Below are 72,089 nucleotides of genomic sequence, written 5' to 3'. Positions count from 1 at the left end.
TATATGAATAGATGCTGATCAGTTCAATGTTTAAATACGATACTGAGTAGAATTCGTGATCAGTTTATTCCAGTGCGACATTCAAATCCTACTGGGGTTTTGTTCTGCTTCAAAATTTGATACTGGTTTACTGAATTTGAGGACAATTGTGGATGAAATCAACAACAACCAACCGAATTATACCTTTCAAAACCTACTATTCATGGACTGTTTAAACAGTGTCTTTCCTTCATTGGCAATGCTATATCAATTACTTTATATGACAGAGGTATTTTGAAAAAAAAAACATAAACATGAAATTTGGATTACATAAACGCACAACAGTAAATCAGAGCAATGGTACATTAGAGCTCATGAATATTAATCAAAGCAGGAAGATACGATTTAACGGCTAGATGAATGTGAAAAATGTAAATATCTTCGATAACATCAAGCAAAAAAAGTTTATAGTACGATGAAACGTAAACAATCAACATAAATTATTTTAATGCTTAGAAAATCCGCCAAATGGAACTCAAGAGGAAACACATAACAAAAAGAATAAACATGTTTGCTCCACCCATATTAACGCAATCATTTGTCCGAAGTCGAAACGTTTTTTTTTAACCTGTTTGAGCTGGGAAATAAACGAATAAATGAATGAATGAATGAATGAATGAACGAACGAATAAATAAATAAAGAAAGAAAGGAAGAAAGAAAGAAAGAAAGAAAGTTCAGCAACAATAATAATCCGAGAAGATTTTACTCTATCTCTTTCGGTGCATCCTCACGTGAAGATTTGGGAAAAGCTCTGCTGATACGAAAGATATGAACTCAGATTGCGTGGTGATATGTTGAGCGTCTGTTCTCCGTATTAATAGAACTGAAACCAAAACCTGGCTGTAGATAGAGCGAGAAAAAAAAAAAGCTCTCCACTTTAGAAATGGAGAGATACCGACGGATACTGATACGCCGGCTGCATCGGGATCGTTCGTGTGCATGGATATGTTGGAAGCTTGCTTGAGCAGAATTCTTGTTTTAAAGAAGAAAAAAAAAAGAATAATGGGAGTACTCCACTTACAACTGAGACCGCCCAAGCAGTAAGGAGAAGCAATGTGTGCAGTAGGGGCCATTAGATTTAAGCACATGCAAAATTCTGGTACATTTTCAATAAAGGAATATGAAACGCATGCAAAGAAAAAAAAAACTTCATTGACCGATTATGGCACAATATGTCTTCATAAAAGTAAATGCACAACAAACATCTAATCAACGTTGACTGATATTCAAAATAACGTATACCCTATGGACATGCAACACCAAACAGAATATGAAGTTGCACATTAGCTAGAAAGAAAACAACCCCAAGACCCAAACAATTCCTCTGAATCGAATCTATTAATCAATATCAGCAATTTTCTTAAAAATCCTGAAATAGTGACATTTTTTAACAGAAACTAAAACAGTTCTCTTACCACAAGGAGAAAAAAAAACAACAACAAATGAGCCGTGAAAATTTCGTTCTATTATTTGCATATAAACTATGTATTAAATTGTAATTTCTCGCAACTAATGGAGGCTTATTTTAACAACCACAATATATTTACAGAAAAGCATAACGATTCTTACAATGGTACAGAGTGATATAAAGAGTAACTGATAACAGATCTTTATTTCTAAAGCCAAAGAAAAGTGCAAATCTTTCCTGATGTTATATCGACTGCCAGCAAGCGTTTGACGCTATCCGTACTAATCGTCAATAGTTCTTAACATATCTGAAAACTACACCCAATAGTTTTGAAGTTCCTTCAACGCCTGATGAAACATTGGCGCACTGCAATCATCCTTTCTATCAGAAATCAAAAAAAAAGTGCAATCAGTGTTATAAAAAGACAACCGACTTAATGATCAGGCCGAATCTCTAAGTTATGGTTTTGTCGAGCTTTAAAGTTGCGCTCTACTTCATAGATCGGACTACTCTGGGGAATCAAATCAGATGCAACCACACAAATTATACTTTATACGCCTTTTATACGCCCCGATTATGAGCAAATCCTCAAGCATGTGTTTATAACGACAGAGCTATTTTCAAAAAGATATGAACGTGAACTTTCGCTTAGATGAATATATAACTTTATCTATTAAAGGTGGCAATAGAACTAGTAGAACATCAGACAGAACAGCTTGGACAATAAAATAGTTTTATGAAAATTCAAACTGTAAGCATTAGGGATATCATTCAGCAAAGACATTAAATCAGATGGCGGCAAAGTGAAAATGTCTGATAGAATTCAATAGGCGTGACCCGTACAGAAAGGACGGCTTACACTTGAATCCTGGGGGGTGTGGGGGGGGGGGGCAATATACTGGCGGGGAGATTAGCGAGGGCTACTGAGGTGACTTTAAACTAGAATGGTTCGGGGTGGGAATCAAATTAAAGAGGCTAGGCGAGAGGGGGTTAGTTCACAACAGGGGGATGGGAACCAGTGCAGAGAGACAGAGGGGTGTAAAATGAGGGTAGAAGCAAAAAGTAGTACGGTGAAGAGTAAAAGTGGCAGGCCGGCAAATCCAGGGCAAGCATCAAAAAGGGCCACTTTTCAACATAATTGTATAAGGGCTAAGAGAGTTGTAAAAGCGCGCCTGAAGGCTTTGTGTGTCAATGCAAGGAGCATTCGTAACAAGGTGTATGAATTGAAAGTGCAGATTGTTATTAATGATTATGATATAGTTGGGATCACAGAGACATGGCTCCAGGGTAACCAAGGATGGGAGCTCAACATTCAGGGATATTCAATATTCAGGAGGTATAGACATGAAAGAAAAGGAGGTGGGGTGGCGTTGCTGGTTAGAGAGGACATTAACGCAATAGAAAGGAAGGACATAAGGCGGGAAGATGTGGAATCAATATGGGTAGAGCTGCATAACATTAAGGGGCAGAAAACGCTGGTGGGAGTTGTGTACAGGCTACTTAACAGTAGTAGTGAGGTTGGGGATGGTATTAAACAGGACATTAGAAATGTATGCAATAAAGGAACAGCAGTTATAATAGGTGACTTCAATCTACATGTAGATTGGGTGAACCAAATTGGTAAGGGTGCTGACGAAGAGGATTTCCTGGAATGTATGCGGGATGGTTTTTTGAACCAATATTTCGAGGAACTAACTAGAGAGCAGGCTATTTTAGACTGGGTATTGAGCAATGAGGAAGGGCTAATTAGCAATCTTGCCGTGAGAGGCCCCTTGGGTAAGAATGACCATAATATGGTGGAATTCTTCATTAAGATGGAGAGTGACATAGTTAAATCAGAAATAAAGAGTCTGCACTTAAAAAAGGGTAACTTTGAAGGTATGAGACGTGAATTAGCTAAGATAGACTGGCAAATGACAAGTAAAGGGTTGACGGTGGATATGCAATGGCAAGCATTTAAAGATCGCATGGATGATCTACAACAATTGTTCATCCCAGTTTGGCAAAAGAATGAATCAAGGAAGGTAGTGCACCCGTGACTGACAAGGGAAATTAGGGATAGTATCAATTTCAAAGAAGAAGCATACAAATTAGCCAGAAAAATTGGCTCACCTGAGGACTGGGAGAAATTCAGAGTTCAGCAGAGGAGGACAAAGGGCTTAATTAGAAAGGGGAACAAAGTTTATGAGAGCAAAATGGCAGGGAGCATAAAAACTGACTGTAAAAGCTTTTATGGATATGTGAAAAGAAAAAGATTGGTTAAGACAAATGTAGGTCCCCTACAGACAGAAACAGGTGAATTGATTATGGGGAGCAAGGACATGGCAGACCAGTTGAATAATTACTTTGGTTCTGTCTTCACTAAGGAGGACATAAATAATCTTCCGGAAATAGTAGGGGACAGAAGGTCCAGTGAGATGGAGGAACTGAGGGAAATACATGTTAGTAGGGAAGTGCTGTTAGGTAAATTGAAGGGATTCAAGACAGATAAATCCCCAGGGCCAGATGGTCTGCATCCCAGAGTGCTTAAGGAAGTAGCCCAAGAAATAGTGGATGCATTAGTGATAATTTTTCAAAACTCTTTAGATTCTGGACTAGTTCCTGAGGATTGGAGGGTGGCTAACGTAACCTCACTTTTTAAAAAAAGGAGGGAGAGAGAAACCAGGGAGTTATAGACCAGTTAGCCTAAGATCGGTGGTGGGGAAACTGCTAAAGTCAGTTATTAAAGATGTGATAACGGCACATTTGGAAAGCGGTGAAATCATCGGACAAAGTCAGCATGGATTTGTGAAAGGAAAATCATGTCTGACGAATCTCATAGAATTTTTTGAGAATGCAACTGGTAGAGTGGATAGGGGAGAACCAGTGGATGTGGAATGTTTGGATTTTCAAAAGGCTTTTGACAAGGTCCCACACAGGAGATTAGTGTGCAAACTTCAAGCACACGGTATTAGGGGTAAGTTATTGATGTGGATGGAGAATTGGTTGGCAGACAAGAAGCAAAGAGTGGAAATAAACGGGACCTTTTCAAAATGGCAGGCAGTGACTAGTGGGGTACCGCAAGGCTCAGTGCTGGGACCCCAGTTGTTTACAATATATATTAATGACTTGGATGAGGGAATTATATGCAGCATCTCCAAGTTTGCGGATGACACGAAGCTGGGCGGCACTGTTAGCTGTGAGGAGGATGTTAAGAGGATGTTGGGTAACTTGGATAGGTTAGATGAGTGGGCAAATTCATGGCAGATGCAATTTAATGTCGATAAATGTGAAGTTATCCACTTTGGTAGCAAAAACAGGAAAACAGTTTATTAACTGAATGGTGGCCGATTAGGAAAAGGGGAGGTGCAACGAGACCTGGGTGTCATTATATACCAGTCATTGAAAGTGGGCATGCAGATACAGCAGGCGGTGAAAAAGGCGAACGGTATGCTGGCATTTATAGCAAGAGGATTCGAGTACAGGAGCAGGGAGGTACTATTGCAGTTGTACAACGCCTTGGTGAGACCACACCTGGAGTATTGTGTGCAGTTCTGTTCCCCTAATCTGAGGAAAGACATCCTTGCCATAGAGTACAAAGAAGGTTCACCAGATTGATTCCTGGGATGGCAGGACTTTCATATGATAAAAGACTGGTTGAACTAGGCTTATATTCGTTGGAATTCAGAAGATTGATGGGGGATCTGATTGAAAAGTATAAAATCCTAAAGGGATTGGGCAGGCCAGATGCAGGAAGATTGTTCCCGATGTTGTGGAAGTCCAGAACGATGGGTCACAGTTTGAGGATAAAGGGGAAGCCTTTTAGGACCGAGATGTGGAAAATCTTCTTCACACACAGAGTGGTGAATCTGTGGAATTTTCTGCCAGAGGAAACAGTAGAGGCCAGTTCATTTGCTATATTTAAGAGGGAGTTAGATATGGCCCTTGTGGCTAAAGGGATCGGGGGTATGGAAGGAAGGCTAGTGCAGGGTTCTGAGCTGGATGATCAACCATGATCATACTGAATGGCGGTGCACGCTCGAAGGGCCGAAGGGCCTACTCCAGCACCTATTTTCTATGTTTCTATGTTTCTAATTCAAGTTTCACAAAATGAACCAGACAGTGTCACATCGGTTGCTGGTAACTGACCCAAATGCAAGACACATACACTGAAGTACAAGGAACAGGACCTGACTAGAGTAAGGACGTGACAGGATTCAGACCAGGTGCAGGGACAAGCACGTAGACTTGGGCTCGAGAAAGCGGGACCAGGACTAGAAGCCATGGACTAGGAGACAAGGATTGGACTCCGAGGCCGAGACTGGATATGGATTCAGAACCTGGGTTTTGCCTCGAGCTCGGACCCTAGAAACCGGCAAGGACATGACATGGCTTCAGGACAGCACATGGCTGGGGTCTAGAGGCCTGAGCTTGGCGACAGGCTGGGGTCTTGGTCTTGAGCTTGGCTGCAGGTGGGGTCTTGGATCTTGAGCTTGGCTGCAGGTTGGGGCCAAGTGTCTTGAGCTTGGCTGCAGGTTGGGGCCTAGGGCCTTGAGCTTGGCTGCAGGTTGGGGCCTAGGGACTTGGGCTTGGCTGCAGGCTGGGGCCTAGGGTCTTCAGCTTGGAGGCTGAGGACTGCAGGCTTGTATTGCTGGCTGTTGGCTTGGGGTCCTCGAGGCTTGGGTCCTTGGGCTTGGCTTCTGGATGCTCGAGGCCTGGCTTCGGGATCCTCGAGGCTTGGGTTCCTGGAGCCTGACTTCCGGATCTTCGAGACTTGGTTTCTTTGTATTGGCTTCGGGATCTTCGAGGCTTGGGTTCTTGTAGCTTGGCTTCGGGATCTTCATCTTGAAATGCAAAGGCTGATAACTCGGGGGCTGGAGCTGAGACACCGACTGGGAAATATACGTCAACATGCAGCCGGAACTTGTCCTTCGAAAAGCCGGGACTCGTCGTTAACGCGACACCAACATGAGACAGGACAGTACATAGATATAGAGCCGGGACTTATACTTAGACAGGCGGGGATTCAACCTCTCCACACAAAGGTGAGACGGGTCCACCTGTTGGGTAACGGCAGAACGGTCGAACTTGCCCAACAGAGGCAAAGACATGTCCTCCGGCAGGGCAACGGCAAAACGGCCTGACGGACCCCGCAGAAGGCGAGGCCAAGAATGGAGAAACACCAAAGAATGACAGACAGTCCATCTCTGCTTCGGGGTTGCTCCGAGTCGCAGTTACAGTAAGCAACCTCCGGTGGCTACGGAAACAGCCCGATCACTACCTAGCTCAGAGTGTCTGACAACCATTCAGCTGGCCCGGTAAACAGCCAAATCTATACCACAAAAACTACTCCAACGAGTGGCAACAAGGCTTCATGAAGCGGTGGTCCTCCAACCAGGCCTAGAGATCATGAATGGTTTCAGTAGCCTTCCATCAGCTGGTTGCTCCGAAGGGGACTGACAGGACAAACCAGCAGCCCACATTCAACCCAAAGGCTACTTCTATTCCAAGCCCAAAGATGGGAATTAGGTGCTTATGATTAACTCAAACAAACGAGTGACAGAAGGAAGACCCAGAGTCCTGAGTCCACGGACCGGACCATGACAGACAGAGCTCGATTTTAGTATATAACAAAGGCATTAAATAATATCGTTATCAACATATTTTCGTACTTTTTGGTATAATATATTGGTCTGAAAAAAATACAAAGTAAAGCAAGAACTGGAATGCTAAGTTTTAGAAACACGATGCACGCTCAAACGCGCTTTGATCAGCACTACATAGGACAGAAGGAGAAGGAGACATAAAAATACACAGCACTCAAATAAACCTTCTCGGCATATGTTTTTATTCTAGAAAACATTCAGCACTCAACGCGATCATATGCAATTCTGATATGAAGTAAACATCATTTAAGTGAATCGAAAGCACAACATTAAAATTGTTGTCACTATTAAAGTTAACAGTAAACCATCTCACTCCATGGAAGTCATCCTGACTATCTGGGTGGAATGGATGACACGGACGTATTGAACGAGTTGTTCGGTGTTGGAACCGTGTTCCCAGAAACAGAGCGTTTATATGAGGCATTGCAAGACCATGTGTCCGACAGTGTTATGTCAGAAATACATAACAAAACAGGTAGAATTTCAAGCCGATCTTGCAGAAAGTGGCAAGAGAAACTAGAAACAGTCAAAAACATTGCACGATCCTGTAGCAGTTTCACTCAATCAGATGACCTGCGCAGGCAGAATCAAGTGGCATACAATATTAAGTAAAACGATGTTTTAAAACATGGGTCTCAGTGTGCACAGCTAAGATCTGCAGCAAAGGGGAGAGAAACAACAAACTTAAATGGCGAGACGGTGATAAAGTTTAATTCATAATATTACCACATAAATAAATAAATAAATAAAATAACTGGGTGGCGCGGCAGTCTGGTACCGTGAGAAGAAACGGTCAAAAATTTCCAAGTAGTTGACGAATGACGGCGTTTGGCTGCACCAGTACCTCAAGTGTTCAGAGCTGAAATTGAAAACAAAATTCGAATACAACAATAATCAAAAGAATAAATATGCGATAAATACCGGGAACAAGGCATGACGCATTCATGAATGTGAATACATCAATTGCAGGAATATTTCATTCATGGGGCAAATTAACTTATTCCATTTGGTTGAATGCCTGATATTTGTGAGGTAATACTATTTATTGAGCATGTTACTGTGAGATTCGAGAGCCTTGACTCCCTAATGCAGCAAAAGACGACAGTATCACATAGGTGGTAGTATTCCGTGAGTATAGAACATAAAAATATTCAGCACTTTACAGACACATTAGCCCCAATATTATGCCGACCGTGTAACTTACTCGAGAAACTGCCTAGAATTTCCCCAGTGCATAGCCCTTTATTATTCTAGGCTCGATTTACCTATCCAAGTGGCTCTTAAAAGACTATTGTATTCACTTCCACGACCGCCTGCCCTGTATGAAAAACTTACCCCTGACATCCCCTAGGTACCTATCTCCAAGCACCTTATAACTATGCCACTTCATATTAGCAATTTCAGCTGCGGGACAAATCCTCTGGTTATCCACAAGATCAATGCCTCTCATTTACTTATACACCTCTAGAATGTCACGTCTCATCGCTAATTGCTCCAAGCAGAAAAGGCCAAGTTCACTCTTCCTATTCTCATACGGTACGCCCTCCAGTCCAGGCAGTATTCTTGTAAATATCCTATTCACTCTCTTTATAGAATCTACATCCTTCCTTTAGTGAGGTGACCAGAAATGAACACAGTAGTCTAAGCGGGGTCTGACTTAGGTCTTTTATAGCTGTAATATTACCTCATGGCTCTTGAATTCAATCCCACGTTTGGCGAAGGCCAACACATCATATGTCTTCTTAACAACTCTGTGAACCTGCGCAGCTTCTTTAAGTGTTCTATTGATACGGACTCCAAGATCTCTCAGATCCTCCACACTCCTAAGAGTCTTATCATTCATAATATCTTCTGCTTACAAATGTGACCTACCAACATGAACCACTTCACATTATCTGGCTTGAAGTTCATGTGCCACTTCTCAGCCCAGTGCTGCATCCTATCGATGTCCCGATGTGCTGATTCCCTTGATAAAGTTCCGTGTAAATGTGCTCACTGGTGGGGAGAATTTAACCCGTGCTGAACTCGGCAGTATCAAGTACTTTAAGGACGATTTTCTGTTCAAGGGCTTTGGTGTCTCTTTACAATAGAGTGATCCAACCAATCACTATATTTTTCATCGCACATATGGGTCATTGTCAAAGTTTTAGATGCCATGCGGAATCGTCGCAAACCTTTAAGTAAGTAGAAGCGCTGATGTGCTCTGTCCGTAATTGCATTTTTAACCGGCGCCCAGAAACGTTGCTCTGAAATTATAACATCGAGGAATTTAAAATTGCTCACCCACTCTACCTCTGATTCTCCAATGTGCGCAGGCCCATCGGACTCTGGTGTAGTTTCATTATACTGACAACGTCAACCAACGGTTTGGTCTTGTTAACTTCCAGTAAGTAGATGTTGTGACACCTTTGAGTGAGAGTTACAATTTCCGTTCTTTATGCTAATCCGTCAGCACCTTTGAATCGGCTTGCGACTGAAATTAAGTATGATATTGCAGCTGTGGTTAGCCGCAACGTAATAAGTATAAACCGTGTAAAGTGACTGTTCTTTTTTTAATGATAAATCATATGTGTTTGTTATCTTGTATATGCTGTATGTGCTTTGTGTGACCGTTAGAATTGTGTCTTGCACTTTGGCTCCGGAGTAACGTTGCTTTGAGTGTTTTTAATCATGAGGACACATATGGTTGAATGCCTTTCCACTTGAACTTCAATTTGACCCAGAACAGGATGCTACGCATGCAACCTCGCAGGGCACCAGTGCTGGTAGAGATTATGTAAGAGATGTTGATGACAACCAGAAATGACTGCGGTTTTTGCAAGTGAGAGATTCAAGGATGCAACTGCAAGAGTATGATTGATTGCAGCAAGTTTTGTCTATTCTGTAGAAAAATCCTATGGACACACGTAAAGTGAACTTACTAGCTGATATTCTGAGGTAGTGTGAAATGTTAAAAGCCAGGCGTTACACTTCAGTGTAAGATCGTTTACAATCAGACCAGAGTAAAAGCGTGTATAAAATCTGTTAAAGAGCTAATTTCAAATGAATATACTGCATTGTGCAATGTTGTACACAATATACTTCACAACATATGAGTGATCATAATTCATACTCAGAGAAAACATTAGTCAAGTGTGGAATAGAACGCTGAAATTTATATAAAATGAAACATGTTGCTGGGAAAACTTGATCTGATAAAGGAAGAGGGTATACATAACGATTTCTGTTCCTTTTCCCCGAAAGCGCATGTTTGAATTGCATGAAATATAATTTCCATTTTCTTGTCTATTCCCCTTTCTGGTCGTGCAATTACTGTAGCCTGACTTCTTCGAAAGATTGACGATCATTGCCTTACCTTTTATTATTAGACGGATTTCATTAAGTTCACTCAATATTCAATTCACAGCTTTAATTTCATAAACAGATCACGAGTTTTTTTTTTCTCTTCTTCTTTTAATTCCCTGGTACAATCCCACTATATTACATGTTAACTAATCTTTCATCAGGCTTAGCATTTTTCCGCCGTTTCTCTACTTCTGCAGTGGTAAGGCTCCTTTCACGGAAAACATGTATTTTTGTGCAAAGAAATGTCACAGGGCAAATAACGGCGTCTTTACCCGTCACCGTCATCTGACCTGCAATTTTCCATCGGCCCAGTCTAGATATTATTTTAACGTATCTCTGTTTATTCTGTTTAGAGTTCCATTTAAATTATATCGACAATTTTTTCTTTATTTTGATATTTTTTATCAACTTGAGTATGTTACAGGAAGCATATTATAGAGCCCAGACTGTGGCGCAGAAGCTGTTAGTCAGCAATATTTCAAAGAATCTTTTCTGACAATGCATTTAGAAAAGATGTTAGAGTCTTCTGGCTCTTTACGCTCCGACAGCACTGTTAAGTAATATGGAGGGCAAATCCACATTTCATGAAAATTGAAGTAATATTGGACGCACTTTATTAATAAGACATAACACACTTATGGAGACAGAAAAAAAATATAATTATAAAATGAGAGCAGAGTCTACATCTGCGATATTATTTGTCACTCGCTCAACGTTCTAAATCATATTGTATTTATTTTCTCTGATTGGAAATAACACAGCACAGAATTTTGCAGCACTTTAGCTCATCCTGATGATTACACCAATGCAATCAAGTGGAAAACACCATTCAACAAAATCGTGCTCAAAATATTTTTCATGGTGTTCAGATGCAATATCTGAATCCAACTGTGGAGATCCGACAGATTCATATGTATTTACAGTGATGAAAATAGTGCGTTTGACTCTTTCCGTGCTTTAGGCTTTACCATTTTAAGATGGATAGAAATAAAATTTCCGGAACCTGGCGGTGTGAGGCCTGACAACCCTTTGTTTTCTTCAAAGTTTGTTTTTAACGGGGAAGAAGCATGGCTTATGTGCTGGTGTTCCCTGATAAGAGATGCTGATTTTCCGAGACAGGACTCCCTGCAAGTGAGGAATTCAAGGATGCAAAAGCAAGAGTATGAATACTTGCAACACCGTTTGTGCACTCTGTGGCAAACTTCCATGGACAATCGGAAACAATCTTTACAGTTTGATGTTCGGAGACAATATTAAATGTTAACAGACAGGATAAATGCATTACCGTGAGATGGTTTGCAATCAGTTCAATAACAGCAAAACACAAAGTAAAACCATGCATAAGGTCTGACAAGGAGCTAACCTCAAATGAAGATATCGTATAGAGCAATGTTGTACAGAATACAGTAGGACAATTCTAGCTTAAGTCTGTGCAACATGCGTGTGGTCATAATGCATAGTCAGATCAAATAGATGGCTGAAATTTATATAAAGTGAACCTTGCAGTTGGAGCAACAGACTGATAAATAAAGACAGTGGATGTTGCGGTTTCTGTTCTGTTTCTCTCGAATCGCATCATTAAACTGCATACAAAATAATGTCCATCCACGAGTCTCGTCCTTTTTCTGATCTGACGTTTTCTGAGAACCCACATCTTTCTAATTCTTGGAAGGTTTTAGGATTACCGCCTTATCAATTACTATTCAGCTGATTCCATTAGGTTAGCTCAAATTTCACTTCACAGGTTTCACTTAACGACTATAGCACAAATTTTCCATATTCATAGGAAGAAAACTATGTGCTGTACCAGTTACCGAATTATTCATCAATCTTAGCACGTATCGGCTCTGCTGCTTACCGTTGCAATTTTCTTTATTTCAGTTGCTTGTGTTATGCAACCGGCAACAATGAACATCAATCGAGACAGGTTATACAAAAACAACCAAACATTTATTAAACACGGATAAACAATAAAAATAAACGAAAACCTCAGCCGGAAGTTAACGGCTATGCGGCCGTTCAGTAAAACGTCACTCGGCACCGGTTCTTAAACCGTTAAATGCGAAAACTGTTCTTAAAGCGGTAAAGTCAGATACAGTTCTTAAAATAGTATATTCGCAAGTCCAACAGATTTCTTCTTTCAATTGGGAGAGACTTCTCTGGAGAAGGATTTCTTCATAGACACGACTTTCCTGTTGGTTCTGTCCGAAGGATTCACGATGCAGGAAATAACCGGCTTAAAACAACTGACCTTAGTTTCTAGAGAGCAAAACCCTCGTGAATTTCCTAGCTCTTTTGACAAAAGTTATCCGCGATGCAGGTCGCTACTGCTTCAATGAAGACCCAATAAGATCGATCCTTTATTAAATTGCCGAACGATCCCAAATTCTCTTAATCCTTCATATCCTGTACTTCGATAAAGTCTTCACTCTCCAATACTGCTGGGAAAAAAATGTACATCAACACATCTAGCAAAATTTACCAATGCAGCACTATTGTACCTTGCAAAAGAACTTTACACTCCATTTTAAAAATGAAAATGCGTCATAAAATAAATACGCAACAGAAACGGAGACACAGACCCACGTTCTAGCTGGAAAACTAAAAAACTAAAAACTAACTGCGCCATCTGAGGTCTACCCTTATATACCCGTGGTACATATGTCATCAGGTGAAATCACATTGGCGGGAACATTTCATCAGGTGGGCTCCAAAAGACCATTGCATCATTCTCACACAAAAAAGGACACGGATTTTTTTTTGCATGCAAACAAAATGTCAAAAGAAAAAAAAAACGAGTATTCGCGTCAGAATCAGTCAGTTTCCTGTGACTTCTTGTATATATTAGTTCAGTTTACGTTTTGTTTGGTCTTGTTCTATTGGTAAGACTTCGAATTAAATTCTACCAGATTCTTGTTGTGTTTTTTTTTATAAACTTGAGTATATTACAGCAAATGTCAATTTATTCAGCCATGACATTCTCAGAGAAGGAGTTATAGTGAATGTTTTCTGAAAAATGCATTTCGAAATGTGGTTTCAGGCTTCAGACTTAACTTATTTTCTGAAATAGCTATGAAATCATATGGAAAAAAAGCCACACATAATTAAAACAGGCGGTGCCAGAAGGTTCTGTCAGAAAAATAAATGAATACAATATACATCCTATCCGTTTTTCTTCGCAAATATCCACGAAAAGGAGATGAGAGTTCAAGCTGGAGCCCAAAAGGCCTTTCCCTCCTATTTTGCAGCTCCCCCCTCCCACGCACAAGCAGCAGGATGGTAACGAACTCGCTTCCTTCCCCAACAGCAAAAAAAAAATCATCGGCACACTCCACCGAGCCCTGAATAAAGACACAGAGTCTTTCAGTCAACCGGTAATTGGATATATCACAGTCTCTCTCTCTCCCTAGTAAGAGAGAGAAAAAAAAAGCGGTCTCTTCATTTAACAACAAAAGATTGAAGCCTTGGAATGCAGGTTGGTAATTAATCTTCAACAGGCTCAGATTTATTATTATATTCAAACAGTTTTCTAAAGATCAGAAACTGAACGTTCTTTCGAGGCAGTTCTCACGACATGCTGGAGGAACAAAGCAGGTCGGGCAGCATTGGTGGAAGCGATGAGTCGACGTTTTGGGGCCGGAACCCTTCGTCAGGACTTTCTCGGCAGTTTGAAGCGGCATGTATGGAAGAAATCCCAGAGACCATCCGAAACAAATCAATACCGCTGGCTCCCATTAGATTTGCGAATCAATTCAAAGTTCTTAAGAACTTCTATAGATGTACAATGGAGAGCATTCTGACATGCTACATCACTGTCTGGTATGGGGTGGGGGGTGGGTGAGAGGGACGGTGATTGCTACTGCAAAGGACCGTAAAAGGCTACAGAGGGTTGGAAGTCAGCTTCACTTTGGGTACAAGTCTACAAAGTACCAAGGACATCTTCAAAGAGCGGTGTCTCAGAAAGGCAGCGTCCGCTGTTAAGGAACACCAGCACCCAGTGCATGCCCTTTTCTCACTGATACCATTAGGTAGGAGATACAGAAGCCTGAAGGCACAAATTCAGCGATACAAGAAGAGCTTCTGCACCTCTACCATTCGATTCCTAAATGGATATTGAACCTTTGGACACTACCTCACTTTCTTGATATACAGTATTTCTGTTTTCTGTACAATTTATATATATATATATATATATATATATATATATGTGTGTGTGTGTGTGTGTGTGTGTGTGTGTGTGTATTTAATACACGAATACTGTAATTAATTTATATTATTACTATTACTTTTTTAATTTCTTTTTTTCTCTTCTATATTATGTATTGCATTGAACTGCAGCTGCTAAATTAACGTTCACGTCAAATGCTGGTGATAATACACCTAATTCTTATTTTGCTTATTATTCTAAAGTTCAAAGTTGGAATGCTTTTATGATCAGAGTATACATTACTTATAAAACCCTGAGATTTGTTTCCTTATAATCATATAATTCGTCTACGTACTGACAGCCGCAAAAGAGGACACCATAAAGAACCCATTAAAAATAATGGCAGGCCCCAGTTTGCAGACAGATTAAAATAAACACAAATCTTGTAGGCCCACAGTCTACGCCGCAGGTCATTACATAGTAAAACAGAGCCAAGCTCATAGACACGAGACCTGGAGCAGCCGGAGCCGAATATAGACTCAGCCACAACACCACGGAGAGCGATGTACACAGTACGTTGCGGAGGAGCGATAATTACCGTTGGGACCTTGCCTACGGGCCCGACTCCCATTTAACTCGGCGTTTAAATTGTCCAAACAACGAGTCGTCTCTCACACTCGATCACTGCGCCCTTCGCTTCCATGCGTTTTGGGCCTGAACCTCGTCGGCATTTTCTGGCACATACGTGAACTCTCCAAATCGACCCAGATCATGGATCGATCAGACTCCGCTCTCTGTTGAGGGGAACATTTCAGTGTTCCTACTTTTATAAGCTACACACACCCGACTCTTCTCGATACACGAGACAGCCTCAAATTTGCGCGCATTATCATTGTTTGGGACAATCCTTCACCGCAATTTTGCACAGAGAAAAGTTATTAATAAACAATTTAGTTGTAATTATTGCTTTAAGAACCGGCATTAGCTGCCTTTCGTCCTCAGTAATGTCATCTTAAACAGATACAGAAGCTTTCGAACAATATGGTCGTATCTTCATCCCGGAGGTGGTCAACACTAGCGTATTCATTTGGCGTATGCCTCCAACGTGATCGGTCACCTGGGAGTTCCAGAGGTGGTTCCATGCCCTGGCATGGCCAATGTTGTTAAAGACAGCGTTTCGGCATGCGATGTGTATTCCCGGAATAAAGAAGCTGGATCACAGTCTCACGAGATTTTAGTGATCTACCAGTTTCCAGACCTCCCTGCATGTAAGTTTGTTCGATGTTAACACTGGGCTTCCGCCATCCAGAGGTAACACTGTCATATGATTTCGTCGGAGCGGGAATCAAAGGTTTATCACTCTGTTGATCTCCGTAAATAACCACGGAGGCGAAAACAACCAAGCTGATGATGTAAATATCCTTCCCCGTGAATGTGGTCTGCAATTGACTTCTAAATTTTGTAGGGTTTTGTCGTCTCATCAGTCAGTTTTAATTTAACCCCAGGATCTCAGCAGCCAACTAATGGGAAGTCCTAAGATTGAATCAGTTTTTGGAGAGATCTCTAAGCAGTCTGTTGTCAGCAAATCCGAGTACATTGAAATAAAAGCACTTATTCAGACAGAATGAGCTCAGAACAATCGGTTTTACTTCTCCATTAGGAAGTCCCCTTCCAACTGTCTGTTTGGCTACAATGTACCACTAATCCTGGAATAGGGGTCGGAGTTGGAGCTCCCGCTTCTGATAGATTGGTTGTAAGCTGCAGCCGGACAGTGTTTAAGGCAATATAGACTTCAATTGCCTATTCAGAGGAGCAGCAGAAGCAGACTAACCGTCTTTAACGACCAAGACCTCCTTCTGTCCAAGCCACGTAGGTGTCTTTTTTTTTCTTCCAGGAACTTAGAAGCGGTAGTGATCTCGGAACCTGGTCCTTTTAAGATGTTCGAAAACTCCACACCAGTGAACTATCACTTTAATTTAAAGAGAGCTATACATAGCCATCCCACCATTCCTTTCACTCGCCTTAAGCTTCTAATTTCCAGTCGTGTGTTCACAAGGCTTTCCATCCCCACCCTGTGTCGACGTACAAAGGATTACACTGTTAGATTACCATAGGACATTAAGGCCATAAGGCACAGGGGCAGAATTTGGTCATCTAGTCCATCGAGTCTTCTCCGCCATTCAATCATAGACGATATTTTTTGTCTATACCTCCCCATTAACCCCAGTTCCCGGGTTTCATCTTAGTTTTAAATGCCATGTCCAATCAAGCACCTATGAATCGCTGCCATCAACACACCCAATGACCTGGCCTCCGCAACTGCATGTGGCAAAAAAATAAAATCCACAGATTTACCACCCTGTGGCTAAATCAAAAAATCTCCCCATTTCTGTTCTGAAAGAGTGCCCTACATCCTGAGGCTTTTTCCTCTTATCCTAGACTCAACAACCATGGAAAACATCCTTTGCTCATCCATTCTGTCTAGGCCTTTCAACTTTCGAAACGATTCAGAGAGATCCTCTCTCATCCTCTGAGTTACAGTGATTACAGACACATGGGCATCACAGATTCCTCGTCTGATAGCCCTTACATTCATGAAATCATTCTTGTGAGCCTCCTCTGGTGCTTCTCCAATGCCAACACAACATCTCGAAGGCGAGAGCCCAAAACAGTTCACAATACTGTAAGTGAGTCCTCACTAGTACTTTTAAAGCTCCAGCTTCACATAAACGCTGTTGTATTCTACACCTGTTGAAATGAATGCTAAAATGGCATTTGCCTTCTTAACCGCTACCACTGGACTCCGGAAGTGTCCGTGGCAACGTACAATGTCTCGTTGGCTAGGAAGGCAATGGCACTGACGAAAGATGGTACCGCTCTTTGCGGGCTTTCTGCATCCGCAGTTAATCAGCGACATTCAAAACAGGTGTCATATTCGCAATGTATCGGCAGGTGCCCGCTCTCGATTGGGGGGTGGGTGTTGAAGCACTAAAGATGCTGTCAAAAGTCCTTCTGGTCATCGAGAGGCGCCGAGTAGCGTCAGCTACTTTTGTAATTAAGCAGTCACTGCGGTTCTTTTGTGACGTTTCGCGTGGAGACAGATTTTCTCGAGCTTTCAGGTTATTCTTGTTCAGCGTTTATCGATGCGTCCTGGGATCAAATACTGTATGAATAACCATTCTGTCTGTGCAATTCCCAAGTAAAGGAACTCCGCGTTTGGTTATTCCTTGAAATGTTGACGTCATGGATATATTCTACAACGCCTCCTGGGTTTATTTCGCTAACGGGGCCATTCGTGTGAACATTGATACATGAAGGCTCAAATAATGTTTCATCGAGTGGAGATTTATCAATTTCGCACGACATTGGCCTGCAAAAGACAAGTAGCTGAGCGGCATGAGCTGTTTCAGCAGGAGATAAATGTATCATTGCAGAAGAACCCCAATACTAATAACTGGGATTCACGTTCTTCAGAGGTGGACTCTTCTTACGAGGATTCACTTATGTGATCTGTTACGTTTTTTTTTAGTCCCAGAACCGCCATGTTGGGCTAATTAACACAAACCTCATGCAGTATTTCGATGGAGACCCTGAGTCTAGCCATTGATTCTTAAACCACTGTTTCCTGGACATTGAATTACATCCGCAAATTTCCCTTCGGAAGAGCTAAAGAAAAAGAAGTTTAATAACCTTCCTCTCCTGGACTGCCCTTTCATAGGCAACAGCGTAATTGCAAAAGGGAGCATCCGTGTACTGTGACATAAACTCATTTCTAAGAACCATTTAAAGGATTTTTGTTCATTCTGCGCGGGGACTCACAGGCAGCTGGCAAACACATGCAGCTCCGTCTGGGAGTGAGATCTGTGGCAGACGATTTATTGTTTTCCGAACCCTAGCGACTTTTTTTTTGCACTATTAGGACGAGGATTAAGTTACTATCTTAACGTCGGTGATCAGGAGGAGGATTTGCAGGAAATATACTGAAGAATTGACAACCCTTTTCTGAAGAAAGTGGTTTTAGCATATGCACCTTTGTTATCACTTTGCGGTAGTCAACACATTATTTTGGAGACTTTGTAGACCTTAGTTCAATTGGATGTTTTGTTCTGGCAAGGAAAATCCAATTTCCTAAATAACGGCTCGACCAGCCTACTGCTTGGACGTCCCTGGATAGTTTCTGTAAACGTGCTTTATTTTTTTCCGTCCCTTTCAGCTTTAAGAAGAGTTATCACCTTCTTCATCCTTCATAATTTTCTTAATCATAGATTATCCGTGCTACATCTTCATAATCCTTGAAATAACTGTTCTTTTGGCACGATTCAGAATTGGTCACGACACGAATGTATGCCGGCATAAGGCCTTTCTACAGATTCCAAGATACTTGAGCAGCGCTCCGAGAGGCTATTCCGATTTTTCACGATGCCTTGAACTAATCGGACTGGACACAGGGGCTAGAAATACGTTCCAGCCTGAATTCACTTGACAATATTAAAACGAAAGCAGAACGGCTTAACGGTTCTAGTTCGGAAAAGTATTATCTACTGTCATCAGAATATTTTGATTTGATGGGGATCTAGAGCAAGAGGAGAATCACTGCACAGCACTATCACAGGAACTACTATTGCCCCATCAGCTTATTACCTTGACATATTTCAATCGGGAAGGTTCTATGTCATCTTCGCAAGGGAGGGGAATCCAATGCAGTTTTTGACATCCGGGATTTTTCGGCCGTCCACTTCACCTGCTGGAGCGCTGTCCTTTTTCGATGGACGTCGGACTGAGACCATGCGTCAATTACAGAGGTCTAAATTGAATGGCAATCAGCACATGGTACCCATTTCATATCATTAATATGGTATTCATATTGTTACTAGCAGCCGCCGTCTTCACTAAAGATGGCCACCGGAATGCCTAAAACCTGGTCCGGATCCGACAGGGAGATCAATGGATGACAGCTTTCAACGGACATAATAATTACCTTGGTAAAACTATTCGGTTTAGTGGGTACTACAGCAGTGTTTTAAAACCTCATCAGCGACGGTCTGTGGGAGGTGCGTAACCTTATTGCCTTCTGTTATAAGGACGATATTCTGAGATTCATCTTCCCACAGGCAGCCAGTGTCACTGTGTGCCTCCAGTCGACGGGACCTAAGCGTGGCGGAATGGCAGGCTGTCGCTGTAACGTTAGTTGCTGGCACCGACTCATCCACGTAGTTGCGGACGGTGGGCTCAGGACTCGACACAGCAACGCGTAATCGGTGCCAACCTCAATAACTTTAAAAGGTTAAACGGAAAGCACAACTGCTTGACATCTGACCAGATAACAATTTGTAATTAGATGTGTTCAGGAACCCTGAAAGCTCAATGTTCGAAACAAGTTGCAGAGGCTGCAGGTCTCATGCAATTATCATCCCGTCCAACAAGGCAGGTACCTGATGGCCCAGGGAGTTCTCAGGGCAGATTTGAAAAAAAAACACATAAGGCAGACATGAACAACAGGAATTCTGCAGATGCTGGAAATTCAAGCAACACACATCAAAATTGCTGGTGAACGCAGCAGGCCAAACAGCATCTGTAGGAAGAGGCGCAGTCGACGTTTCAGGCCGAGACCCTTCGTCAGGACTAACTGAAGGAAGGGTGAGTAAGGGATTTGAAAGCTGGAGGGGGAGGGGGAGATGCAAAATGATAGGAGAAGACAGGAGGGGGAGGGATAGAGCCAAGAGCTGGACAGGTGATAGGTAAAAGGGGATACGAGAGGATCATGGGACAGGAGGTCCGGGAAGAAAGACGGGGGGGGGGGTGACCCAGAGGATGGGCAAGAGGATGGGACAGAGGGAGAAAAAGGAGACTGAGAGAAAGAATGTGTGCATAAAAATGAGTAACAGATGGGGTACGAGGGGGAGGTGGGGCCTTAGCGGAAGTTAGAGAAGTCAATGTTCATGCCATCAGGTTGGAGGCTACCCAGACGGAATATAAGGTGTTGTTCCTCCAACCTGAGTGTGGCTTCATCTTTACAGTAGAGGAGGCCGTGGATAGACATGTCAGAATGGGAATGGGATGTGGAATAAAAATTTGTGGCCACTGAGAGATCCTGCTTTCTCTGGCGGACAGAGCGTAGATGTTCAGCAAAGCGGTCTCCCAGTCTGCGTCGGGTCTCACCAACATATAAAAGGCCACGTCGGGAGCACCGGACGCAGTATATCACCCCAGTCGACTCACAGGTGAAGTGATGCCTCACCTGGAAGGACTGTTTGGGGCCCTGAATGGTGGTAAGGGAGGAAGTGTAAGGGCATGTGTAGCACTTGTTCCGCTTACACGCATAAGTGCCAGGAGGGAGATCAGTGGGGAGGGATGGGCGGGACTAATGGACAAGGGAGTTGTGTAGGGAGCGATCCCTGCGGAATGCAGAGAGAGGGGGGGAGGGAAAGATGTGCTTAGTGGTGGGATCCCGTTGGAGGTGGCGGAAGTTACGGAGAATAATATGTTGGACCCGGAGGCTGGTGGGTTGGTAGGTGAGGACCAGGGGAACCCTATTCCTAGTGGGGTGGTGGGAGGATGGAGTGAGAGCAGATGTACGTGAAATAGGGGAGATGCGTTTAAGAGCAGAGTTGATAGTGGAGGAAGGGAACCCCCTTTCTTTAAAAAATGAAGACATCTCCCTCGTCCTAGAATGAAAAGCCTCATCCTGAGAGCAGATGCGGCGGAGACGGAGGAATTGCGAGAAGGGGATGGCGTTTTTGCAAGAGACAGGGGAGAAGAGGAATAGTCCAGATAGCTGTGAGAGTCAGTAGGCTTATAGTAGACATCAGTGGATAAGCTGTCTCCAGAGACAGAGACAGAAAGATCTAGAAAGGGGAGGGAGGTGTCGGAAATGGACCAGGTAAACTTGAGGGCAGGGTCAAAGTTGGAGGCAAGTTAATAAAGTCAACGAGTTCTGCATGCGTGCAGGAAGCAGCGCCAATGCAGTCGTCGATGTAGTGAAGGAAAAGTGGGGGACAGATACCAGAATAGGCACGGAACATAGATTGTTCCACAAACCCAACAAAAACGCAGGCATAGCTAGGACCCATACGGGTGTCCATAGCTACACCTTTAGTTTGGAGGAAATGGGAGGAGCAAAAGGAGACATTATTAAGAGTAAGGACTAATTCCGCTAGACGGAGCAGAGTGGTGGTGGAGGGGAACTGATTAGGTCTGGAATCCAAAAAGAAGCGTAGAGCTTTGAGACCTTCCTGATGGGGGATGGAAGTATATAAGGACTGGACATCCATGGTGAAAATAAAGCGGTGGGGGCCAGGGAACTTAAAATCATCGAAAAGTTTAAATGCGTGAGAAGTGTGACGAACATAGGTCGGAAGGGATTGAACAAGGGGTGATAAAACAGTGTCGAGGTATGCAGAAACGAGTTCGGTGGGGCAGGAGCAAACTGAGACAATAGGTCGGCCAGGACAGGCAGGTTTGTGGATCTTGGGTAGGAGGTAGAAACGGGAAGTGCGGGGTGTGGGAACTATAAGGTTGGTAGCAGTGGATGGGAGATCCCCTGAGCGGATAAAGTCGTTGATAGTGTGGGAGACAATGGCCTGGTGTTCCTTAGTGGGGTCACGATCGAGGGGTAAATAAGAGGAGGTATCCGCGAGTTGTCGCTGTGCCTCGGCAAGGTAGACGTCAGTACGCCAGACTACAACAGCACCCCCTTTATCAGCGGGTTTAATAATAATGTTAGTTTTAGTGCGGAGGGAGTGGAGAGCAGAGCGTTCCGAAGGAGTGAGGTTGGAATGGGGACAAGGTGCGGTGAAGTCGAGACGGTTGATGTCCCGTCGGCAGTTGGCAATAAAGAGATCCAGAGCAGGCAGAAGACCAGAGCGGGGTGTCCATGAAGAAGAGGAGGGTTGAAGACGAGAGAAGGTAGACATGATCCTCGAGGCAGCATTGGAACACTGGGAACAAATCTGATTTACTCTAGATAGATCTGAAATTCCCAATCTCCTCCTGGTGCCCTCGAGGTATACTGAAAATTCGGGTAGACCTGGAGCTCTAGAGATTGTTCTGGTAATCTGAAGTAAGTCTGGATGATCGAGGCCGCACTGGGACTCGGAAGCGTAGCATGAAACTCAGGAATGTAGTTTGAATCTCCCGAGAGTAGCATATGCGTCGGGAACATAGAATATACTGTAGCTCATAAACATAGCATAATGAATAACTCGGAAATAAAGGACTAGACTCAAGTGCGGTGGAGCATCAGACTTTCTCTGTCACAGTGTTCGCTGTCACAAACCCAGCACGGGAATTGCGACCAGCGGGTTCACGGCACGACACAGGAGCTGGAAACACCTGCCAGCCACAATTGATTTGACAATAGTAAAAGGAAAGCACAAAGGCTTAACGGCTCTATTCGCATAATGAAGGTGCTCATGAACTCAAGAAGCTCAATGCTCCACTGCAAGCTGCAGAGACCGCAGTTCTCATGACAGCCACGAAACCACGAAACAGCATGGAACCTGTTCCAAGAAAGCATCAAGCATCCAACACACAAAACAAAGAACAAATTGCGCAAACGGCAAAACAGTAGAAAACCCGAGACAAAAAAAAAAACTACAATGAGTCATGGAAACAGTTTTAGAATATAAACCTGGTTCATTTCAATTTAATATGCTTAAATTTAGAGCAATGCCGCAGGCTGGAGAGGCAGACCTCCACGATCAAAAACACAGAGAACAGAAATAAAAATAGGAGCATCCTGAAACCAAATCGCACTGTAACATGAACTGCAGGTGTTATTCTACATCCCTCATCGATTATGCGTTTCATTTACTCCTGCGCTATCCTCCGGAAACATCAACCACTAGAGAGATTGAGACCGGCCAAGTGCAGGCTCCTTCGTCTAGGGGGCAGCGTCAAAGAGTGACAGAGAGGTTGGGCAAACGCAGGTATAGTTGTACTGTGCGCAAATTTGATACTGCTATATTCATTTATCTTCCTGAACGCTCAGCATTATTTAATATACGTGTTCCAATTGCCTGCAAGAAGTCGTTTTACAAAGCTCCCTGAATTCGTGGTAGTGGATTCTCTTCACTGGATTCACGAGTGATATCTGTTCGGGAGATTATTCTCTGAGTGAGACAACAGGCTGGAAAACGAGGCAAAGGTGACATTGATATTAGCTTGTGGATAGGCCAGAAACTTGCTGAATTCAATTACAGATCAGTGTTACACATTGTACATGCAATTATTGTAGAATTGTACATAATAAGCAAAAGTTTTTTTCAGCCAACCATGCTTATGTCGACGATCATCTTCATGTATACCAATTCCACTTCGCATAGAAGTATACATTCAGATATATTTGGAATATTGTTGATGTAAGTTCATCCAACGACTTCTCTGAGAGAACATGGCATAACAATTATTCTGGACAAATAATGCACCAACTAAATTCTGTTTAAACCATCTGTGAATCCATGTCATCCAGATTTAGACACAAGAATGTACACCCAATGTTTCGTTCAAATTTAATTAACTACGGTCAAGTCAACTCTCAAATTGCCTTTCCTCCAATGGGGAAACACAGCCTATCGAATCCTTCCTGATATAGAGTTGTTCGAGGATGTAACTAGTAGAGTGTATAGGGGAGAATCAGTGGATGTGGTATATTTGGATTTTCAAAAGGCTTTTGACAAGGTCCCACACAGGAGATTAGTGTGCAAACTTAAAGCACACGGTATTGGGGGTAAGGTATTGATGTGGATACAGAATTGGTTGGCAGACAGGAAGCAAAGGGTGGGAATAAGCAAAACCTTTTTAGAATGGCAGTCAATGACTAGTGGGGTAAATTTAAGGCTAAGTGGTGGGACCCCAGTTGTTTACAATATATAATATTGTCTTAGATGAGGGAATTAAATGCAGCATCTCCAAGTTTGCGGATGACACGAAGCTGGGCGGCAGTGTTAGCTATGAGGAGGATGCTAAGAGGATGCAGGGCGACTTGGATAGGTAAGGTGAGGGGGCAAATTCATGGCAGATGCAATTTAATGTGGATAAATGTGAGGTTATCCACTTTGGTGGCAAAAACAGGAAAACAGATTATTATCTGAATGGTGGCCGATTAGGAAAAGGGGAGGAGCAACGAGACCTGGATGTCATTATAAACCAGTCATTGAAAGTGGGCATGCAGGTACAGCAGGCGGTGAAAAAGGCCAATGGCAAGCTGGCATTCATAGCAAGAGGATTCGAGTACAGGAGAAGGAACGTACTACTACAGTTGTACAAGGCCTTGGTGAGACCACACCTAGAATATTGTGTGCAGTTTTGGTCCCCTAATTTGAGGAAAGACATCCTTGCCATAGAGGGAGTACAAAGAAGGTTCACCAGATTGATTCCTAGGATGGCAGGACGTTCATATGATGAAAGACTGGATTGGCTAGGCTTATACTTGGTGGAATTTAGAAGATTGAGAGGGGATATTATTGAAACGTATAAAAGTGGTTCCAATGACATAGCAAGGAAGAGTGAGGAGGTCCTGGAGAGTGAGTATAGAGAGATTGGTAGGAAGTTGAAAAGCAGGACCTCTCAGGATTGGTACATGGGCTACGTGCCAGTGAGGGTAGGAATAGGATGCTCTGGAGGATGAACAAGTGGCTGAAGAACTGGTGTAGGGTGTAGGGTTTCAGACTTCAGGATCATTGTGACCTCTTCTGGTGCAGATGGGACCTGTACAAGAGAGACGGGTTACACTTGAACTGCAGGGGGACCAATATCCTTTCAGGGAGGTTTGTTACTGTTATTGGGGAGGCTTTAAACTAGATTTGCAGGGGGATGGGAATCAGAGTGCCAGAGATGACAGTGTGGCTTTGGTGAAAATAAATGATGTTAGAAGTTCAAGCAAATCAGCTAATAGAAAGTTTGTTGGTGGTGGTAAAAATCTTCTGTGGTGTATACATTTCAATGTTGGGAGTATTGCGGTGAAAGCGCATGAGTCGAGGGCGTGGATTGACTCGTGTAATTATGACGTTATAGCAATTAGTGAAACTTGGCTACAGGAGGGGCAGGACTAGCAGCTTAATATTCCAGGGTTCCGATGTTTCAGATGTGATCGAGGCAGAGGAATGAAAAGTGGAGGAGGAGCATTGCTTATTAGGGAAAATATTACAGCAGTGCTCAGGCAGGACAGATTAGAGGGCTTGTCTACTGAGTCCTTATGGGTGGAGCTGAGAAAAAGGAAAGTTTTGGCCACATTAGTGGGATTGTATTACAGACCACCCAATAGTCAACGAGAATTGGAAGAGCTAATCTGCAGAGAGATAGCAGGCAACTGCAGGAAACATAAAGTTGTGGTGGTAGAGGATGTCAATTTTCCATATATTGATCGGGGCTCCAATACTGTTAGGGGTCTAGATGGTTTAGAGTTTGTAAAATGTGTTCAGGAAAGTTTTCTAAATCAATATATAGAGAGACAACTAGAGGGGATGCAATATTGGATCTCATGTTAGAAAACCAGTTAGGACAAGTGACGGAAGTCTGTGTCCATTAGTTTCAACTTGATCATGGAGAAGGAAAGATCTGGTCCGAGGGTTAAGGTTATAAACTGGAAGAAGGCCAAATTTGAAGAAACGATAAAGGATCTAAAAAGCGTGGATTGGGACAAGTTGTTCTCTGGCAAAGATGTGATCGGTAGGTGGGAAGCCTTCAAAGGATAAATTTTGAGAGTGCAGAATTTGTATGTTCCTGTTAGGATTAACGGCATAGTGAATGGGAATAAGGAACCTTGGTTCTCAAGGGATATTGCAACTCTGATAAAAAATAAGAGGGAATTCTATACAATGTATAGGAAACAGGGGGTAAATAAGGTGCTTGAGTAGTATTAGAAATGGAAGGAAATACTTAAGAAAGAAATCAGGAGGGCTAAAAGAAGACACGAGTTTGCCTTGGCAGTCAAAGTGAAGGATTATCCAAAGAGTTTTTACATGTATATTAAGAGCAAAAGGATTGTAAGGGATAAAATTGGTTCTCTTGAAGATTAGAGTGGTCGGCTATGTGCGGAACCAAAGGAAATGGGGGAGATCTAAAATAGGTTTTTAGCGTCTGTATTTACTAAGGAAACTGGCATGAAGTCTATGGATTAAGAGAAACAAGTAGTGAGATCATGGAAACTGTACAGATTGAAAAGAAGGAGGTGATTGCTGTCTTGAGGAAAATTGAAGTGGATAAATCCCCGGGACCTGATAGGGTTTTCGCTCGGACCTTGAAGGAGACTAGTGTTGAAATTGCGGGGGCCCTGGCAGAAATATTTACAATGTTGCTGTCTACGGGTGAAGTGCCGGAGGATTGGAGAGTGGCTCATGTTGTTCCGTTGTTTAAAAAAAAGGATCGAAAAGTAATCGGGGAAATTATAGGCCGGTAAGTTTAAGGTCCGTAGGAGGTAAGTTATTGGAGGGAGTACTAAGAAACAGAATCTACAAGCATTTGGATACAGCGGGACTTATTAGGGAGAGTCAACGTGGCTTTGTGCATGGTAGGTCATGTTGGACCAACCTATTGGAGTTTTTAGAGGAGGCTACCAGGAAAGTAGATGAAGAGAAGGTAGTGGATATTGTCTACATGGATTTCAGTAAGGCCTTTGATATGGTCCCGCATGGGAGGTTAGTTAGGAAAATTCAGTCACTCGGTATATATCGAGAGGTGGTAAATTGGATTAGACATTGGCTCAATGGAAGAAGCCAAAGAGTGGTAGTAGAGAATTGCTTCTCCCAGTGGAGGCCTGTGACTAGTGGTGTGCCACAGGGAGCAGTGCTGGGTTCATTGTTATTTGATTTGTATATCAATGATCTGGATGATAATGTGGTAAATTGGATCAGCAAATTTGCTGATGATACAATGATTGGAGGTGTAGGAGACAGTGAGGAATGTTTCCAGAGCCTGCAGAGGGACTTGGACCAGTTGGAAAAATGGGCTGAAAAATAACAGATGGAGTTTAATACAGACCTGTGTGAAGTATTGCTGGTTGGAAGGACAAACGAAGGTAGAACATATAGGGTTAATGTTAAGGCACTGTGGAGTACAGTAGAACAGTGGGATCTGGGAATACAGATACAAAATTCCCTAAAAGTGGCGTCACAGGTAGATAGGGTCGTAAAGACAGCTTTTGGTACATTGGCCTTTATTAATCAAAGTATTGAGTATAAGAGCTGGAATGTTATGATGAGGTTGTATAAGGCATTGGTGAGGCCCAGTCTGGAGTATTGTGTTCAGTTTTGGTTACTAAATTATAGGAAGGATATAAATAAGGTTACAAGAGTGCAGAAAAGGTTTACAAGGATGTTGCCAGGACTTGAGAAACATAGTTACAGAGAAAGGTTGAATTGGTTAGGACTTTATTCCCTGGAGCGTAGAAGAATGAGGGGAGATTTGATAGAGGTATATAAAATTATGATGGGTATAGATAGAGGGATTGCAAGCAGGCTTTTTCCACTGAGGCAAGGGGAGAAAAAAAAACAGAGGACATGGGTTAAGGGTGAGGGGTAACAGTTTAAAGGGAACATTAGGGGGCGCTTCTTCACACTTAGAGTGGTGGGAGTGTGGAATGAGCTGCCAGATGAGGGGGTAAATGCGGATTATGTTTTAAAATTTAAGAATCAATTGGACAGATACAGGGATGGGAGGTGTATGGAGGAATATGGCCCGTGTGCAGGTCAGTGGGACTAGACAGAATATGGTTCGGCACAGCCAAGAAGGGCCAAAAGGCCTGTTTCTGTGCTGTAGTTTTTATGGTTCAATGGCTATATCCTAAAGGGTTTGGGCAGGCTAGATGCAGAAAGATTGTTCCCGATGCTGGGGAAGTCCGGAACGAAGGGTCACCGTTTGAGGATAAAGGGGAAGTCTTTTAGGACCAAGATTAGGAAAACTTCTTCACACAGCGAGTGGTGGTTCTGTGGAATTATTTGCCACAGGAAACAGTTCAGGCCTGTTCATTGGCTATATTTATGAGGGAGTTAGATATGGCTAAAGGGATCAGCGGGCATGGAGGGAAGGCTGGTACAGGGTTCTGAGTTGGATGATCACCATGATCATGCTGAATGGCGGTGCAGGCTCGAAGAGCCGAATCGCCTACTCCTACACCTATTTTCTATGTTTCTATGTTTCTATATCGCTGGCTCTTCACTACGGCATATTCTTGCAAATATTTTCTGTACATTTATCCCTTACCTGTATCTTTTAATGTATCAAGCAGAATTGTACACGACATACCATGCTTGGAGAACTATCATTATGTGATCAAAGCATGAGGTCTTAAGCGTTAACTCATGTTCTCGGCCTCCTACAGACAAAAACAATCACATTATTTGCTTTCTTCTCCAGCTCAACCAACTGTATTGACATTTTCAAGGAACTGCTTTCTTCCATCATTAGTTCTCTCAGTCCAAGAGCATACCTCAGAATATGTTCATACTATACTAATGCCCTAAATTGACTGGTTTTCCGCTGAACACGGTATGAGTTATGTAGTTTTCCAATTGATTTATATCTTGTAGTCATAGATAAACGTTTTTACTGCCCACTATAATTTCAGCGTTAACGGCAATCGTTCCCAGCTGCATCAAGATAATGAAAACTAAGAATAAACAACATAAAGACAGAAAACAATCTCCCATCCCAGCGGTACACCACTGGACACAGACCTTCATCCAGAACACCAGCTTTTTACAAACACCTTCTTAGTCCTTTCACGAAGATACCTTTGTAACCAGTTCACTAGCCAACCTAGATTAGCATGTGCTTTCTCATGATGGAATAATGTGATTTCTGGATTTCGTCAGGCAGTCCTACACACCCTACATACAGTGCTTTCCGCCATGATTTCGTCAGTGTTCTTGGTCGCTTCCTCATAAACTCATTCAAAGTCAATTTACAGTCATGCCAATTGTTAATAATTGGTCCACATTTTGTGTACTCAAATAAATCTTCTCCTTCAGAATTCTTTCCAGTAAATGCTACTCCATTCACTGGCCAGTGGCTTCCTATATTATCGCTGCTGCTTCTCGGAAACGAATGTGGCTTATCAACTTTCTTATTTACAATCCCTCACATCTCCTGACTTATGGCACCTCCATGAGTTTAAAGAAGATAATTCGAATCAGAAGTGTGGTCACTGCGACTGTACGAGAGGCACTTGGTTTTGCAGCGGAACTGTGCCTATCCATACCAATATCTTTGAATCTACGGGAAATGAGACACACTGTCCATTTATGGAGTTGTCCTCCTTTCTTCAAGTACACATCATTGAACTACAGACATAACATGAGTCTGAATTATTCTGATAAGTGCCAGATTTTGGAACACTGTCATATCAAAATTTTATAATAGTTAGGAAACAGCTCAGTTGTTACTTTAAAAACAGTTTCTGACTTTAATTAATCAGTCAGTTTAACATTTTCTAGCGAGAATGGTCATGGTTAAATGTACTTAAACAAGTTCCATTTGTTTATGTGAAATGAAGGATAGTTATTCTTGGCGAATTTCATGAGATAAAATAGCAATAGCAATGGGCAGCAGAATCTTTCAAACCTTTTAGCAAACGAAACCATTGTGCAACAATTAGAGCTGTTTATATATAAATGCATATGCGCACAACCCACCCTGGTACCTGTTTATAAATCTTTTTTTTCTCTGCAGAGGGGTATACATAGACGTCCAGAGATGTACCAGAATATATACAATACTTTTTAAAAAGTGTTAGCGGGAATGATTGTTATGGAAGAGGAAGTGTAAATCCAATTCTAAACGTTCAAACATCTTGAGGAAAGCTTCGTGGACCAGGCCCTTTTGACTTGAAAGTCAATGTTTCAATGGGATTATAAGAATGAAATGGGGGAGAAGTAAGATTTTGCATCACATTTACTTTGCGCTGAATTTAAGAAGCCTCGATGTTGCAAGATTTGGAACTGAGGGTGTATGCTGGTTTCGAAATATTCCAAAGTTTTTTACAGGCCTTAATATGGGGTTAAAGTCAGGGATAGACAGTGGAAGACCTCATCAACGTGCATGTAAGGGGAGGGACATCAATGATGACAACGAAATTTATACAAGTTCAGTTTCCTCAATATTGCATTGAAGGCTAAAATGAAATCGTAATCCTTCTACTCTACAATCCGGATGATTTAATAAATATGTAATCAAATCCCATGAGGTTCAGACTTTTTGATTGGGGCGGCATTCAGTATACCACAGTTTTCGGAAGCGGTCCAGGGATTATGGATTTGCTTAGGAGGTTATTATCGCACCTCTCTTATTTGTGGGTAAATAACAGTACTCATGGACAATGGATACTGAAACCGTATCGGACCCGTTAATACCAATCGCCCTTGTTCCAGAGTCCAGTCTGGATGAAGTTCACTCTGACTGCTCGTGCTTTCCCGACCGTTCTGGAGTATCTACATCGGTCGGTTGTGATGCAATGACTGTCGTTTTAGCGATTGAGGAAGCAGGGCGGAAATTTCATGGGGGTGGGGAACCTGCCCTTGGTAAACAGGCCCCGATGCACCTGTAGAAAGTACGGCGGGATTATTAGGTTGCCTTACCCATTCCCAATCATTGTGTGTATCGTTTGGGGAATCGGTCATTGTGTCCAGATAAAGCCGGGGTACCCCAGAGCTATGCATTACTTTTCATTTCCCTTTTCCCTTTATTGGTTCTTCCGTGGTCAGTATATTTTGTTTCCAATGCGATTTTTTCCACGTCTTCTTTTTCTGCCTCTGTCGCTTGTTTAGGATTGGCTCCTTTTTTTTAACGTACGTCTATCCCTCTTTGCTTAGCGTTACCAGTCCAACAATTCAATTGATGTATTTCTGTTTGTTTTATTTTATTTCTGGTCCTTGCCCGCCATAAGCCAATCAGGTGACCATACTCTTTCCCTGTTCCGCCTGCGTATTAAATTTAAACCAAATGTACATCTTGCAGGCCAATTGTCTTTTTTTTTGCAGGCCAAAGCAGAACTTGGTGAGACCACACCTGGAGTATTGTGTGCAGTTTCTGAGGAAAGACATTCTTGCCATAGAGGGAGTACAATGAAGGTTCACCAGCTTGAATCCTTGGATGGCAGGACTTTCATATGATGCAAATCTGGATCGAATAGGATTATACTCGCTGGAATTTAGAATATTGAGGGGAAATCTTAGTGAAACGTATACAATTCTAAAGGGATTGGACAGACTAGATACAGGAAGATTGTTCTGGATGTTTGGGGAAGTCCAGAACGAAGGGTCACAGTTTAAGGATAAAGGGAAATCCTTTTAGGACCGAGATGAGGAAAAAACTTCTTCACACAGAGAGTGGTAAATCTGTGGAATTCTCTGCCACAGGAAATAGTTGAGGCCAGTTCATTGGCAATATTTAAGAATGGGTTAGATGTGGCTCTTGTGGCTAAAGGGATTAGGGGGTATGGAAACAAGGCAGGTACAGGGTCCTGAGTTGGATGATCAGCCATGATCATACTGAATGACGGTGCAGGCTCGATGTGCAGAACGGCCTACTCCTGCACCTATATTCTGTGTTTCTATGTTTTTTTCTAATATATAGACAATTGGAACTACGTTTGTTTCAGTTTATTTTCATTATCTGGATATCTGTCTGGTATTTTCTGCAATAGACTACACCCTACTCTGTGTATAAATGCGCACCCATCGTATTCACTTATTATAGGACTCGAATTTCTCAATTATTCCCTCTGTATTACCTTTGTGTCCCTTCGCTGGCTTATACCCGCCAAAATGAGGGAACAGACATAGTCGTCAGAGAGCAGAATGGATCCAACATTAAAGTTTGCCTTGTTCGCCCGTTCATCTGCCCACTTCTTCCGTTTTGGGTAGGGAGCTGACACTTCTTGGGACCGTGCACGTTGTCACGGCAATATGTCGACGTCCTTTATCAGAGGACTTTAGGTTCAGACCAATAGAATAATTGTCAAATTCAGTTTATTAAGATTACAGTTTATTAAGATTAAGATACTGTTTACTAGCATGTCTGCGTCTGAGTTGACACTGCAAGGTCCCTGCTTATACAGCCTGGAAAATCTGTAATCAAGTGAGCCCGAACTCTCTGCAAGGATGCTTATTACACACTCGTTATCGCATTGTAATTTGATCATTGCCAGAGATTCTTGATTAGTGGTTACACAAAACAGCTCTCTCATGCACAGGCACTCCTTTGTTCCCTAGTTATCTTTCAACGTTATTTCCACAACACGTATAGCCAAGCTGCGAAGCAAATCAGTCAGGTTTTTGTTATTTCAATTCTGTATATATATCCTCTTCCAATCCACCGCCCCCCAACAGCAAAAAGACATCGACGCCCCACACCGAGAACTAAAGCATGCAGCAAAGATACAGACTTGCAGTAGCTCAAGGACAACTCGTTTCTCCAGAAATTCGACAAAGAGATGACACCGTTTCACAGCGAGAGGGGAGACATAACTAAGCAAGTGGCTGATTTATGATGTTAAAATTATGTTGCGTCACTTCTTCCGAACTCTGTGTCCTAAGAACTCGGGTTTCTGGGCTGATATCCAGCAACCAGCTCGCTGCTCTCCAGCTTCCGTCTTCTACGACTCGAAAGTTTTCTGCGGCGGCACCGGCCTCGAATCCACCCGCCCCAGAGCCCTGTAAAACCGACAGGCTGAGGACATGCTAGTTATCTAGGCCTTGTCCTATATCGACAGAAGTCCGGTCTTGAAAGCCCGAGAGCTCGCCCCTTTTCCGTAAGGAATCGAAGTTAGCGTGAAATTCTAGGCCAGGGCTTGAAAAGAATCCCGGGAGGGGAAAATATATATATATATTAGTGATAGAAATGGAGCTGTTTTCGAAGATACAAGCGAAGGAGTTGCCATTAGTCGCCATTGTCCTCCTAACCTCCGCCCAAAAAGAGTCAGAATCGCACAAATTATATTGTGACCGATCAGTTATTACAGATAGGACAATCACAAAAAAAGGTCCGTGTAACATTATACACCATAAATAAGCAAGGGCATCTCATTTAATAGATATAGCCATTCTAACACACATAACTTACAGAAATCAGTAAGTGAGAAATCACTAGAAGTACGCTGATTGAAAGCAGGAACTTGAATGACCTTGCAAATTGAATACGGCATACATATGCATTGGTGTACATCCCGAACGTACTAAAGAATAGCATTAAATATTTAGGATTACACAGTAATATCCATTTGACTTTGGAAAGCTACAATTCTGACCACCTCCAGAATAGTCCGAGCATTTGACAGAACCACAGCTTTTACCAGCTTCAGCTGTGAATAAAAAAAAAGAAATACAATATATACGACAGAATAATATTAATAATAATAATAATAACAACAACAATAATAATACCGAGGTCAACAGTAAAAATACAGTAAAGGCAATAGACACTATACTATACCTACATTAATGTATTCGCCTGGAATAACAGATCATTCCGAATTTGATCTGAAGAAAAAAAAAATGCCAATAAATGAGAAAAGAAATGATAAATTTCAGGAAAAAATTGTAATATTGACCCTTAACTCGCTTAGCTTATCATTACATCGGCAGAAGTAGGAAGAGGAATAACAGGCATTAAATTGTACTCAACGGTCAGAGGGTACATCTTATGATGTAAGTTCATCAACTGAAAAATAATTCAGCACATTATGCGAACATTTTCAATTTACATGCCACAAAAACTCTATTAAATTGAAATGAGTTTTCAGCCAAAATCTGAAGATATTTTCGTTATTGAAAAAAAAAGTGAACCCATGGAAGGGCATGAGCCTCTGTGGAAGACATACTCAGGATCTGAGGAGTCTAGATGTCGGCAAGAAAATGTCCGACGTCTGGCTGAAATTGAGAGCTTTCTTCCCAGAAACAGAAGGGCTGTCATGGTCCGGTCCGTGAGCACCGCATTCCGGTTCACGGTCTGGTCCATGGACTCTGGACATCGGGTCTTCATGCACTCCCGTGTTTCAGCTAGGCTAATTCATAGACACCTGATGCTCGTCTTGAGCTGGGAATGGAAGTGGCCCTGGAGTGTGGTTGCTGGTCCGTCTCGTCAGTATCCCCTTGGAGCAACCAGCTGGTGAATTGCAACCATTCGTGATCTCGAGGCCTGGTTGGATGACCACAGCTTCATGGAAACCTGTTTTCTCTAGTCGGAGTAGTAATCGTGGTATGGATTCGGACGTTTTCGGGGCCAGCTGAGTGGCCGTCTGCCACTCCGAGCTAGATATGGTTTCGGCTGTTTCCGTAGCCAGCCAATGTTGCTGGCCGCCCTGAGACGCGGAGACACGCCTATGTGATCTTCCTTCCTGTCCTTGCCTCCGTGGGGTAAGTCAGGCCGTGCTTGCTGTTACCCTGCGGTTGGATCTGTCCCTTCCCGTCCTCGCCTCCGTTGGGTAAGTCAGGTCGTCTTTCCCATTACCCTGAGGCTGGACTGTTCCTCTCCCCTCTCCATCTGCATTCCTGACAGTACCCTCGGAGGTTTACCTGGGCAGTTATCCCGGTCCCGCATCCTAGTAAGCATCGCGGCCCGACGTCCAAGTAAAGGGCCCGGCCCTGCGAATGCATCCCGGCTCTACGTCCTAGAAAGGGTTCCGGCTCTGCCTTCAAAGATGGAATACCGCCTCCTGCCCAGGCAGGTCTCGAAGAACGCAAGCCTCGTCTAGTCCTAAGGACAGCCTTGAAGAACCCAAACTCTGTCTAGTACTGAGACAAAGCCTCGAAGAATCCAAGCTTCGCCTAGTCCTGCAGCTAAGCCTCGCCTAGTCCCGTATCCTAGCCTGGAAGAATGCAAGCCTCGCCTAGTCCTGTAGCCAAGCCTCGAAGAACACAAGCCTCGCCTAGACCTGTAGCCAAGCCTCGAAGAACCGAATCCTCGCCTAGACCTGTAGCCAAGCCTCGAAGAACCGAATCCTCGCCTAGTCCTGTAACTGAGCCTCCAAGAAACCAAGCCTCGCCTGGTCCTGTAGCCAAGCCTCGAAGAACCCCATCCTCGAAAAAAAAGGCCATGTCCAGTCCTGTAGCCACGTCATGTCCTCGCCTAGCACCTGGGTCCGAGCCGGAGTCAAGACCTAGGTTCTGGTTCCTTGCCCAGTCCCTGGCTCGGAATCCAAACCCAGACTCCTAGTTCCCAGTTCCTTGTCTTGGTCCAGCTTTCCGAGCCAATGTCCTAGCCCAACTCTGTTTTCCTTTCCCATCACCTTGTCTGTGTCCAGTCCCACGCCTAACTCTAGTCCAGTACAGTCCCCAGTACGTCAGAGATCTGTGCCTTGCATTTGGATCCGCTACCAGCGTGCCCTTATGACAAGGGCTCCTTGTGGTATTGGAGGATTAGGGGAATAACACAACCGTATTTCAAAAGTACATGATAAAAGACCAACAAATTCAAGCATATAAATGCAATATTCCCAAGAAAAAACTGGCTACTCTAACAGACATACTGGATTGGACACAGGCACATTCAAGCTGCACAATCAGGTAATTACACAAATGATATTACGTTCGGTGCATTGTTTCGCATGCAGCAATACATATTAACCGTACGGATATAATAACACAGCTTAAGTAAACAGATTGTTCCTTGTCCCCGACTCAGTGACGTCCGCAATGTCATACAGAACTTTTTTTTTTCAACTGTGTTACAAGATCTTCTACCTGATTCCGCATGCTGCGTGCATTCAAATATAACACCTGTAATATTGCATTCATTAACTATTTTAGCTTTGTCCCAATATCATCGGATGTTAAGCCATTCTTGCTTTTTAAACCTTCCATCATTTAATTTATTCGGGAAGCCTTAGTCTCCCTACATCTTCCGTTCCTCTCAATTAATACGTTTTGAAGCAAATTGTTATCAGTTCAATGTCACGTTTAGTTGAGGCACCAGTATTTTAATGTATTTGATTTTTTGTTTGCAGTAAAGGGAATCTTGGAAAGAAGGTGGCTTCGCAAAAATGCGGGCACGCTGTTGGGCAAGGAATATGACTTGCTTGCATACATCACACTGGGTGTTGTTTATAACTGTTGGATAGTTACATTGGGTCTAAATAAAACACTAAATCGCCCTCAGTTAGAGAACTGTGTACATATGTTCCCCATATTATTGAAAACATATGAAGACAATGTTCTCTACGATGCGATTCACGAATGTTTCGGTTAAATTGGATTTTTTTTTACTCACAGCTCAACTTTGGACAAAAATAAATAACTTTTCTTTATTAGCTTATTGGAGACTTCAGAGTGACATGTTCGAAATTTTGAGAAACATAGATAGCGAACCTACATGTTCGAAAGGAAATGTGAAAGACTATAGGTCGTAGATTAAAATAAGAAGTAGTAATAAGACGTAGTATGTTTCCAGTAGATTTTATAATGTGTGTTGTGTAGCAGGTGTCTTATATGTGTAAGTGTCATATATCGTAATGTAATTGTGGTGCAAATCAAATTAATTGTCAATGTGTTGATAAAAAAGAATTAATTGTCAATGGGCTGCTGGATTAACTGAAAGAAATAAATCAATATTCTCGTGGAAGGTTTTGTTAGAGCTGTTTCGGATGTTTTGTAAATTTGGCAGGAGATTAAGAACCGGAGTGAAGGTAATTTGTATGGGACAGATGTTAAAAAAAATAATAAAATCATAAAACATAGCGTTCATTCAGACTATCAGGACGGAAAAGGAGATGATTGGTTAAAAAATGTAGCCAGCATGGTCAGTGTATTAGAGATGCAGAATCAAAAATAATAGCAAATGAAGTACTCAATGTGTTATATGTAAATACACGGTGAATACGAAGTAAAGTGGATGATCTTGTTGCTCTGTATCACATTATCTGGTATGGATTTCTGTCCATCAGGAAACCCTGGCCGAAGGATGGCTGTACGTGGGAGGTGAATGTCCAAGCTTACACATTATATCGGAGGGACAGGAAGAATGGAAAAGCAGGTAGATTAGTTCTGCTGGGAAAGAACGGCATCAAATCATAAGCAGTATGCGCCGATGTTGAATAATTGTGGGTTGAGTTAATAAAATTCAAAGGTGAAAGGACACTGATGGCAGTTGCATGGAGGCCACTCAACAGTAGATGGGATTTGCACTACAAATTACAACGGGAAATAGAAAAGTTGTGTCAAAAGGGCAATGCAATGATAGTCGTGTAGGTCGCTTGGTAAAATCAGATTGGTAATGGATCTCTAGAGAGAAGATTTGTTGAATGCCTGCGAGATAGCTTTTTGGGACAGTTTGTCGTTGAGCCTAATAAGGAATCAGCTATAACTTGATTAGCTGTTATGTCATGAACTAGTGGCGATTAGTAAACTTAAGGTAAATGAACAATTAGGTTTACCATATGACTGAGTTCAAATTAATATTTGATAGGGACAAACTAAAATCTGACGTAACTGTGAATCAGTGTGATAATAAAAATTACGGTGAAATGAGAGAGGAGTGCCCAAAGTAAATTAAAATCAGATGCTGGCAGGGATGACAGCAGAGCTGCAATGGCTTGGAATTCTGTGAAAAAAATTAGGAAGTATCAGGATAGATGCATTCCAAAAACAAAGAAATACTCATTGGCAAAATTGTACAAGCGTGGCTGACGAGCGTGTTCAAAGCTAATATAGAAGCAAAAGAGATGCAATGCAACTAAGCAAAAACAAAATAATGCAGGTATACAAGAAAAAAAAAAATGGGAAGTTTCACCACTGCAAAAATCAAATACAAAAATCTTTAGGAAGGTAAAAAGAAATATAAAACCAAACTAGTAAACAATATCATGTTCAATGGGAACAATGTTCACGATTATATATAAAACAGAGGTGATAGTGGATGTAGAATCGCAGGAAAATGAAGCCTGAGAAACAATATCGAGGACAAAATTTTGTTGCATCAGTCGTCTCTGTGCTAGGGTGCCAGCTGTTTAAGGGTTGATGTAAGAGAAGTTAGAGCAGTTATTATTACATGGGTGAAGTTTCTCAAAAACAAGCATGACCTAACGGTAAATAAGTCATCCGGACTAGATGAACTGCGAAATAGGGTATTGAGTGAGGTAGCGGTGAACATTGGGTAGGCATCAGTAATGTTCTTGAAAGAATCACAGGCTCTGGAATGGGTCTGGAGGAATAAAAAATGCAAAAATAACTCCACTCTTTAAGAAAAGAGGGAGGCAACAGAAAAGGAATTATAGACCTGTTAGCCTGACCTTAGTGGTTATGAAAATCTTAAAAGCAATTACTACGGATGAGGTTATAGATTACCTCTTGGCACAGGGCAATATAGGGCAAATCAGCTTCGATTCCTTGATTACTTAATGGAAAATATTGCCTGACCAATATGCTGGAATTATCTGAGGAAGTTACAGGTAGGACAGATAGAGAGGATCCAGTAGATGTTGTAAATTTGGATTTTCTGAAGACGTTCAGAAAGGTGCCACAAAATCAAGATAAGAGCCTGTGGCATTACAGAAAAATTACACGACTCAATGATATAGATGCTGGAAGAGGTGATTTTGTTGCCACGTTTACAGATGAAACGACAGTTGGTGGAGAGGCAGGTAGTGTTATGGAAACAGCAAGGCTGCAGAAGGACTGACGCTTTTTTTGGAGAAAATGCAAGAATGTGTCAAAGGTAATACAATGTTGAAAAATGCATGGTCATGCACTATGGTAGAAAACAAATCGTAGAGTCAATTTTGTAAACGGGAAATCGGAGCAGCAAACGGACTTTGGAGTCCCTATGCAGACCACCCTAAATTTTAGCCTGTAGGTTGATTCGTTGGTGAGGAACGGAATGCAACTTGAACAGTCATTTAAAGAGGTCATGCATACAAGAGCAGGGGTGTTATCGTGAGGCTTTCGAAGATACCAGTGAGTCCTCAGCTTGGGCTTTGGGCTTCCTATCTTAGGAAGATGTGCTGAGGAGAGGGTACAAGCATAAAGCATGATTGAAATGCGGAGCAGACTTAATGAACCAAATGGCTAAATCTACTCCTATGTATTATGGTCTTATGGAATTTGTATAATAATTGTCTCAGTGTGTTTGTGGCAAAAGCTGTGTCTACCAAGTAGATATAACAGTATTATTCCAACATCAATGGTGAAATGTATTCTTGCAATCCATCAAACAAGTGTTTTCTTTTCACTTCTCTTTTTTGCCGACTGACTGCGCTAATTATTTATTTAGATACTGCTCTGAGGACCCAACCTCAGCGGGTAATTGAAAAAAAAGTTTGCTTGCCTTTACCAATATAGATTATACCCTTCATTATTTGTGTACTTCTATCAAATCTCCACAAATGGTTCTGTTCCTGTTCGTTGTCAGGTGTAAAACAAAAATATTTCCTGGTAAGAACAATAGATCGAGCAACACACATCAAAGTTGCTGGTGAACGCAGCAGGCCAGACAGCATATCTATGAAGAGGTGCAGTCGAAGTTTCAGGCCGAAAGCCTTCGTCAGGACTAACTGAAGGAAGAATGAGTAAGAGATTTGAAAGTGGGAGGGGGAGGGGAGATCCAAAATGATGATAGGAGAAGACAGGAGGGGGAGGGATGGAGCCAAGAGCTGGACAGGTGATAGGCAAAAGGGATACGAGATGATCATGGGACAGGAGGTCTGGGAAGAAAGACAACGGGGTGGGGGAACACAGAGGGTGTGCAAGGGGTATATTCAGAGGGACAGAGGGAGAAAAAGGAGAGTGAGAGAAAGAATGTGTGCATAAAAGTGAGTAACAGATGGGATACGAGGGGGAGGTGGGGCATTAGCGGAAGTTGGAGAAGTCGATGTTCATGCCATCAGGTTGGAGGCTACCCAGACGGAATATAATTTGTTGTTCCTCCAACCTGAGTGTGGCTTCATCTTTACAGTAGAGGAGGCCGTGGACAGACATGTCAGAATGGGAATGGGATGTGGAATTAAAATGTGTGGCCACTGGGAGATCCTGCTTTCTCTTGCGGACAGAGCATAGGTGTTCAGCAAAGCGGTCTCCCAGTCTGCGTCAGGTCTCGCCAATATATAAGAGGTCACATCGGGAGAACCGGACGCAGTATATCACCCCAGCCGACTCACAGTGAAGTGTCGCCTCACCTGGAAGGACTGTTTGGGGCCCTGAATGGTGGTAAGGGAGGGAAGGTAAGGGCATGTGTAGCACTTGTTTCGCTTACACGGATAAGTGCCAGGAGGGAGATCAGTGGGGAGGGATGAGCGGGACGAATGGACAAGGGAGTCGCGTAGGGAGTGATCCCTGCGGAAAGCAGAGTGAGGTGGGGAGGGGAAGATGTGCTTAGTGGTGGGATCCCGTTGGATGTGGTGGAAGTTTCGGAGAATAATATGTTGCACCCGGAGGCTGGTGGGGTGGTAGGTGAGGACCAGGGGAACCGTATTCCTAGTCGGTTAGCGGGAGGATGGAGTGACAGCAGATGTACGTGAAATGGCGCAGATGCGTTTAAGAGCAGAGTTGATAGTGGAGGAAGGGAAGCCCCTTTGTTTAAAAAGGAGGATATCTCCCTCGTCCTAAAATGAAAAGCCTCATCCTGAGAGCAGATGCGGCGGAAACAGAGGAATTGCGAGAAGGGGATGGCGTTTTTGCAAGAGACAGGGTTAGAAGAGGAATAGCCCAGATAGCTGTGAGAGTCAGTATAGTAGACATCAGTGGATAAGCGGTCTCCAGAGACAGAGACAGAAAGATCGAGAAAGGGGAGGGAGGTGTCGGAAATGGACCAGATAAACTTGAGGGCAGGGTGAAAGTTGCAGGCAAAGTTAATAAAGTCAACGAGCTCTGCATGCGTTCAGAAAGCAGCGCCAATGCAGCCGTCAATGTAGCGAAGGAAAAGTGGGGGACAGATAGCAGAAAAGGTACGGAACATAGATTGTTCCACAAGACGGGAGTCACAATAGCAGCACATAAAGAAGACAGGATCTCAACTTCTTTGGTGTAGGCATCACCGGAAGAGGCTTCGCAGTAGTGACTCCAACCTTGAACTCCAGGCCGGCTCTTTATGTGCTGTTGCGACTCCCGTCTCCCCTTCCCCCACTAATACTCTGCAATCCCGTCTCCCTCAGATTCCACCGTCAGCTCCTGGGTACTCAGAGGCTCCATCTTCCTCCTACCCCAACCCTCCCCTCTCCATTGACACCCCCAGCCTCGCCCTCCCCCCCCCCCCGATCCCAGCTCTCATCCGTGCCGAGTCTTTACCCTCCCCTCCGACCTTCAACTGTCGGAGGCAGAACGCCTTGTCCTCAGTAAGGTCCTCACCTGTGTCCCCCTTCGCCCACAGCTCAGCGGGTTCCGCATTCGCCATGATGCGGAACTCTTCTTCCGCCTTCTCCGTCTCCGAGCCTACTTCTTCGGCAAGGACTCTTCCACCCCCACCGATGACCCCTTCTCCCGTCTTCAACACTCCTCTTCTTCATGGACACCCCGCTCTGGTCTTCTGCCTGCTCTGGATCTCTTTATCGCTAACTGCCGACGGGACAGCCACCATCTCGACTTCACCGCACCGTGTCCCCATTCCAACCTCACTCCTTCGGAACGCTCTGCTCTCCACTCCCTCCGCACTAATCCTAACCTTACTATTAAACCCGCCGATCAAGGGGGTGCTGTCGTAGTCTGGCGTACTGACCTCTACCTTGCCGAGGCACGGCGACAACTCGCGGATACCTCCTCTTATTTCCTCCTCGATCGTGACCCCACTGAAGAGCACCAGGCCATTGTCTCCCCGCCACATCACCGACTTTATCCGCTCAGGGGATATCCCATCCACTGCTACGAACCTTATAGTCCCCACACATCGCACTTCCCATTTCTACCTCCTACCCAAGATTCACACACCTGCCTGTCCTGGCCGACCTATTGCCTCAGCTTGTTCCTGCCCCACCGAACTTGTTTCTGCAAACCGCGACACGGTTTTGTCCCACCTTGTTCAATCCCTTCCTACGTATGTTCGTGACACTTCTCACGCTGTTAACCTTTTCGATGATTTTATGTTCCCTAGCCCCCACTGCTTTATTTTCACCATGGATGTCCAGATGTCCAGTCCCTTCCACCCCGAATCAGGAAGGTCTCAAAGCTCTACGCTTCTTTTTGGATTCCAGACCTAATCAGTTCCCCTCTACCACCACTCTGCTCCGTCTAGCAGAATAAGGCCTTACTCTTAATAATTTCTCCATTGGCTCCTCCCAAACTAAAGGTGTAGCTATGGGAACCCGTATGGGTCCTAGCTATGCCTGCCTTTTTGTTGGCTTTGTGGAACAATCTATGTTCCGTACCTATTCTGGTATCTGTACGCCGCTTTTCCTTCGCTACATCGACGACTGCATTGGCGCTGCTTCCTGCACGCATGCAGAGCTCGTTGACTTTATTAGCTTTGCCTGCAACTTTCACCCTGCCCTCATGTTTACCTGGTCCATTTCCGACACCTCCCTCCCCTTTCTAGATCTTTCTGTCTCTGTCTTTGGAGAGAGCTTATCCACTGATATCTACTATAAGCCTACTAACTCTCACAGCTATCTGGACTATTCCTCTTCTAACCCTGTCTCTTGCAAAAATGCCATCCCTTTCTCACAATTCCTCCGTCTCCGCCGCATCTGCTCTCAGGATGAGGCTTTTCATTCTAGGACGAGGGAGATGTCCTCCTTTTTTAAAGAAAAGGGCTTCCCTTCCTCCACTATCAACTCTGCTCTTAAACGCATCTCCCCCATTTCACGTACATCTGCTCTCACTCCATCCTCCCGCCACCCCACTAGGAATACGGTTCCCCTGGTCCTCAACTACCACCCCACTAGCCTCCGGGTTCGACATATTATTCTCCGTAACATCCGCCACCTCCAACGGGATCCCACCACTAAGCACATCTTCCCCTCCCCACCTTTCTCTGCTTTCCGCAGGGATCGCTCCCTACGTGACTCCTTTGTCCATTCGTTCCCCCCCCCCCCCATCCCTCCCCACTGATCTCCCTCCTGGCACTTATCCGTGTAAGCGGAACAAGTGCTACACATGCCCTTACACTTCCTCCCTTACCATCATTCAGGGCCCCAAACAGTCCTTCCAGGAGAGGCGATACTTCACCTGTGAGTCGGCTGGGGTGATATACTGCGTCCGGTGCTCCCGATGTGACCTCTTATATATTGGCGAGACCTGACGTAGTCTGGGAGACCGCTTTGCTGAACACCTACGCTCTATCCGCCAGTTAAAGCAGGATCTCCTAGTGGCCACACATTTTAATTCCACATCCCATTCCCATTCTGATTTGTCTATCCACGACCTCCTCTACTGTAAAGTTGAAGCCACACTCAGGTTGAAGGAACAACACTTTATATTCCGTCTCAGCCTGAAACGTCGACTGCACCTCTTCCTAGAGATGCCGCCTGGCCTGCTGCTTTCACCAGCAACTTTGATGTGTGTTGCTTGAATTTCCAGCATCTGCAGAATTCCTGTTGTTTGCGTTTTTAAAAACAATAGATGAAGTTTTAGCAGCAGTGCCTGTGATATATTTCTTCAAAGAGCTTTATGCGGTAAATGACAATTAGTTTCAGAGCATATCCAGACTTTCATTAATTCAACAATTTGCAATCAAGCAACTCCGCCTTTCATTTCCAAACCAATAAGTCATTTTTCTTCTTTTTTTTGTATTTTCGTTTAAAACCTTGAACCAAAATTGCAACGTAATGGAATCAATGACAATACATTTTGAGATTAAATAAGGTGTAAGATATATTTGCCTAGCTGACACGGGACGCTGAGTATAACTGTGGTAAATTGCCAAATACTGGTCGGAAGGTGTTACACTTAAATGTAGGGGAGCATAAGGAATAAGGTAGATGATGGGGTTATGCAGCTACAGATTGGCAGTCGATGTCGCATATTTGGATTTCAGAAGGCCTTTGACAAAATGCCACATATAAGACTGCTTAACAAGATACGAGTCCATTGATTACAGGAAAGTTACATACGTGGATAGGGAGTTGGCTGATTTTCAGGAAGCAGAGAGTGGTAATAAAGGGATCCTATTCTGGTTGGCTGCCGGTTACGAGTGGTGTTCCACAGCGGTCCGTGTTGGGGCCGTTCCTTTTAAGTTATACATCAACGATTTGGATTATGGAATAGATGGCTTTGTAGCTATGTTTGCTGATGACACGAAGATAGGTGGAGGGGCCGGTAGTGCTGAGGAAACAGAGAGCCTGCAGAGAGACTTGGATAGTTGGAAGAATGGACAAAGAAGTGGCAAATGAAAACAATGTTGGAAATTGTATGGTTCTGCACTTTGGCAATAGAGATAAACGGGCAGACTATTATTTAAATGGATAGAAAATTCACTCTTCTGAGATGCAGCGGGACTTGGGGGTCCTCGTGCAGGATACCCTTCAGGTTAACCTCCAGGTTGTGTCGGTGGTGAAGAGGGCGATATAATGTTGGCATTCATTTCCAGAGGAATAGAGTATAGGAGCAGGGATGTGATGTTGGGGCTCTATAAGGCGCTGGTAAGATCTCACTTGGAGTACTGCAGGCAGTTTCGGTCTCCGTATTTAAGAAATGATGTGCTCACGTTGGAGAGGATACAGAGAAGATTCACTGGAATGTCCGCTAATAAGAGGGTTAACATATGAGGAACTTTTGTCCACTCTTGGACTGTATTCCTTGGAGTTTCGAAGAATGAGAGGGCGTTGGGGGGGGGGGTGCTCATAGAAGCTTTTCCAATGTCGAAAGGCAAGAACAGAGTGGATGTGGCAAAGTTGTGTCCCATGATGGCGGAGTCTAGCCCAAGAGGGCATGACTTAATGATTGAAGGGCGCTCATTCAGAACAGAGGTGCGAATACAGTTTTTTTTTTTAGCCAGATAGTGATAAATCTATGGATTTTGTTGCCACATGCGGCAGTGGAGGTCAAGTCATTGTGTGTATTTAATGCAGAGATTGATAGGTATCTGATTAGCCAGGGCATCAAAGATTATGGTGAGAAGGCGCGGGTGTGGGACTAAATGGGAGAATGGATCAGGTCATGATAAAATGGCGGAGCAGACTCGATGGGCCGAATGCCGACTTCTGCTCCTTTGACTTATGGTCTTATGGCCTTATGGTCTTAAAGCTATGCGGCAGCTGCATTCATCTTTGACTGACCCACATTTGGAAGACTTTGTGCACTTCCTTCTTGTCACATAACAGAACGTATATATGACACTGATCGGGTGTTTTTTTTTTACTACGTTTGCGCTGTATTACAGTGAAAACTTACTTTGAATATAGGAGGCTGAAGTGTGACGATATAGTCAAAGAGATATATACCACACAAAGACGCTTAAACCATCTAATCCATACTGAAACAATTACTCTGCATAATCCCATCGCGAAGCAATGGGACCATAGCCGTTCATACCTCAACTATCCACGTTCAGGTTGAAACGTCACTTAAACATTGAATTCGCGTTCTCCTGCACCAATTGTGCTGGAAGCAAATTCCACACTCCCACAACCCTCTTACTGAAAAATGTTCCCATCACATCTCCGTTAAAGTTGTCACCTTTTACCCATAAACCTTGAGCTCCGCGTCTTGTAACACTCAACAGCAGTAGGAAAAAGACTGCTTAAATTTACCCTTTTTATACACTTCATAATGTTGCGTACCTCCATCAAATGTCTTCTCAATGTTCCACTTTCCATGGAGCAATGTCCTAACCTATTCAACCTTTTCTTATAACTTATGTCTTCCAGTCCTGACACCATTTTTCTGTAAATTTTCTCTGTACTCTTCAGAACTTATTTACATCTATCCTATAGGAACATAAGCAAAACTTCATAAAATTATCCAAAATAATCCAACCTAAATCTCCTGCTGCCTCGCCATTTGTTGGTGCTATGAACAATCAAGTACCTGCTGGTCTGCTCTAAATATACTCAATTCTCCCCAAGTAAACAATGAGAATCTTCCTTGCTGTCCACTACACTCCCAATCGTGGTCATGTAACATTATAAGAACAGTATATCAGGTTGACAGAAGTGATAAATCAGCTAATATGGGACGCGAAGCCTACCTGACGTGACAAATGGTCTAATTCTGCTTCTATATTCTAATTCTGTCTTATGGTATTACAGATTCCGATTTTATATTACTGTATTATATAGAATGATATTATATATTTGTTAGCTGTGAGGACGATTCTAAGAGGATGCAGGGTGACTTGGATGGGTTGGGTGAGTGGGCAAATTCATGGCAGATGCAATTTAATGTGCAAAATGTGAAGTTATCCATTTTGGTGGCAAAAATAGGAAAACAGATTATTATCTGAATGGTGGCCGATTAGGAAAAGGGGAGGTGCAACGAGACGTGGATGTCATTATACACCAGTCATTGAAAGTTGGCATGCAGGTACAGCAGGCGGTGAAAAAGGCGAATGGTATGCTGGCATTTATAGCGAGAGGATTCGAGTACAGGAGCAGGGAGGTATTACTGCAGTTGTACAAGGTCTTGGTGAGACCACACCTGGAGTATTGTGTGCAGTTTTGGTCCCCTAATCTGAGGAAAGACATCCTTGCCATAGAGGGAGTACAAAGAAGGGTCACCAGATTGATTCCTCGGATGGCAGGACTTTCATATGAAGAAAGACTGGATGAACTGGGCTTGTACTCGTTGGAATTTAGAAGATTGAGGGGGGATCTGATTGAAACGTATAAGATCATAAAGGGATTGGACAGGCTAGATGCAGGAAGATTGTTACCGATGTTGGGGAAGTCCAGAACGAGGGGCCACAGTTTGAGGATAGAGGGGAAGCCTTTTGCGACCGAGATTAGGAAAAATTTCTTCACACAGAGAGTGGTGAATCTGTGGAATTCTCTGCCACAGGAAACAGTTGAGGCCAGTTCATTGGCTATATTTAAGAGGGAGTTAGATATGGCCCTTGTGACTACGGGGGTCAGGGGGTATGGAGGGAAGGCTGGGGTGGGGTTCTGAGTTGGAGTATCAGCCATGATCATAATAAATGGCTTTGCAGGCTCAGGCTCAAAGGGCCGAATGGCCTACTCTTGCACCTATTGTCTATGTTTCTATGTTTCTATATTACATTATGATATTATGGTATTATAGTCTCCGTCGTCTTGTAGACTATTAAAGACTATGTGAGCGATCTTTCGCGAGTGTGTGTTAGGAATTAGCCAGTTGCACAAAGGTTATTACGAACAATAGGAGGAGAAGTAAAATGATTGACACTGTGAGTTCCAGACTACCTCAGCGATGAAAGAGTTTAAGGTGTTGGGACAACTTACACTCCACTGAGATAATAGTCATAGAATGATAACTGCAATAGGTGCCAACAGAAATATGTAGTAATGCAGCATATTACAGGACCCTACAGCAGTTTAACACAATCTGAATGTTTATACAGGCACAATGAAGTGGAAATAATTATTCATCAAAAACCTCGCTTTAAGATAGAAACCCATGAATTGAATCACACTATAAATACGAACCGAATCCAGTTTTTGAATCAACTGCCACTAGTTTTTTTTTTATGAGCGATTGGCTTATACAGATAGGACAATCAATAAAATTCGTTTTGATATAGTAATCCAACATAAGCAAACAAGAACAACTTATTTAACAGATGTTGCTACTCCAAACACACATAACACACATAAATCAATAACTGAAAAACAACAGATATATGCTGCATTGTAAGAGGACAATGAAATACTTTGGAACCTGAACAAGGTATGTATTGTGGAGACAGTAATATGTCTAAATTGGCATGATCGGAAAGCCGCTGCATAGCGTTAAACAATTAGGCTTACGTGGTAATATCTACATAAATAATCGGCAAGGCACAATACGAAACACCACTAGAATAGTTCGGAAGTTCCTGGATAATTTACAAATGAGCGTGCTTGGCTATGCCCCGCCCTCAGTTTCTACTATACTGAGCTGAGAAAATAATATTACTGCCACTAGTACTACGACTATCTACAACAACAACAACAAGAACAACAACAACAATAGTAATAATAATAATAATAATAATACATGAAAATAGGACTCAGAAAAGGAATCTTACCTTATTTTGAATGCACAGCCGAAACGACCTTAGAGTCAAATCCCCACAAGTTATATTACCAACAATCATTTATTAAAGGTACGGCAATCCATAAAACCACCTGACGATACAGGATAAGCAAGCGACAACAAGTTACTTATAGATATATCCATTGTATTCACGCACAGCATTCAACAGTCAGTAAGTGAAAGGTTAGCAGTCGGCAGCTGTCCATCCGAGGAGATCATGGGTTTGAGCCTCTGGTGGACGCTGTCCTCTCTAGTGCGCCTGACTGCGCCGGGAGATTTGAACAAACGGCTGTTGCCCATGCAGCGGTTAGCCACCGCCCCTCCTGCTCCCCACACCCCCGGTCATTGATGTACTCCAAAAGAAACGCAATAGCCGATATAGCTTCACATCTGTGTCGCCGTAAAGGTTGCCAGAGTGAATTTGTAATCATCAAACCACATAAGAGATACCGGCTCTGGATTCTTCCTCGGGGTTTATTTCCGAAGCATTTCCCATGGGTGTGTATGGCCGTAGGGCAGCGGAGGTTTTAAATTCGAGTTTTCCTTCTCCTAGGCCGGCTGCCTTCCAAAGCTGACGAGCCCCATCTGCCTGAAGCAACTAGTTTTGAGGTGCCAGATATCCACCTTTATCATTGCTCTTGTCGGTAGAAACATATCTGCCAGGTCTAGTAGCTAAGCCGCACGAGAAGGCGAAAAATTGGACTTGGTTTTCAGAGGGTGGTAGAGCCGCACACCATTTAAAATACCTTATAGGTAGTGGAAGATTATCCGCAATACCAGCCCGGCTACAACAACCTATGGAACAAATAAGTGAAAACATCATAAATATACGAGATTTAAAGAAGTAAGTTGAGATAACATAGAACATGAACATATTTCCCCAAGGTCCAGAACTGGCATCAACCCAACGTCACTACAGAATTACATTAAAATAGGGTTAAAACTTAATATCTATGTAAATCCACAGAACGTCACAATACTAAGCATCAATCGAATAGTCCGAATGCACTTTTTGACAAGAAATCGTCAAATGAGTATGAATGTCTATGCCCGTACGTCTGGTTTCACATGGCTAATTTAGAATTATGTGCTCCTTCATCAGTTAAGTTAAAATATTTGAATCTAATAGTAGTACAATTTTCGAAATGTATTAACATGAGCTTTGGACTGTTTAAATGTAAAACATTAAACATAAAGAGATGTTCAATGGAGCTAACAGGTTACAAACCAGTGCAACAGATAGAGTGCACATCATAGATGGATAAGGGTGATACAGATATCTGGGATATCAACAAGGAAAAAAAAAAGGTTGATACTGCGCCTACAAGTAAAAAAAAAAATCCATTGACAGAATATTTTTCAAGGCTTAAGAGTATTTGTCAAACAGAGCTCAGCGGGGAAAAAAAAACACAGGGTCAATAAGCACGTTTGCAGATCTATAATTAAGCACTCTTTGGTCAAAATATCGTTGTCATAATCCGAATAACTGAACTTACAAAGAAAAAAAAATATATTAGGAACAGGCAAGACAAATTTCAGAAAATTGTATGTGCATTTCACTACATTTAGATTAAAGAATAAAGACGGGCGGAGAAGAAAGAAATCTTATTTTCAGAACGGGCTCAACAGTGGTGTACCTCAGGGATCTGATCTGGTACCCTTTCAATTCCCAATTTGCATAAATGACCTAGATGAGGCCGTGGAGGGATAGGCTAGTAAATCTGCTGATGACACAATGGTTGTGGGTGTTGTGGATAGTTTGGAGGGCTGTCAGAACTTATATCACAACATCGATGGGTTGTTACACTGGGCCGCGAAGTGGAAGATTGAGTTCAAGCCAGATAAGTGTGGGGTGGTTAATGTTAGTTGTCAAATATGAAGACAGAATATAGTGTTAATATTAAGATTCTTGATAGTGTGGAGGATCAGAGGAATATTGGTGTCTGTTTCCCTAGGACACTCGAAGCTTCTGCATAGGGTGACTGTGTGGTTAAGAAGGCAAACGGTGTATTGGCCTTTATCAACCGTGGGATTGAGTTCATGAGCCTAGATATAATGTTGCAGTTATATAGGTCCCTGGTCGAACACCAATTAGAGTACTGTGCTTATTTCTAGTCACCTCGCTACTGGATGGATGTGGAAACTATAGAAAGGGTGCATGGGATACTTAGAAGGATGTTACATGGATTGGGAAGCATGCGTTATGTGAATAGATTGAGTTGTCTTGGTCTTTTCTCCTTGGAACGACGGAGGATGAGAAGTGACCTGATAAATGTGTACAATATGACGAAAGGCATTGATCCTGTGGATAGTCAGAGGCTTTGCCCCAGTCCTGAAATGGCTAAGACAAGAGGGCACAGGTATAAGGTGCTGATGATGAAGATCTTCTCCAAAAAGATCTTGATGGTATGATTGAGTGCTCACAACAATGGGACATTCAGTTCAATCCTTCCATATGTGAAACCATGCGCGTCACCAAGAAGAGAAAACCAGTTAAAACATCATATACAATTCTGTGTGTCACCCTTGAAGAAACATAACAGATCAAGTATCTTGGTGTCAAAATCCAGAATGAACTACTCTGGAATAGTCAGACGCATCATGCAACAGTGAATGGAATAGGAGTCCTAAAGTTATTGAGACGCAGTTTTCATCATTGTTCAACTTCCGTTAAGGAGAAGATGTACCTCACTCTTGTTAGGCCACATTTGGAATATGCAGTTGCTGCATGGGACTCATACACAGACAAAAAGATTACTTCGATCGAGCGAGTGCAAGGACAGACAGCCCGATTTGTCACAAATACTATAAGAGAGAAGCGTGTGTTATTCAGCTTTTAAATTCATTAAAGTGGAACTCTCTCCAAGATAGACGTGAAGCACACTGCCTGACCTGTTTTCACAAAATATTAAATGGTCAGCTCGACATAGACTACAAATCCCACATCAAAACCAAACCTATCAGGAGCAGACGAGGGTACTCAATTCATTTTGATAAATTTTCGAAGTAAATGCATACTTCAACGAAAGCAGGAATATGCACTCAACGCAAGATTATGCAATGTCATTTGAAGTATACACCACTAAATTTAAACGAAAACATTCCACGGGAAACATTATGTAAAATGGAAACGTTATTTGAGAAAATGACACGTGCAACGGAAAGCGCTCAGATTAACACTGGCTTCGACAGAAGGGGAAGCAGAATAACAGAGATGACATGATGGTAAGATAAAACGTCTCCAGATATTCTTCCATTATCAGGAAAAGTATTCAGCATTTCTCGTGAGCAAAAGGAATACTTATAAGATCTGCATTCCACTAAACTTAAGTAAGAGCATAACCCAGAACAGAGGAAGTTATTTCATCACTATAGCAGAATATTTGAGGCAATATAAAAGCATAGCCCTCCCCCTCCACTCCCCGGACTCCCCTGCGGACGATATCCCTAGTTCTGACCACACTGGAAGTCGACATGGATACGTCGTCGAAAGACTGGTTCGGAGTTGAAGACCTTTTCCCAGAAACAGAATGGTTCCTTGTGACAAATCAGGATGAGTAAGTTGCAGAAAATCAAAATCAAAAATACATAATAAAAGACCGACAAATTCAAAATGTTATATAAGCTGCAAAAACAAAACAAACAACACTCTGCAATCCAACACAATTCAGGATCCTCTAGCAGTTTACGAGCCCCCGTCATTCAGGTGGATAACATCATCAGTTAAAAACTTGTTTTAATATGCAAGCTCGGAAAAAGTACAATGCTTACAGTAATGACAAGCCTGATCCAGGTTTAGTGTCCGAATACCACAAATTATATTATAACCGATCAACTATTACACATAGAGCAATCCACAATTAACGTCTGGATATAATAATATTGTATAAACAACAAATAACATCTTATTTAACATATATTTCAAGACATGGAACTTACAGAAATCCACTCGTGAAACCAACACAAATATTCGGAATTAAATGAAGAATTTGAAAGGCTCTGGAAGAGGAGTAGGGTTTACAACCTGCCAATAGTAAAATGTACAAATTGTATCTCCCCCCCCCCTCCAAAAAAACGCATCAGGATTAAACTGTTAGGGCAACACAGTAATATCTATCTAGATCTTTAGAAAACCTACTTCCACAGATAAGTTCAGTTCAGTTCGTAGTATTGAGTTGAGTAGTGATGGAGAGAGAGAGAGGTATTGTGGCTGTCTGAGTAAGCCGATGCCGTCGATTCTTCCCGTTGTCCTACGAAATGCTTTAGAAGTCTCCACAACAAGGGGACCGCTTTCTGTGGTGGAGTTATCAACCCAGGTGGGGTCGAAAACACTAATAACTTCCCACAAGGTCACAGCTTTTCCACACTGTGACAGCCACTGATCGATCCTCTAAAAACCCGCCTTTCTGTGGACACAACAAAGCACATTCAGTGTCCAAAATCTGTCTGTCTACCCACTGACCTTTCTATTTATCTCTCAGCATGCTGAACACCAGCTGTCCATCAATTAGCTCCGCTCTTCTCTGTCCGTAGAAACTCAGAAGCCGGTAGTATCCTTGCAGAAAATCCAAACAAACTGTGAGCAGTCTTCGCCTCTCTCTATCTTAATGACCAGGCTTTTTTTTGCTGTACAACTCTCTTTCTCTCTTTCTCTCTTTAAAAACACAGTTCATAAGGGCTAACTCAGGAACCCGTCACATAGAAATATAGAAAAATAGAGAGCCTACAGCACAATACAGGCCCTTCAGCCCCTAACGTTCTGCCGCACATGTCCCTACCTTAGAAATTACGAGGCTTCCCCATAGCCCTCTATTTTCCCAAGCTCCATGTGTCTATCCAAAGTGTCTGAAAAGATCCTGTCGTATCCGCCTCCTCCACCATTGCCGGCATACCATCCTACGCACTCACCACTCGTTGAGTGAAAAAAAAACTTAAACCTGATATCTCGTCCGTGCTTACTCTTCAGCACCTTAAACCTGTGACCTCTCGTAGCAACCACTTCAGCCCTGGGAAAAGGACTGTGACTATCCACAAGATCAATGACTCTCATCATCTTACACACTTCTATTAGGTCACATCTCATCCTCCGTCGCTCCAAGGAGAAAAGGCCGAATTCACTCAAACTGTTTTCATAAGGCATGCTCTCCAATCCAGGCAACATCCTTGTAAATCTCCTCTGCACGCTTTCTGTGGCTTCCACATACTTTTTTTTTTGTAATTTATTTTTGTTGAATTTCATCATCAAACAAACATTTCCGTAAGATGTATTTCAGATAGTGTACATATATATCATATAATCATATTTGTCATAAATCTCCACATATTTATCTGAGATATCTACATCCTTCCTGTAATGAGGCGACCATAACTGAGCACTGTACTCCAAGTGGGTTCTGACCAGCGTCCTGTAGAGCTACAACATTACCCCTCGGCTCCGAAATTCAGTTCCACAGTTGATGAAGGCTAATGCACCGTATGCCTTATTAAACACAGAGTCAAACTGCGCAGCTGCTTTGATTGTCCTATGGACTCGGACCACAAGATCCCTCTGATCCTCCACACTGCTAAGTGTCATGTCATTAATACTATATTCTGCCATCGTATTTGTCCTACCGCCCGTTCTGGAACCACAAAGCAATATCTACTTGGATCCCATGCCTCCGTACGTTCTCAATTAGCCTTACATGGGTTACCATATCCAATACCTTGATGGAATCCATATGCCCTACATCTACAAATCTTCCTTCATCAATGTGTTCAGTCACATCCTCAAAAATTTCAATGAGGCCCGTAAGGCATGACCTGCCCTTGAGAAAGCCATACTGACTACCCCTGATCATATTATACCTCTCCAAATGTTCATAAACCCTGCGTCTCAGGATTTTCTCCATCAACTTACCAACCACTGAAGTAAGATTCACAGTTCTATAATTTCTTTTGCTATCTCTACTGCCTGCCTTGAATAGACGAACAACATCCGAAACCCTCTAGTCCTCCGGAACTTCTCCGTCCCCATTGATAATGCCAAGATCATCGCCAGAGGCTTAGCAATCTCCTCCCTCGCCTTTCATAGTAGTTTGCGGTACATCTCGTCCGGCCCTGGTGACTCGTCCAACTTCATGCTTTCCAAAAATTCCGGCTCATTCTCTTTCTTAATATCTACATGCTCAAGGTTTCCAGTCTGCTGTAAGCCATCCCTACAATCGCAAAGATCTTTTTTTCCGTAGGGAATACTGAAGCAAAGTGTTCATTACGTACCTCTGTAATCTCCTCCGGTTCCATGCACACTTTACGACTGTCACACAGGATAGTTCCTATTCTTTCAGGTCCTATCCTCTTGCTCTTTACATACTTCTAGAATGCCTTGGAGTGTCCCTCATCCTGCTCGGCAAGCCCTTCTCTTGGCGTCTTCTGGCTCTCCTTATTTCCTTCTTAAGCTCCTTCCTGTTATCCTTATAATCTTGTAGATCTCCAGCGTTACATAGCTCTCTGAACCTCTTTGTAAATTTTTTTTTTTCTTCTTGACTAGATTTATTAGCGCCTTCGTGCACTACGGTTCCTGTATCCTACCATAGCTTCTCTGTTTTATTGGAACTTACTTATGCAGAACCCCACACAAATATCCCCTGAACATTTACCACATTTCTTCTGTACTTTTGCCTGGGAGCATTTCTTTCTAATTTAAGCTTCCAATTTCCTGCCTGATAGCCTCATAATTCCACCAACTCCAATTAAACGCTTTTCTAGATTGTCTCTTCCGAGCTCTCTCCAATGCTATTGTAAAGGATATAGAATGGTTATCACTATCTCCAAAATGCTCTCCTTGTGAGAGATCTGACACCTGACCGGTTTCATTTCCTAATACCAAATGAAGTACAGCATTTCATTTTGTCGACGTATCATCATATTGTGTCAAGAAACCTTCATGAACACACCTAACAAACTCCAGCCCATATAAACCCCTTGCTGTAGGGAGATGTCACTCGATATTTAGGAAATTAAAATCTCCCATCACGACAACTTTGTAATTATTACGCCTTTCCAGACTTTGTTTCGCTATCTGCTCGTCGATATCCCTGTTAACATTGGGTGGCCTATAAAAACACAGAGTAAAGTTATTAATCCCTCCCTGTTCATTAACACCACCCATAGGGAATCCGTAGACAATCCCTCAATGGCGTCCACTTTTTCTGCAGTAGTGACACTATCTCTGATCAACATGCCTCGCCTTCCATGTCCTTTCTGACACATCTAAAACCCGGCACTTGAAGTAAGCATTCCTGTCTCTGAGCCATCCAAGTCTCTGTAATGGCCACCACTGTCATAAAGGGGCGTTGGGAGCGGAGCCAAATGCAAGTCACGGACACTGAAGTACCGGCAACAGTACTAGGTTTATCGAGATAGAAAGATGAGTAAGCAAGAAACGACGCTGGACATTGACACAGTCCCTGGACGAGACACGAATTCAGGACCTGGGCATGGACTTAGACTAGAAAGACGGGACAAGGACGGGGAACTAAGAACAAGAAGACTGGACAAGGACCCGGAACGTCAGTCTTTGTTGGGACTCGGAATATGGTTCTTGACTCGGAGCAGGAACTCTGGTGTCGGGTGGGACTTGCGAATAGGATCTCGGTAAGAAAAGGATATGGCTGCAGAACGAGCACATTGACAGGACGAAAACACAAACCCCTGAATTGGACATGACGTGTTTGTTGGACGTGGTTGGACTGGATGAGGTTCCTATAGAGGATCTGGACATGTCGAGGTTCTTGGACTTGTCTTGGACAGGGCGAGGATCTCGGACGTGGCTTGGACAGGACAATATTTTTGGGCGTGGCTTGGACAGGACGAGAGAATCCTGGACATGACGAGGGATCTCCAGCACAGGATGAGGAGTCTCCAGCACAGGACGAGGTATCTCCGGCACAGGACGAGGAATCTCCAACACCGTCTTGGACTAGCTGCTCCCGGGCTGGGCGAGGTACTTTTGGGCTGGACAAGGTATTCCAGGACAGGACCTGGAACTCAAGGGCAGGCCGTGGAGCTGCAGGTTAAGACGTGGAACTCCAGGGCAGGACTTGGCTCTTGGCCTAGGCTACGCTCGGCTCTGGGACTCGGGTCTGTTAGGCCTTTGGGTATGGAGCAGCGACTCCTTTTCGCAGCACAGGGCCGTGACCATTTCTAGGACGCAGGGTCGGGATCCTTTCTAGGACGCAGGGCCGGGATACTTGCCGAGGTAAACTGCGGAGGTAACTGTCGGGGATTCATATGGGGAGGATAAGGGAAACAGTCCAGCAGGGAATCTTTGTTTTTCAGACGTATTACTGTCCCAGCTCAAAACAAGGAGTGCTAATTTGGAATGGTCAGGGTTACCATACTGCTTTTTATCTGAAGCTTGTCAGTATTTACAACAAAAGTCTATCAGGTAAGTATGCAAATATGTATATTATTTATAGAATGTAAGTGTTGCACATCTGTTGGGATTCCATAGCAGTCTTATGAGTAGTCCACTGAATGATAGGACGATATTTATCCTGATATAAATACCTTCAGTTCAAGACGAGGGAGATGTTGGCCAGAAGGAACTGAAGTCCACATATTAGTGGATTCGAATGAGTAAAGAACAGCATGATTAAACAAAAATAAATAAAGTCCACAAATTAGAAAATTAGGATGAATCATTGACAAGTGATGCAGACAAACCAATGGTATTTCTTTTCGCCAATTTATGATCTATAAACTGATTATTGTTCTGTGATAATCTTATCAAAGTGATTGAAGTTGGGCATAAAGATGTTCATCTTGTGAGCTGCTAATTCGGAGTCTATTACCTATCTATTATGTAAACTGTGATATCCACCAAAGAAGCAATCTGGAATCTCGCTTTTCAGTATCTGGGCCGCCTAGTATAACTGGTTTGAACGAGGCAGTGTTGGAGGAATAAATGCACAAGACTTCGGGGGCAGGACCATAAAACTACGTTAGATGTAGCACTGCACTAGAACTAGTCAAAATGTGACCCGTGTAGGCGAGGTGACATTGAGCCAACGGGATGTAGATCCATCAGTTCAACTGATGAAGAACACCGTATGAATCAGGAGCTGCAAATACATCACTCTCCTGCAATAACGGACCAACTATCGCTGATGACGAGAACAGCACTGGCACTTGGCATCAGGATCACAAGGAACGCCTGGCAGCATGGATTTCTTTCCCGGTTAAGATCTATTCTCGTCATTCACTGTTCATGGACAATCTGGGAATTTTAGCATGGAAGCACGCAGGTAGTTATTTTGTGAACTCAGGTGATTTTTCTAGAGACAATAGATTTACTTGTCTGTGTTCTCTTGTGCCTCACTGGTGATTATTGCAAGGGGTGATTTTGGAAACACTGTTTAACCTTAACTTTCCATTTTAATAATGTCTTCTTGGGTTACGTATCTCGATCAGATCTTCCACCCATGAAATTTTCTATTCAGAACACAGCACTGTTACAAACACAGATTAGGTTTTTAAATATTTTCAGAGCACAAGATAAAAGATACTTGCAGCAAATTCCACCATAGCAGGTGTTTCCTGCCAACTCAGTGAAAAAAATAAATATAAGAGACTTTGTTTTGCTGCTGCAGAATGTTGCAGCCGGTTTCTATAGACAGCGAATTAAATACATGCATATTAGGCACAATTCTCAATTATTACTACGCAATAGTTCCTTAAAAATAGTTTGTAAAGAAAGGAAGAAGCAGCCTAGCAAGCTGAAATAGTTAATTACTACAAAACGGGACTGCGGTTGAGTTTTTTTCTGAAATCCGCGGAAATTTGCCATAGAATCTCAAACTGATTATACTTGTCTTTGTTCCGAAGTAGCTCTACAAGTGATACCACTGGAAAAATCAGTCAGGAAGGGAATTATAGTTTAACAACAATCTCTGCTATTGAACAGAGCAGAGCATACACAGGTATAAAATCTGACGAAATAACAGTTTATTCCTAATGGGTACATTCTGCAAAACTGTCCATATGCTAAACTCACAGAAACAAAAATCCGAATAACGTTTGTGCTGTTAAGATTAATGCAATAAAACAGCGACAAAGCATCATTGTGAGCTTAATGAGGTTTGTTGAAAGGGGCAAAATGGAGAGGGGAGCACGAAGGTTGTAAGAGTGTGGAAGTGTTCTGGGCCATTGTCAAATATTTTGTGGACATAGTTCTCTGTTGATTTTAATTATTTTGATCATTGAAGGGAACTGATAATTCAGGAAGCTGCATTTTGTATTAATGTTGTTGTGTTGAGAAAATACAACAATGCGATATAGATTTGAATAGATTTGACACAAGCAATATCCTGGGTTCCATCACATAAAGAAGAGACACAGAGTGAAGCAGTATATATTAAACTCCCATTTTGACCACAATAATTTTTGGTTTCTATATTTACCTAATTTTATTTTCGACTGCATTTTTTGTTCTGGACTTAACTAACACGTTATTTATATTCTCCATAGTATCTCCTTTCTACACCACTTTCAGTGTGAATCTGTACTTACCCATATTTCATTTGATATTATAATTTTTGTTTGTTTTCCTTCATTTTACTGAAGTTGAGTTCGGATAGTTTAAGCTGTAAACGCAGCTGAAATTTTCAGATAAAAGAAGATAGCATTATACTGTAGTTTCAGAATTGTTTTCCTTTTTTCCAAAAGCTTCAGAACTTTTCAATATCCATTTCCGTTTTAGAGTATTTCTTGGAGACTTCCATGTTCTTGACATAGTTTTGAAGCAGACCGGCGCCTGAGTCTATATATGATCTGTTCAGTGATTACAACATTTCACAGTGAATGGGGATATCTCACTGGAATCTAATTAATGTTGAAAGGACTAGGTTGGATGGATGTGGCGAGATTGCTTCCTATGTTGGTATTAGCAGAACTAGAGGCAGCAGCATCGAAACTGAAAGGCGAACTTTTAGAACAGAGTTCAGGAGGATTTTGTTTTTTAGCCAAAGCGTAGTGAATCTGCAGAATGCTCTGCCACAAACTGCTGTAGGCAACTTTCTTCCAAATTCCAGTAAGTACGGCCCAAACCTGCCATACACTTCGAATATGTTAACCACCACTTTTCCGGAACCGTTCTCGTCAACCTCCTGTGGACTCTCTCCAGTTGCAAAACATCCCATCTGTCATACTTGCACCAACTCTTGATAGTGTTCCAAGTGCTGCATGGGCGGTGTCTTATAAATCTTCAGCATTATGTCTTTGATTTCATATTCTGTTCCCCGTGAAATAAATTCCAACATTCCATTTGTCTTCTTCAGCCCAGACTCAACCTGTTACTTAATCCTTTCAGAGCCTTGCAGGAGGATTCCTTGGTCCGTTTGCATCGCTAATAGTTGAATTTTCTCCCCATTTAGATAATGGTCTGCTCTATTACTACTTTGCTAAAATCCATTATCAGTTATTTCCAAAATTGTATTGCATAGGCTACTTCTTTTGTCCATTCCTCCAAACTGTCGAAGTACTGCTGCAAACGCATTTATTCCTCACACTACCCACATCTCCACCTATCTTCGGATCATCTGCAGTTCTCCCCGCCAAAAAAAAATCATCAATTTCACTATCTGGATCATTGACAAACAATATAATGCACCCTGAAACTCAGGGTCTCTGTATCACTTTTGGCGATTTTCGACAGTACATACAGATGTAAAACTCATTAAGTTATTCAGTCATTTCTTTGTCCCCCATAACCACTTGACCAACATCATGTTCCAGTGAGGCAAAACCAGCACTCACATCCTTCTTACTATTGATATCTCTGGAAAAAAAATAACTTTTGGTATTCTGCATGATTTTAACAGCTAGTCTGCCCCGAGATTTCATATTCCCCCTTCTTTTAGTGTTTTAGTTTTTTTTTTTATTTTATTTTTTGTTGGATTTTAATTGCTTCTCAACCATCAATCTTCCCACACACATTTGCTTCCTTATATGCTCTTTCTATTTTTTTAATCAAACTTTTAACATCCTTTATCAGGAAGTTGACTACCCCTGGCATTTGAAAACCTCTTCTTCTAGAGGACATATCTGCCACGTGCCTTATGATTGGTTCACAGAAATTTCAGACACCTCTGTTCTGTCGTCAACCCAACCAGCAGCTGCTTCCAAACTATCAGTACATGTTCCTCCCTCCTGCGTTTGTAATCCCCTTTAATCCATTGCGATATTGAGACATGTGACTTTTGCTTCTCCCTCCCATATTGTAGTCTGAATTCATTAATACTATGATTACAGCCTCATAGGCTTGCTTCACGGTAAGCTCCCGAAATCGATCTGCTTTTACACAATGATGTGCATTTAGACAACATCCGATCCATGATAACATTTCCCTATTAGTCTCAAGCACAATCTGCTCTAAATATCCATCTGGAAGATATTCATCGATTTCCCTTTTTTTTTGATTTGACACCAACCTGCTTATACCAACCCCTTGTGTATTTAATTCCCCTATTACAATTATGACATCATCCTTATTACCTGCCTTCTCCAGCTCGGTGTGCAATGACAAACCCACATCTTGGCTCCTACTCGGATTCCTGAATATGATTCCCATAATTCCCATATAGTTTCCCAACCTGGCTCAGTGATAGCATAAACGCAACCTAATACTCAATCTCAGCAGTACCAATAAGGTGGTTATAGATTTCAGAATAATAAAAAAAAAAACGAGCTGGACCTCTTCGGGCGATCAGAGTTCGTTAGAGCCACCAACTTTAACTTCCTCTGTGCTACAATTTTATTCCGTCGCCCATTATGTAACTATGATGAAAGTACGGAAGAGTCGCTGCTTCCTGTGAAGTTTGTTGAGATTCGGCATGATATCCAACACATTAACCATCTTCGACAGATGTCTGGTGAAACATTTCTTCGGCAATTGAACGGGACACGACTACACAAGCGCGTGTAAGTCGGACCCTGAGGCAGCGGGAGTGTTTAAAGGAGAGAAGACGGTGAAGGTCCGTGATTTCTTCGGCAGTTGAACGGGGCACGACTGCGAAAGCGTGTGTAAGTAGGACCTTCGGGCAGCGGGAATGTTCAAAAGAGAGAAGATTAACGGAGCGGGCGACAGAGTAGTTGGAGACAGAATCGGAAGGTTTTGACTCCGCAGCCTTCGGCGAGCAGAGGCTGAGGAAGATCTTCACTCAAAGTGAGGTAAGGCCGGGTAGGTACCTTTACTAAATCGAATTACCTTAAGAGTAGGTAATGGAGGCAACAGTTAGGGCAGATCCATGCTCCGTTTCCAGTATGTGGTAAGTCATTGCGGGCACAATCGTCACTGATGACTACACCTGTAAAAGGGGCATCCAGCTGCAGCTCCTGACAAACCGAAACTGGAGCTGGATCTTGATGAACTTCGGATCATTGCGAAGGGAGAGGCGGGAATAACAGGAGTTACAGGGAGATAGTCACTCCTAAGAGTCAGGAGACAGGTAGCTGGGTAACTGACAGGAGAGCGAAGGGGAATAGGTAGAATGAGCAGAGCACCCCTGTGGCCGTTCCCACCAGTAATAAGTACATCGTTCTGGATACTGTTGATGGGGACGACCTACGAGGGACAAGTTGCAGTGGTTGCTTCTCTGGCACCGAGACGGGATCTTCAGCTCAGAAAGGAACGAGAGAAAAGAGGAACGCAGTAGTGATAAGGGATTCGATAACAAGGGGAGCAGATAAGAGGTTCTGTGTAAGAGATCTAGAATCCCGGATGGTCTGTGCCTCCCTGGTGCCAAGGTCCGCGACATCGCAGATCGAGTTCTATTTATTCTCTAGAGGGCAGTTGAGCAGCCGAATGTCGTGGTCCACTTAGGGAACAACGACGTGTGTAGCAATAGTACGGAGGTTCTGAAAGGTGAGTTTAGGGACTTAGGTACCATGTTAAAGGACAGGACATCCAGGGTAGCAATCTCAGGATTGCTACTAGTGCCACGAGCAGAGTGGTTTAGAAATTGTAAAATAGCGCAGATCAACATGTAGCTGAAGACATGGCGCAGGAGGGAGGGCTTCATATTTATAGATAATTAGGCAGTTTTCCAGGAAGTGTGGAACCTGTTCAGCGGGACGGTTTACATCTGAACTGGAGGAGGAGAAATATTCTTGCAGGTAGTTTTGCTAAGAAAGGGTCCAGTGGATTTAAAGTAGATACAAAGAGGGGATGGGAACCAGAGTGTATGAAAAGATGCAGGGGAGAAGGAAGAAAAAGAAAACAGTGAAGTTGTTTGCACCGTTAGTGATAAACAGAGAGTAAGAGGTGGAAAAATTCTTATATGCTTTAGTTTAATGCTAGGAGCATTATAAGAAAGGTGTATGAGCTTAAAGCATGGATTGATACCTGGAAGTATGATGTGGTAGGTATCAGTGAAGCATGGCTACAGGAGGCGTGTGAGTGGCAACAAAATACTCCTGGATTTCGTTGCTTCGGGTGTGATAAAATCGGAGGGACAAGGGGCGGGGGGAGGGAGCGGTGTTGCATTGCTTGTCAGAGAAAATATTACAGCGGTGCTCTGGCAGGATAGATTTGAAGGCTCGTCTAGGAGGGCTATATCGGTGGAATTGAGGAATGAGAAGATTGTAGTAACACTTACAGGGTGAATTATAGACCACCAAATGGGGAGCGAGAACTGGAGGAGCAAATTTGTAAGGAGCCAGCAGATATCTGTATAAACACAATGTTGTGATTGGGGGAGATTTTAATTTTCCACACATAGACTGGGAAGCCCATACTGTAAAAGGGCTGGATGCTTTGGAGTTTGTAAAATGTAAACAGGATAGTTTTTTTGCAGCAATAAATAGAGCTACCAACTTGAGAAGGGGCAGTGTTGGATCTCCTGTTAGGGAATGAGATAGGTAAGGTGATGGAAGTTTGTGTTGGGGAGCACTTCGGGCCCAGTAATCACAACGTCAATAGTTTCAATACAATTATGGAGAAGGATAGGTCTGGACACAGGGTTGTGATTTTTGATTGGAGAAAGGCTAACTCGAAGGAAATGCGAAAGGATTTAGATGAAGACGATTGGGACAATTTGCTTTATGGGAAAGATGTAATAGAGAAATGGAAGCCATTTAAAGTTGAAATTCTGAGGGTACAGAATCTTTCTGTTCCTGTTAGGATGAAACGAAAGGTTAAAAGTTTGAGAGAACCATGGTTTTCAATGGATATTGGAAACTTGGTTCAGAAAAAAGAGAGATATCTACAATAAATATAGGCAGCATGGAGTAAATGAGGTGCTCGAGGAAAAAACATGTAAAAAGAATGTTCAGAAAGAAATTAGAATAGCTAAAAGAAGATACGAGGTTGCTTTGGCAAGTAAGGTGCAAATAAATCCAATGAGTTTCTACAGTTATATTAATAGCAAAAAGATAGTTAGGGATAAAATTGGTCCCTTGGAGAGTCAGAGTGGGCAGCTACGTGTGGAGCCAAAAGAGACAGGGGAGAATTTGGACAATTTCTTTTCTTAGGTATTCACTAAGGAGAAGGTTATTGAATTGTGTAACGTACGGGAGACAGGTAGGGAACTTTTTGAAACTATGATGAATAAAGAAGAGGAACTACTGGCGCTTTTAAGGATTATAAGTGTGGATAGTGTCTCCAGGTCCTGACAGGATATTCCCTCGGACCTTGAGCGAATATAGGGTGGAAATAGCAAGGGCTCTGACAAAAATATTACAAATGTCATTAGAAACCGGGATGATGCCGGAGGAGTGGCGTATTGCTCATGTTGTTCCATTGTTTAAAAAGGGTTCTAAGAGTAAACCTAGCAATTATTGGCCTGTGAGTTTGACGTCAGTGGTGGGTAAATCGAAGGAAAGTATTCTTAGAGATCGTATATATAATGATCTGGATAGACAGTGTCTGATTAAGAACAGTCAACATGGATTTGTGCGTGGAAGGTCATGTTTGACAAATCACACTGAATTTTTGATGAGGTTACTAGTAAAGTTGACGAGGGTAAAGCGATGGATGTTGTCTATCTGGACCAGTAAGGCTCTTTGACAAGGTTCCGCGCGGAAGGTTATTTAGGAAGGTTAAATCGTAAGCTATTAATATGGAAGTAGTAAAATGGATTCAGCAGTGGCTGGGTGGGAGACGCCAGAGAGTAGTGGTGGATAACTGTTTGTCAGATTGGAGGCCGGTGACTAGTGGTGCGCGTCAGTGATCTGTCCTGGTTCCAAAGTTTGTCATATATAAATGATCTGGATGATGGAGTTTTAAAATGGATTAGTAAGTACGCAGATGATACTAAGATAGGTGGAGTTGTGGATGGTGAAGTAGTTTTTCAAAGCTTGCAGAGAGATTTACGCCAGTTCGAAGAGTGGGCTGAAAGATGGCAGATGGATTTTAATGCTGATATATGTGAGGTGCTACATTTTGGTAGGATTGACCAAAATAGGACATACATGGTAAATGGTAGGGCATTGAAGAATGCAGTAGAGCAGGGGGATCTAGGAATAATCGTGCATAGGTCCCTGAATCTAATGTGGATAGCGTGGTGAATAATGCCTTTGCTATGCTGGCCTTTGCAAATCAGAACATTGAGTATATTATTTCGGATGTAATGTTGAAATTGTACAAGGCATTGGTAGGGCCGGATTTGAAGTGTTGTGTACATTTCTGGTCGTCGAATTACAGGAGAGATGTCAACAAAATAGAGAGAGTACAGAGAAGATTTACGAGAATGTTACCTATGTTTCATCACCTAAGTTACAGAGAAAGATTGAAAAAGTTGGGTCTTTATTATTTGGAGCGTAGAAGGTTGAGGGGGAATTTGATACAAGTATTTACAATTATGAGGTGGATAGATACAGTTCACGTAGATAGGCTTTTTTGCATTGAGAGTAGGGGAGACTCAAACAAGAGGGTATGAGTTTAGAGTTAAACGGCAAAATTTTAGGGGTAACATCAGGGGGGACTTTAATCAGAGAGTGGTAGCTGTGTGGAACGAGCTTCCGGCAGAAGTGGTGGAGGTAGGTTCGATGCTGTCATTTAAAGTTAAATTGGATAGCTCTATGGACATGGAAGGAATGGAGGGTTATGGGCTGAGTGCAGGTCGGAGGTAATAGGTGAGAGTAAGAGCTCGGTACGCACTACAAGGGGCGAGATGGCCTGTTTCTGTGCTGTAATTGTTATATGATTATATGGTTATAAATTGACTGCTTGTAGTTTTACCTGCTTTCGAAGCACCAACGAGCTTGAACGGGAGCTCCTTCGAAATGTAGTGCATACTGCCTAGTTCATCACTCGTAAAGTTCTCCACTACCTTGAGAGCCAACAGAACGCATTATCAGGGACCTCCACCATCTCGGCCGTGGTCTCTTCACGATGCTGCCATTAGGAAATAAACTGCTGGCACCTGAAGACGTACCACAAAGTTCAGCAAGAAGTCCCCCCCCCCCCCCGCCACCACGTCAGCTTCCCATTTTTTTTTTTATTAGAGGGAATAACCTCTGTCAATTTCACTTGAGCCATCGCTAAACTATTACCACAACCTATGAATTTACTTCATCATACAATGGTATTCATATTTATTTGTTTATATATTTATAATTATTAAGTATTTTTCATCTTTACAATTTGCTGTCTTTCGCACAGCAGTAGCTTCACAGTCTTGTTGGCGGAGTCTTTCACTGATCGTATTTTTTTTTCTTCTGTGCGTATGTCCACAAGAAAACGAATGACATAGTTCTACCTAGTGAAATGGGTGCAACTTGAAAATTATTTTCTTGAAACTTTGATCTTTAAAGAGAATAGACATTGGAAAATAAAACAGAAGAGGAACCGATCATATTGTCAGTTCCGAGCACGACACCAAACTATGATAATACCTTCTGCCTTCAATTGTTATTCCTTCCAATCCCTTCATGTTCATATGCTCATCTGAAAGACTCTCATAGACACCTAGCATATCTACTTGCACTGCTAACCATGGCAATGTGCTGAAGATTGTTATCCTCGTTGTGTAAACAACTTACCCTGCATAGTTTTTTTAAACGATCACTACCCTAAGTTTTATACCATGTAGCGGCGTATTTCATCTCTCTAACATGTCCACGAGACTATGGCTATTGACTCGACCTATGACCCCCATGTTTATAAATGTTATCAGGTCTCTCCCCAGAGTAGTAGAAGTTTATCTATCATGTCCAGATAGTGAATTCCCTATAATCCTGGCAAGTCCCTGATAAACCTTTCTACACATTGTTACGTACCCTGTAACTGGGTTGCCAAACCAGCAGAAATGGATCACTCATTTGGAGTCTGCATTACTAGAACTAAGAAAGTTTTATTAAAGAAACAAGCAACACAGTACTCCAATAAAAAGGATAATAAATGCAACAGTTCAGCAATGATAAACATACATGTGCACAGAGTTGGGATAACAGGATCGATCAAGCTCTATCGCCGTCTAGGGGTAAATGACCAGTTTCAAAGTGACGCAAAGATCAGTTCAATTTAGTTCAGTTCAGTTCACAGTAATCACTGCCGTGGGAGATGGACAGTGGGGGGAAGGAGAGATAGAGAGCAAAAACGAATGAATATTCAAATGGCTTCCGCACAGACCTTCGATATTCTTCGCAGTCAGCTTCCGGGCGAGCCCTTTATGATGTCCTCTGAGGTCACTGACCGTGACCCCTCCGTTTCCAGATACGATCGTTTCTTTGCGGTGAACCTGGCACCCAGGCAAGGGCGGACACACACCACGTTCCCGCCGATCGTGCCTTTCCACCCTGCGCGTCTATGGCCTGAACCCACGACCAGCCCTCCAAAACGTCCCACCGACTTATGGGATGCGCACCGCTTCCAGGGTCTCGTTACCTCGTGGTGTCGTGTGTCTTGCCTTAGCGAACCTGTCCCTTTTCATCCCCCTGCCCCCCTGCTGGGGTATCGACTGTCCATCACTTCAAACAGTTCAGGGTTCAAAGGGGGAGCCGATCTTGACAGCTCTCCTTCCGTTAAACTCTCCCGTCCCTTTATTAACACCTCCAAATGCTGCTCCATTTGTTTTCCTTATCTCTCTTTCTCCTGAAGACAGGTGGCAGACCAACTGCTGATCCCACTGGTGCCAGTACTGAACAGCTAAGATCTTAATCTATGTGTATTCTCGTCACAACATGTAAAAGGAAACTTTCACATTTCTAAAATGATTGACCACACTGGATAGTTTTCCTCTCGGTGGTACCAAATAAAAAATATTCTACAGCTACACCAGTGGAATCCATGAAATTCTGGATCTTGCTCTAGTTGCCCAGCGCGATTCTGATATGGATGTCATCGGTGTTCCCTTGACTCTCTGAAATAACATTTCAACATGAACGAACGGATGGACCCCAAACCCTCTCCTAAAATAATGCACATAAGCACTTGTTATCAACGACGTAATTTACACGTACTATTTACCTGCGTGCCTGAATAACTCACGCTTCCCCAGGTTGCTCTCGATTTCACTTTTTCAGCCATAGGTGTAATTCTCTTTATCTCGTTGCATCCTTTGATGATTTTCTTCTCTCTTCACAACTTCACAATTTTCTATCATCTATTAAATTGAAAACAACGTATCAGCTATATCGAAATCAGCTGACATCCTAGCAAAATACCAATGGACACAAACTGCGAGTCAGAACATTACTGTTCCACCATTGGTGATTAGACCACATCAGATTAGCCACAGAATGCCCCTCTGATTTCACTTCATCTTCTATAATTTCAAGTATTTTGAAATCCTGTAAAGTTGATCAGTCAGTCCTGTCCCTATCTCAGGCGCGAACCTCTCATTGAAAAAAAATCATTGTTTGATGTGGGAATTAAGGCTGTAAGTTCAACTACTTTATGTCTAATACGCCTTAAAATCAGATTAACACCATATTATTCCTACCATGTTCCTTTAATTGTTCTTGGCTGTCTTAGTTTTATTTATAGTTCTTAGCTCTCCTAACGGGGTGGTAATGCCACAATAGTTACAATCACCATTTCATCAATTAGTTGCAGACATTCTCTTATCTTATAGAAAAAAAAAATCAAACAAATATCTTGAACATCTATCTTTTTCCATTGATCTTTAGTCACTGGATCCATTGATACCATTCATCAAATCGATTATTACACTGGCTATAATCTTGGGGGCACGTCATGCAGCAGAAGGTCCTGAACAAAACTCTTCCAGTATTTGCGGTTGGTTCTTATTCTTGTTCTCTTTTTTTTAATCTTTATTTCAAATTTAAAAGTATTTTTTAACTGAATGTGCATATATGGCAAAATGGACAACCTTGAAATGTGTTTATTTGTGGGCATACATAGTAAATGCAGAAATTACTATAGAGTCAATAAAACAGGAGAAAATTGTATATGCTGGAAAACAAAGTAAGAGACACAAAATGCTGAAGGAACTCTGAAGGCCCGCTAGCTTAATCGTAAGAGAAGAAACACTCAACCTTTCGGGCCGAGACCCTTGATCAGGACAGGGAAGAAATATGATGTCTGATCAAGAACGTGGCGGTATTAAAGGAATATGTGTATGGTGGTAGGTGATTGGTGAAACTGGGAGTTTGGGCAAGATGACGTAATGAACTGCGGAGTTGATTGGTGAAAGAAATAAGAAATAAGGCGGGGTGGGGGAATTTGATAGGAGAGGGCACCCGATCATCACGGAATACGGTAGAAGAACCCCAACAGAAGAGCAACTGAAGTTCCCCGATACATGGAGGGACAGTTTCCTGCCCAGAATTGTAGTGAGTGAGAGTTGTCATCGCAGTTGATCTACTTGTGCCGCCTGCAAAGATAAGTACCACGATAGAGGAGTAGTGAGGGTTGAGTGGACACGGGACTCATACACAAAACGATCACGCTGGAATGCAGAGCGTTTGGGGTGCGGACGAACATTTATTATTAGTGATGGATGTCGGTTAAAATAACGGAAGTTACGGAAAGTTAATTGCAGGCCGCGGAGGCAGGTGGGGTAGAATGGGATAACAAGAGGAACCCTTACCTGGTGTGGCAGAGGGTGATGGAATGAGACCAAATGTGCGCTAGATACGGTTGAGGGTAGTGTTGGTGTTAGAGGAAGGCAAGCCCCTTACTTTGAAGAAGGAAGACATCTCATTACTTTTGCATTGTCAATCCTCATCCTGTGTACAGATGTTGCAACAGCGGAGGAAATGAGAGAAGGAGTAGCATATTGACAAGTGACAGGGACGGAAGGCCGATTGTCCAGGTAGCTGAGAGAATCACTGGATTTATCCAAGACAGAATTAAAGACATACGACTGCACACAAGACGACCAACGTGCAAACTTCATTCTATCTGTGTCCATGACCTGACAAAAAAGTGACTTGCAGTTCACGTCATGAAGTAAGAACGTAATTTCCTGTTTTTTTTTTTTTGGTCGATTGCAAGAAGCCAGTTATCAAATTGAAATATAATAGATCTATCTCCTATGGTCAAATCTTTCATTGAATAAAGTTTCCATTTCCCCCCTTGACATAACTCTGAATTGCAAGCCATAATGTGAAATGAATTCGTAGGTTTCAAGAACAACTCGGTAGGTCAGCGTCCCGTTACCTTTACTGTACATAGCTATTGTCGGAAATATCGCTTGTATTTATATATTTTCTTCGATATGGTCCCTGACGCTCCGATTGCATTTTGAGAGGAACCACTAATTCCATGGTCTCCGCGAACGTGACTAACGGTAGCACCAGTGATATTCTAATACCCAATGTTGTCGATATTGCTCTGAACATACACGGTGAGTTCAGTCTCTTTAATACCCGCAATTACCAGAAATATATGCAAGAAACCATTGATCATATTGTGTTTTTCTGTGTATTCACATCCTGTATGTTTAGAACACATATATCGGGGCGGGTGGGGAGGGGGGGCGGGCACTATGTGAGAGAATGTTGAAATGGATAAACGGTGACATCATCATGCTTTGCTTTGGGGCGCAAACTGCTTTATTCTTGCATCGGCCAATATAAATATTGATAATATTTTTTAAAAATGTATGGAATTCTATTTCAAGGATTTTTTTTTAAGCTGACGAATAAAAAAAAAATAACTTGAACTATCCCAGGAAGGTGCTGAAATTTTAACGCTTAAACAAGATAAACGAAGTTGACATTTCTGGCCATGTTTCAATTTGTAACTTCCCACTGCAAAGCAGATTATAAATTTTCATTATGATGTCTACAAACGCCATCCATTCATCGGCCAGATGTTACGACTGTTGTCACCTCGCAAAAGTGATTGAAACAAAATTTGTTAAGGCAAGGTTCCACACGGTAGGCTTATTCAGAAAGTCAGAAGGCATGGGATCCAGGGAAGCTTGGCCAGGTGGATTCGGAATTGGCTTGCCTGCAGAAAGCAGAGGGTCGTGGTGGAGGAAGCACATTCGGATTGGGGGGTTGTGACTAGTGATGTCTCACAAGGATCGGTTCTGGGACCTCTACTTATCGTGATTTCTATTAACGACCTGGACGTGGGGGTTGAAGGGTGGGTTGGCAAGTTTGCAGACGACACAAACGTTGGCGGTGCTGTGGAGAGTGTAGAAGATTGTGGAGATTGCGGAGAGACATTGATAAAATGCAGAGGTGGGTTGAGAAGTAGCAGATGGAGTTCAACCCGGAGAAGTGTGAGGTTGTAGACTTTGGGAGGACAAACTACAAGGCTAAGTACAAAGTAAATGGCAGTATACTTGGAAGAGTGGAGGATCAGAGGGATCTGGGGGTACACGTACACAAATCCCTGAAAGTTGCCTCACAGGTAGACAGGGTAGTTAAGAAAGTTTATGGAGTGTTAGCTTTCATGAGTCGAGGGATAGAGTTTAAGAGTCGCAGGGTAATGATGCAACTCTATAAAATGTTGGTTCGTACACACTTGGAGTACTGTGTCCAGTTCTGGTCGCCTCACTATAGGAAGGATGTGGAAGCATTGGAAAGGTCACAGAGGGAATTTACCAAGATGCTGCCTGGTTTGGAGAGTATGCATTATGTTCAGAGATTAAGGGAGCGAGGGTTTTACTCTTTGGAGAGAAGGAGGATGAGAGAAGAGGAGTCATGATAGAGATATACAGGATATCAACAGGAATAGATAGAGTTTACAGACAGTGCTTCTTAGCTAGGGCACCACTGCTCAGTACAAGAGGACATAGCTTTAAGGTAAGGGGTGGGAATTTCAACGGCGATATTAGTGGAAGATTTTTTTTTACTCAGAGAGTGGTTGGCTCGTGGAATCTACTGCCTGAGTCAGTGGTGATGGTAGTTACACTCGTGAAATTTAAGAAACTGCTAGACCGGTATATGGAGGAATTTAAGGTGGTGAGTGATATAGGAGGTAGGGTTTAATGCACGCCAAAACATTGTGGGCCGAAGGGCCTGTTCAGTGTTGTACTATTCTATGTTC

The sequence above is a fragment of the Mobula hypostoma genome, chromosome 8 (genome assembly GCF_963921235.1).
Source record: "Mobula hypostoma chromosome 8, sMobHyp1.1, whole genome shotgun sequence".
NCBI classification, from domain to species: Eukaryota; Metazoa; Chordata; class Chondrichthyes; order Myliobatiformes; family Myliobatidae; genus Mobula; species Mobula hypostoma.
Note: the sequence above shows the minus strand (reverse complement) of the source record.